This window comes from Pleurodeles waltl, chromosome 12 (genome assembly GCF_031143425.1).
Source record: "Pleurodeles waltl isolate 20211129_DDA chromosome 12, aPleWal1.hap1.20221129, whole genome shotgun sequence".
NCBI lineage: Eukaryota > Metazoa > Chordata > Amphibia > Caudata > Salamandridae > Pleurodeles > Pleurodeles waltl.
The window spans coordinates 357,842,262-357,914,350 of NC_090451.1; positions in this window are offsets into that span (position 1 = coordinate 357,842,262).

Consider the following 72,089-nt stretch of genomic DNA (forward strand, 5'->3'; position numbering starts at 1 on the left):
GAGAATGCCAGACTCAGACAGCCCTCCCTGGGATGAAGGCCCCACTTAATGTCTGGAGGAGGACGACTTGCCTGGGCCATCTGCGGCCACTGGGCAGTACACCAATGGAACACCCACCCTGGACACACCAGAAGACCCTACCCATGTGGCAACAACACCACAGCCAGACCCTGAGCTCCGAACCTCAGCCCCAGGGACCCATCAATCAGAGGTGTGCCCCACAGTACAGAGGCCAGAGTCAAGGGCACCCACCCTTGACAATGAAGGCCCTGCTGCTACTGGGAGTGGGCACACTGTGCCAGGGGCACAGGCACAGGGGGCCAGGGGTAGTGGGAAGGGAACCGTGATCCAAGGGTCAGAACAGCCACACCAACTGACTACCCAGGAGGGCCTCAACCAAGTCCTGGGTGTAGACCAGCACACCCAGGACTCAGTGGCCCAAATCTTTGCTACTGTGCAGGAGACCCAGTGGTTGCAGGGGCAATACCATCAAGTGGCCATGAATCAGTGGCAGGCCCACAACACCACCATGGCCTCCATAGTAGGGGTGCTCATGGACCTGACCACTGTCATTTGTGAGTCCACAACCCACCAGCAGGCCCCTACCACTGGCCACATCCCATCACAGCCCTCCACGTCAGCTGCAACCAGTGGCATGGAGGATCCGCCACAGGACTCGCAGAACACCAGCACCCTGACTCCTGTAGCTGAGGTACGCCCTTGCAAGCGAGGACATACAACTCGACATACAGCCGGACATGATGGCCAGACCATGACCACCGCCAGGAAGTGATCCTTTCCTGAACATCCTCCCTTGTGTGTGACTGTGACACCCTGTCGACTGTCGACTGCCATATCTCCATCTACTCATAGCCTGCACACTGGACCCGGACTACCTTCAGCTGGACTCACCTGTCTGATGATCTCTGCCGCCATGATCCCACTCATCACCCCTTACACTTGTACATACCAAATAAAAAACTATTGAGCACAGTTCATGTCTAACTATTTATTTGTCATGAGTACGCATGGAACTGGCAATACCTGTACAACTGCACATACATGGGAGGGTGACAGAGGGGGTAGCAAAATCCTTGGATGATGGACTTGTAGAAGGCAGTGGATTGACATCTGTGTCAATGGAGGCAACAGGCCAAGCAGGGGCAACAGAAAACCACAACATTGTCCTGAAAGTAGAGCAAGACAGGGACAACAATCACTCTAGGCGTCATAGATGCCAACTCCACAAATGCACTGTAGGAACAGGAATCCATTGCAGATATGCCAGTCATTTCCACAACCTTATGGCCAGTACCTACACACAATAACAACACTTACCAACCCAATGGTCCAACCCGCACAGCACCCAGCGCCAAACCTGACCCCATACCCACTGTCACCAACAACAATGTAGCACTGCCACCCAATGTCCAATCCCAGGATAGATGGTGTACACATGCAACAACCCTGTGTGGCACACACATAGCACCTGCCCTGGCTGCTCAGGGAAAATACTACAAACACATTGATGGCACCAGTGCACCAGCACAACAGCAGCCTAACTATGGGCCTGACCTGTACACTGTGACTACCTAAGTCATGGGCACATGTGACACCCCGCCACCCACGCAGAATCTGAGATTCAACCAATAGCATCAGTGGTCACAACAGGTGGCATCAGGGACAAGGCAGACAGTTGTAGAGGACACAAACTACACAGTTCACACATACCTGCATCTCAGCTGAAGTAATGTCGAATAAGCTCCACCCTGGAGTCAGCTACATCCACATCATCCTCCTCTTCATTACTCCCCATGTCCCCTTCATCAGCCAATGGCACAGCTACCCCCTCCTCTGCATCCAGCAATGGGATGTGATGCCTCAGGGCCAGATTACGCAGCATGCAGCAGGCCATAATGATCTGCCACACCTTCTGTGGGTTGTAGAGCAGGGCACCCCAGGAGACATGCAAACACCGGAACCTGGCCTTCAACATACCGAAGCATCTCTCAATGATCCGTCTGTTATGACCGTGGGCCTCATTGTAACGGTCCTCTGCAGCTGAGGTTGGACACGGGTGTAATGAGCCAGGGCAGGTTGGGATAGCCAGAGTCACCTGTGTATATAAAGGGAAGAGGCATGTAAAGACCTGGGTGGGGAATAGGTCAGGGACACAAGAGTCCAGAGAGCTAAGGGCCACACTTATGCTAGGCTACATACCGATGAGCCATGCCCCATCCTTCTGGGGTGGTGCCATAATGTGTGGGATGCTGCTTTTCCACAGGATGTAGGAATCATGCACAGAGGCTGGGTATCTGGCCGTCACCTTGGAGATGTACTGGTCCACGAAACACACCACCTGCACATTGATCGAATTAAAGTTCCTGCAGTTTCTGTACACCTGTTCATTCCTCCTGGGTGGCACCAGGGCAATGTGGGTGCCATCAATGGCCCCAATCACATGTGGGACATGTGCCACATGGTAGAATGTTTTGACAGTGGGCAATTCTGCACGTCGGCAGAACCGGATGTAGCTGGACATATGTTTCATCAGGGCAGACAGTACATCCCTCAGGACGGAGCTGAACATGGGCAGCGGCATTCCACTTGCGAGACCCTCTGTGACCTGGAAGGAGCCTGATGAAAGGTAGTGGAGGATTGACAACACCTGCGCTGTGGGAGGGATGGCATTGGGATGACCAATGGCAGACAACAGATCCGGCTCCAAGTGGGCCACTAGTTCCATGATGGTTACAGGGTTCAGGAGATAGTTCTGGATAATGTGATGCTCCTCCAGGGTGGCAAGGTCGACTAGGGGCCTGGACACCGGTGCATTCCTTTTCCTCAACCGTGCATAGTAGCTGGGAACAAGAGAGAGGTGGTAAAATGTTGCTCAGCATAGACGTATGACACACTAATTTCACACACATCACACATTGTAAATGTAAAATGGTTGCCATCTGTCTGCATGCATGGGACAGGTGGAAGTGAGATCATCCCACCGGCGTAACACGTCATGGCAGTAGGCAGTCACGACCGTCGTGCAACTCACCATTGGCTCACACTGTTGCCAATGAGAGGCAGGAGCCAATGGTGATCGCCGCTGGCAGGGACGGTGATGTCTGCAGCGGCCGTGAGCGCCATTTCATGTGCACATGCTCACTTGACTCCTGAACCTCGTGCACTGAGACATCCACTGCGTGTGCTGCTGTGTACTGACTCTGGTATCCAAGATGCCGTGCCCTGCAGGAGACAAGGCCCCTGCCTTCATCCAGGAAGAATTGGAGCAGCTTGTGGATGGGATCCTGCCCCTGTATGGATAGATGTATGTGGCACTAGAGCAGCAGGTGAGCCCAATGTTATTGTCCTGTAAGTGAGTTGTGTGCATGGGGATGGGGGGCTTGGTAGGTGGCAGTGTGAATGGAGCATGGACATGGGTGAGGGGCCGAGAGCTACGTTGGCTGACGACATGTGGGTATGGAAGTGTGATGTGTGCTGTCCACCACTGTCCCAGGGATGTCACCCTACATGACTGTGTTTTTCTGTCTGTGTCACCCATGCAGGTAGGCGCCCATCAGAAGAAGGGGATTTGGCGTGCCACTGCCAAGCAAGTGAGGACCCTGGGGGTCCATGCCCGGTGGAGCACCCACTGCAGAAAGCGGTGGGAGGACCTGAGATGCTGGAGCCAGAAGACCGCGGAGGCCCAGCTGGGGACGTCCTCCCAACAAGGGAGGGGTGCCCATCGGACCCTGACCCCCCTAACGGCCTGCATATTGGCGGTGGCCTACCCTGAGGTGGATGGGCGCTTAAGGACAGCACAGCAGCCACATGGGGGTAAGTACTCACTCTCACTTGTAACATATGTTGGCATGGTGGTTCTAGGTGGGCATCATTGGGTAGCTGTGGCGTGGATGCTAGGTACAATGATGTCCACTATGGGTTGTGTCTATCTGGGCAGGAGTGACATCACAGGTATCAGTAATGCCATGCAGCCAGTGGTAGTGGGGCAGACTCCTTCAATGAAAAACTGAGTTGCCACCTACTTGCTAGATCTGCCTGCCAAAACATGGCAACTGGATCTTCAGAGCTGGGGTGTCAGGGCATTGTGATTGGTCCTTGCCAACCACTGTGTTAGGGGTGTATCCATGACCTCAATCAGCTGGCAGGCACTACATGTATGGTAGGGTGGGCGCACCAAGTGGCGACAGTGCTTCTTGACAATAGCCAAGGGGGCCTGCCAACTAGCTGTGCAGGAACCTGTTGGGTGTGCAGTCCTTTGCATGCTTGTCTCAATGGCCATGGGTAGTGGGCAGGTACTGGACAGGTGTGGAGGGTATGACACTTCTCATGTGGATATTTGCATCAGTCAGACCATCAGAGATTGACATGTGCATTGTTGCGGTTTCCGCCATAGTGTTCCCAAGTTGTAGGATGTTCAGAGGTAAGGTATCATTGCACAGCATCAAATGCAGATGTTCTACCCTGTGTGACTGTTGTGCTGGCATTGACCTATTGCACCCTGTCTCTCTCTCTCTCTCCCTGTCCTCCTCTGTCTTTGTGTGCATCAGCATCATCTGGCAAAGGAGAAGGGGCACTGGCGAGTGGGGAAGCTGCACTCCCCGGGACCTAGGAGGCTGACACCAGCAGAGCCGAGGCAACCAGTGGGACAGAGGGCGAGGAGAGTGCCATGGGGGAGACCGTATCATCCACTACATTTACAGATTCCTCCTCTGATGGTGGCTCCTTGGCGGTGGCGGACCCATCTGGGACCACCTCAGCACCATCCTTGTCTGCCACGCCCTTACCAGCACCGCCCTCTCTGTAGCTCCCCACCCAGTTGCCTGTGCCCGCTCACCCAAGAGGGTGGGCATCTCCTTCACCACAGGCACCACTGTCCCTGTCCCAGTCAGCCCTGCTGCCCACAATGAGGAAGCTATTGTCCTCCTGAGGTCCATCTCTGTGGGGCAGATAACTGTCGTGAATGCCATCCAGGGTCCCAGCTGCAACAGTACAATATGTTCCTGGACAGCCTTCACTGTGCCTTGTCTGGCCTACAGAGATTGTTTCAGGCTCTGGCCTCCTCCTTGACAGCAGCAAGTATCCCTTCTTCTTCTATCACCCCTCCAGTTACCTGTTCCCAGTCCCAGTCCCACATGCATCCACATCAACAGACACGGTACACAAGAACAAACATAAGCACAACAGACGCCACCACTGCCATGCACACTCAACACAGACATGCAGACATGTCAACATCCACACCCTGCACCAACTCCCCAACCACCTCCCCCTCACAGTTGACACAACACTCACACCTGCAGGCAGCATCACATCAGTCACTGTTCCTGCCACATGTGCCCTCACTGCCACCATCACCACATCTTCCAAACCCCATTCATGCACCCCATACACCTCTGGCACAGAAACCATGACTATCAACACATCCACATGCAGCACATCCACCCTATCTGCAGACACCACCCCAACATACACTCACACTTCATCCCTGCCATCCCCTTGCATCTCTTTAACACCTCCTCCCAGTACATCTAAACGCACCCACTCACCCACCCAAAAGTCCCCCAGGACACACATTTCATCCACCCATGCACCTGTACCCATGGAACATCTGCATGTACACCTCACAACCATACCCACTCCCTCCACTCCCAAACGTCTTTCCAGTGACCTCCCATGTGTTCCCAATTTTTTTTTCCTCTGTGAGTTTTCCGTGTTCCCCACCACTGACCCAGTCCCTGTTCCACCCAAGCACCCTGCTACCCTGCCTATGCCTCAGCCTTCCGCATCCCAGTCTGCCACTGCCCTTGCCCATGCCTCTCTACCACCTGCCACTTCTGCACCTGTCATATCCACTGCTCCTGCTGCCAAACCCAAGCCCACTCCCTCCTCTTCCCAGGCCAAGCCCACTCCTTCCACTTCCAAGGCCCAGCCCAATCCCCCCTTGCTAAGCACCCATCCAAGGGCAAGCCTAGGGACCCCTCCATCTAACGGCACCCCTAAGGACCCCCCTCCAATCCCAAAGACCCCCGTCCCCACCCCCTATACCCTTGATGTGCCTGCATTCCCCATTGATGCCCCTGTCCTCTGGAGGTCTGCACTTTGCAGTCAGAAGTAAAGTTGGGGCGTCATCTTGTGCCCAGTGTGCTCGGGGCACTATGGATTTTGGCCTCTATGTACATTTGTTATTGCACATTTTGCAATATATGGTATTTATGTGGCACTACACTGTTGGTGTCATTGTTACCTACGTAGTCCTGGCTTTCATTCACCATGTATGTGTGGTGGTTGTGGGTATTAGTGTTTGTGAGTTGGTACAGGTGTATGTTTGCGTGTGTGGGCATGGCTTCCTGTGTTGTGTGTGTGTTGTGTCTGTGAACTAACGTCATTCCCTCCAGTGTGTGCTAGGCTGGTGTACTTACGATTGGTGTTGTGGTCGCAGTCACTGGTCCAGGAGTTGCAGGGCCAGGTAGAGGATTGGAAGGAGTTGCAATTCACGTGCCATTGCGGCAACGGATGTGCCTGTGTTTCTGAAGGTAGGTGTTCCCTTTATATTGTTCATTTCTGCCAGGCTTTTGGTGGCGGTGGTTCCTCCCCAGAAATCCTGTCGGTGTGCAACCTCGTAATATGGTCTTGGGATGCTGCCTGGCCATCAGGCTGGAGATGGCTGCTACCTGGCACGCCAGCCCTTCCGCTGTTGCTGGCCGAACGGTGACTTGGCTGTGTTCTGCAGGTATCTTTCCAGGACTTGTAATATGGCAGTCTTCACCGCTGGACCCGCAGCGGTGCAGCCGCCAACTCCACCACAGCGGTACACTGACTGCCATACTCTTATTGAGGGCCAAAGTTGTAAAGATACAGAATCACCAAGGGTAGACCAAAGTGACAAAATAAGTTCAGACAAACGAACATCAGAAGAACTAGGCCTTCAACAAAGACCATACCAGTCATCAGCAAAATGACTTGATGTACATAAAGTAAGTATTGTTCAGCTCTAACAAGCACTAAGGCAATTAAAATCATAAAGTTCATATAATTTAGGCAAGGGAAACCCTACAGATTAGCCAATCGGGATTAACATCTGTTGAGACAAACACATCTGGGCAAAAGACAAAAAGAACAAAAGGGCAAAAAGAATTCTGAAAAAGGCAATCTTGGGAAGCAGATTACTAGCAAAAGGAAAGTAAAAATGGAAGACATCAGCATTTCTGAAGGTTGATCAAGAGTGTTCTTCTTGGGGTTTGGGCAAAAATCTCCAAGTCTCAGCAAGGCATTTCAAAGGGGCAGAGAGAATTATACCTCTCAGAGTCCAAAGGGTTCAGCAAGCAGCAAAGAGTAGGAATTCTGCTCCTTCGGGGTTGTCCCTCCTTCTCCTGGAGAACTATATATTAAAGTTCATAGGTCAGAATGATTCGTCAGTTCATCAGTCCACCTGATGTTGATGATGTACCATCCAAAAAAAACGATCATACAACTCAGTTTGTAACATCTGCACGTTTTCTTAGGTTTCTCAGGAGAACAGTGTCCATCTGTACTCTTCCATGAGAGATTGAAACAAATATATATACTGTCAGTTCACAGTCCAGGGTGTTCCTCAATCAAAGGCACCTTCCCATACTCACTATGTGCAGAACAATAGACATCTACTACCAAGGTAGCATTCTCATGATACTGAAATCTGAAAGAAAGGTTCACGTTAACAAGATGACTTCATAATTTCTGCACAGTCACAAATATTTGACCTAATAGGCCTTACTTAGGCTAATGCAAATTAATTAAAACAGCACATTAAATCATACAAATAAAACATTTAATACTCAGATTATATTATAATTTCTACATTAATAAACTTTCATTGGCATTTATGTTACAGTTTGTGTTAATACATTTATGTTAATGTGGTGCAGAACTACATTTCCTCTATTTTGCATATGAATTTAAAACATATTTCATCAGAAATCCTATATGGTTTAAATGCAGACCATTAGTTTTCAATCTAAACTATAACATTTTGATAAATTAGGGCCTGATTTAGATCTCGGCAGAGGGGTTACTCCATTGCAACGGTGACAGATATCCTGTCTGCCGAAATGTAAATACCATAGAAAACAAGGTAACCCCTCCGCTGAGATTTAAATCAGGCCCTGAATTTATTAAACATGAGATTTAAACTCCATACCACAGTGATATACACACTATCATGGCTTCTCAGTGCATCACTTTACAATCAATCTATTGGTGCTTTGCTTAACATAATGGATAAACTGTCACATGTAGATGATCATTGTGACATGAGGGACAGTACTAACATTTCTGGTCCATCAGTTGCATTGCTCAGAGGCTGAAGCAGTGATCTACACTGGAAAGTTCTTCTTTAAAACCACCTTGCGCTATAGGTATCAGCTTGTTGTTATTGATCCAGTCTTTCAGATATAGGAGGATTTGCTTAGCAAATATTTTGGACCCTAAATCAATTAAACTAGTTTGACAATTTTTAGGGACAGAGGGATCATTTTTAAAGGCTAGTTTATTTATAGAACCTTTCCAACACTCTGAAAGGGGCCCATCACTTTGACTACTAGCCTCGGGAATTTATCCAAGCCTGCCTCCCTAGTAAGATTTATACCACCTAAAGACTTTTTTGCAGTCAAAGAGGTGTAATGTGAATGATCTTCATTGGAGTTAATCCAGTCTCCATTGGCTACCTCATTTTGTTGACAAACATAATTCTAGTGGGAAGCCAATCCAGGCTTCTTCTGAGATTTTAAATCTCAGTACATCCCTGTTCTGATTTATACCTTCCTTCACCAGTTCCCAAAACACCTCCCCGAAATGGTTTAGATTGGAGTGGAAATAGTAAATTTGTCTCGCTTGGTATCCAACACCTTCCCTAAAATTGTTTTGATTGTACTGGTAATAGTACAGCTTAAATCTTTCATGTCCAACACCTTTCCCAAAATGATTTCAATTTGAGTGGGAACAGTACATTTGACCCCTATAGTATCCAACACCTTCCCCAAAATGGTTTTATTGAAGTAGAAATAGTAAATCCTACCACTTTTGTGCCCAACACCTTTCCTAAAATGGTTTACATTGGACCAGGAATAGTAAATCTTACGCCTTTAATGTCCAGCACATTCCCCAAAAAGGCTTGTATTGGAGTGGCAATAGTAATTCTTACCCCTTCAGTATCCAACACTTTATCCAATATGGTTTGTAATGGGGTGGGAATTGTAAATCTTACCCCAAATAGTGTCCATAACGTTCCCCAAAATGGTTTACATTGGAGTGGGAATAGTAAATTTGACCCCTTTAGTGTACAACACTTTCCTCAAAATGTATTATATAAGAGTGGGAATAGTAAATCTGATCTACTTAGTGCCTATTACCGTCTCTAAAATGGATTAGACTGGAGTGGAAATAGTAATTCTGAGCGTTTAAATGTCCAATGCCTTCCCCAAAATGGCTTACATTGGAGTTTGAGTTGCAACTGTGACCTCTTTAGTGTCCATCACCTTTCCCAGAACTGTTTAGATTGGAGTGGAACTAGTAAATCTTACTTACACCTTTAGTGTCAAACACCTTCCCCAAAATGATTTGTAGTTTGCTATTATGTATAATATGTGATTTTCTAGAGTAATAACCAATACATGTCAATATTTGAACATTTTTATTTATATATTTTGTTTCTTTTATTTAAAGAACATTTTACATTTTTAGTTTTAATGCATACATTATTTTTAAAGGAACAAAAATACATAATTTTCATATTACCTTTGTACATCATGCATTTTTAACACACTTTTAAGGCGTTTATACGCAAATGGTAGATAGTTATATCTTCATGCTTGTATTTCATACTTAGTACATTGTATGTTTACATTTTTATAATGCATTTTAGTACACATTACTGAGTACTAGTTAATACAGAATCATATTTTATAGTCATATTTATTTTATACTTGACTTGTACATTTGTACTTGTTCAATACATTGTTTAAGATTTTTTTTTAAACATTTAAACAAATTTTTACATACAATTTGTAACACTTTTAAATATTTTTTGCAACATTTTTATTGCTTTTCATGGGAAGTAATATTTTTTGTATTTTCATTTAGAAGCCCTGTTTTCTTTACAACTACCTAGATTTTATACTTTATCGGTGTCATGTTTGACGGGTTTGATTTGTGTTGGTTGTGGTTCACTGTTGCTATTTGATGAACCAGGTAAGAGCTTTTTTTAACCTTTTAATTAGGATTTTCAGGGTGGGTGGACGTGGAAAGGTAGACCTAGTGTGGAATTACGGTGTTGTTTGCTAATACTGTTTAGTGGTAGTTTGTGTTGTATTCGATAGTGTGGTAGGCCATGTTGCGTAGGCTCTGATTATTCTACTGAGACTACTGGATTTTGAGCAGGAGAATCGCCTGCAATGAGGGAGACTGAGTCTGACCCACTACAGGTGACAGGTGACACCTGTCGCTCCAATCCAGATTCTGCTCCGGGTAACTAGCAGTGCCTTATCTCTACCCAAAGGAAGGGATGATTGGGCAGCTGAGCGCATGACATAACTGGTTTCTCAGGGAAGCCGTGGTCACTCAGGTCTCATCCGTTTCTCTCATGTACATTAGTCTCATATACACAAAGGTGAACAGAGGCAGTATATATTTCAATAATGCTTTAATAAAGCAACTGCATCTTAGATAGCAAAGCGTGCACTGCAATAACCAGGACGATACAGCATGATAAGATTAAAATTGTGACAAGGAGAGTAAAACATAAAAATAATGCTACCATATTGTCACTAGAGTCAACAGACTAATTCCTACCTAGGCTATGATAGAGCACAGCGTGTTAAGCTCTAAGTCTGCCCTTCAGGTTCCCCTGGGAAGACATCATCCCCCATACCTGAGCAAAGGCCCGAAGTCTGCAAAAGCAGCTGTAGCGAAGCATTCGGCAATGGGCATACAGTTGTGGTTCTCTGGCTGGAATCTCCTTCTAAGGGACAGGGAAGTGTTTTTATAATAAAACAGCTGACGTTCTGAGAAAATGTCCCTACATAAGTATGTGCATTTTCCATGAAGGTCAGAGACAAAACTTTACACCACGTTCATCAGCAACCTATCTTATTGCAGCCTTGAAAGAAGCACAGAGTGAGCAAGAATGTCTTGTTTGAAAACAGAGTTCTGGCTCAGGCAAAATCAGCTATATAGAGAAAAATAAAACAAGAACGTAAAAGTGTTCTACTGTAATAATAATAAGCAAAGCCAAATAAAATATATCTAGGTTAAAGTGCACAGCGGCAGGCCTAGTGTGTTAAAATAACGTGCATGGAGCTATAACTAAAATGGCTACACAACACCCTCCCCATCATGTTTTGTACTTTGTTTGTAGAGTGGTATTATTATATTTGTATTGGATTTGAGATGTATAGATTATGAGGGTGGGTGTGTAAATCTTTTATGGGCAAAGAAGTAAGAATGCAACATTTGCAGCTACTTAATTTATTTTTAAAGGAAATTAAATTGGTTTGATTTAAATCAACATTATTCTTTAATTTTTGGATTTCCTGGAGCAGTATTTACTTTGGAATGTTTGGGTTTGGTTAAGGTTTCAGGTGACTGTGGATTACTTATTTTGATTTAATTTGGACATTTTTATTTTTGTATTTTCTTTGTGATTGTTAGTTTTTATTTTTGATTTTTTTGTGGATTATATTTTCGGTACGGAGCGGAGGATCAAAAACATAAGTTATGCAACTGTAAGTACAATATTTCTATTTATTTTTGGGTCTGAAATATAATATTTTAACATTGCTATGCATTTTGGTTTGTTTGCAATTGAAGGTTTTTGTGTGTTTTACTTTGTGAGCTGTTTAGTATACTTTTTTACATTGCTTAGGTTTGGTTAAATATTAAAATAAGTTATTTGTATTTTTCTGTCTTATATTGTACTTTAAAAATATATTTTTGATATGGACTGATTTAAACAAATAATTATTTTAATAAATATTTAAAATGGTTTATGTTATAGTGGTGTTGTTTTTTTCTATTTTTGTTGTGCGTATGTTGGTAGGTAGGGGATTTATAATGGTGATTTAACTATTATTATTTAGGTAGTGTACTCCTTTGTTATTTTCAAAGAGTCTGACATTGAATTGTAGCATTTTGTACTTTTCCTCTGGTTAGTTTATTTAAATTTGATTTGGTTTACATATTGTTCTATCCTTAGTTGTAGGTAGTTGTGTTCTTTTTGGAGAGCTATCAATGTAATGGTGTTTATTTTGTACTTTCCAATGTGGCTTGGAAAGCATTATGCCATCCTTCTACTGTGGTGTAGTTTTTTGTTTGTTGAGCTAAGATGCTGGAATAAACATTCCACCATGGCATTTGGAATTTGTTTGGCATCTATGTCCAAATTGGTGCAGTCTGCCAGTCTAAGTGCCCTTGAAGTAGTCCATTAGAGGTCATGATTTTGTTCATTTCTTTGATAAAGTGAGGATTATGTTAGTAATGTAGTGCTTAGCTACATATTTTACTTGTACATATGCCAGGGCTACTAACTTTTTAAATCTAAAAAGCAAAGCTGCTGTTGTGGCATATTCTGCACTTAGAGCAGATCTTTGCAGAAGTTTCCAAATGCTTTGGTTGTAGTGATAATAGCAGCCTTGTACGGCTGTGTGTGGGCATAGCTCAAGTACTCTTTGTATCATTGCCTGTTGCAGGGTGCACCATCCATGGCCATGGGCAGTGCAGGGGCCCTCCTGTGGCCCCCTGCACTTGCTCTCCACCAGCCTTTTCATAGCGGTCAGAACGCCATGAAAAGGCTGATAGAGAACAAGGTTGCAATCAGCAGGGATGCGCTGCCTTCAGCGCTTCCCTGGCTGATCACAACCAAGACAGTCGTCGTCCTGTCGGGATCAGAGATCCTGGCGGAGACGACGATCCGCTGGTCGTCAGACCGCCAGGGTCATAGTGTGGCAATCGGACAGCCACAGCCGTGGCAGTCCAACTGCCACCATGAGTCTGGCAGTCTTGAGACCACAAGACTTGTAAGTCTTGAGGCCTCTTCCCTTTCCCCTACCCTTATATCACCAGTTCCTGGAGTATTATTGTTTGTACATTTTCTAAGGCTGTTGTGACTTTAACTAGCCCATGTGCCACATCCCTACTACAATGTCCCATCTCCATCTTAATATTTGCAGTATGCCGTGATAAGTGGTGGTTGCTTGTGCCAAACAGCTCACTGACCTGTTAAACGTATATCATTGCAACATATATAGGTGATGCCTGAATCTGTGAATCATATGGTCTTGCTGCAAGGCGGTGACTAATGTACTTACAACCGCTGTAATCTTGTCAAATTTGTCTCCAGTCATCCCTTGTCCCTCCTCTACAGTTTGTTTTTTTGCCCATCTAACATGTATGACATGATATGATTCACCACAATTGAACTGTCTATTTAAACATTTAGGCCCTCAATATGAGTGTAGCGGTCTCATACTGCCACACTCACAATGGCAGTCGGATTGCCGCAGACAGAGTGGTCCAACCTCCCTATTATGACCGTGGCAGATGGGCCACGGTCTGACCGCTGGCACCGGCAAGTTGCCGCCTGTCAACAGCTCTGCGGTCTCGGCAGTCACAATCCGCCAGGGCAGCGCTGCCCTGGGGATTACGAGTCGCTTTTCCACCAGCCTTTGCATGGTGGTCTCACCTGGGGGCCCCTGCACTGCACACACACTTGGCATGACTTGCGATCTATTGAACTGGTAATATGAACATATTTTCGATTGCTAATCATACTGACTTGTTAATTGAGGAAGAACACTATGATACATTAAGAATAGTGATTTCCAAATTGACAAACTGTAAAATTCACAATTTGGAATTCGGTAATCAATGCCTTCATAAATGTGGCCCGAAGCGTTTTCAAATTTTAATAGAGTGCTTGCCTCTTTTAAATCTTGAAGTACTTGCTTTACTTCTATTTGGTTGTGGTCTCTGATTTGAAATACAAAATTGGTTTCCATTGTAGCCCTTCCAAAATAAGCATTTGCATAATATTTAGTACATTTCCAGTTTACATTCTTGTTGTTTGTGTGTGGCATGTGCAAAAGCAATTGTTTGCCTTTCTGTGTTGTGCAATACGTTGCTCTTTCTGCCATTCTGTCTGAAAGTAGCATCATTTCAATATGAATCCTGCTATAAAAATGTTTATTTTGTTTGCTAATATATTTTGCACATGCATTCAAAAGTTTTACATTTTATATCAATATGTCTGCTGCTTTAAGTTGCATTTGATTTTCTTCCATTTGTCTTTGATGCCATCAAGATTTGGGTCAGGTGGGCTTTCATTTTCTGTTGTTGAGAACATGTTTATTGTAGTTTCATGTTAAAAATACAGATTTCCTTCCTTTGGTGGGGTTTTAGGTTTAATTTTAATGAGTAGGAATCGTTTTATTTGTATAAATATTTTTATTTCATCATCTTTGAAAGTGTTGTTGTCCAGATTTATGAATGTGAAGTTGGATTTTTAGGTGTGCAGTACTTCTTTTTTGCAGTAGTGTTTCTTTAGTTTCTAAGGGTTCATATAAAACAGGGAGTTTAGTAATTTATTTGTATTTTTGTGTATAAAAAATTGTACATTGTTGTAAATTAATTTGGAAACTTACTTGTGAAGTTGTCCTGTTATTTTGTTCAAGTATTTCCTTAGGCTTTTCTAGTTGGAGTCCAGCAGAGTGTCATTTTCTTGTACTGATTAAGTTTTTCCTCTAAAATATAGTAAGGTTTTGTGCTGTTTTTATAATATCACTTAAAAAGTTTTATATTTATAATAATGGTTAGTTTGGTTTATGGTAAATTTCATTGGCTATTTTGTGTGCAGCTAGCATTTTTTTCAGGCATCTCCTTTTTTGGTGGACGCTATTCAGCAATTCTGTTTTAATTTTGAATATGTGCATTTGTTGGATTGCTGCATTATTAATATATTGCAAATGTTAAATATTATATTAAATATTTGTATGTGTGTTGTGATATGTATTTTCTTGTTATGTTTATTTTTTTCAATGTAGTAATTTTAGTACTATATGTATTGTGCATAGATTAGGAGGGGGCATAACTTGTGCAATTCCATTAAGTGTAATCACACAGAATAACATAAGAATCCTGTAAGATTATGCAGAATTATGTGAGAAGAGTAATTCTGTGTTTAGCTCTATTTGCCCCCAAGATGGACGTGATGATGCATTTTGTGCTATGAAGTGCAATAAATTCAACAGAACTCGAATAGTGTGCACAAGTAGACGCTCACACTCAGCAAATGGGCTCTTGGGGTAAGATTTGTCCAGATATTACTCCCAGCATTTAACACTATTTTTTACCACAAAATGGACTCTTGTATCTAAACTAGATGTGAAGAACTAGTGCTAAATGCAGCAGAGCATGAATAGAAAGCAGCCGCTCATAATCTCTAAATATGTTTTTGGAGTAGGATTTTTTTCGCCATTTAATGCGGACATTTAGCACTATTTTCTTAGAGTAAAATACACCCTTACATTCAAAATGGACACAGAGATGCATTTTTGCTCTAAGAAATAGCACTAAATGCAGTAGTACACAAATAGCGGGCACGAGTGGGCCTTCACAAAATGTGCCCTTCAGTTGGGATTTTTCCCCTAAATTACCCTAACAAGAATAATTGCCTAATTATCAGTAATTCTGCATCACAGAGTGACATGAAATTACCAAAATTACTCCAAATGCTCTGACATAATTGAAATTCCGCCTTGAATAGATATGGGTACATATGTGAATAATTTTGGTGCAGTTTACTTATTGTTATTTTTATATTAATTGTATTTAAAAAAAGGAGCTTGAGATGTGAAATCTTATTTTTTGCAATAATATTGTAGTCCATATTATGTATTTCAATATTTTTGATATTCTGCATGTATTTAAATAATAATAGATAATATTTTGTGTTTTGATATTTGTGTGTTTGGTATCATTGAATTTGATGAAGCAGAAAATGAAGGTTTTGATTTATTAACGCTTAAACGTAGTGCTGAAATAATCATGTGTGATATTAACCGAATTAATTAAGATTGTACGGGGACAAAATGTGCCCTCAGAGTAGTTTGCCATCATTTATACGCGTGCTTTATATAACGTGGTGAATTAGAATTGCACTAATCCGACATAATCATAAACGTGTGCTACGATTTGCTTGTTTGAAATGTTTTAGCTTAGCATTACTTTAGCAGAGGCTTTGGCCTAGTTGCCTGGTCTCACGGTTTAGATGCTCGTATTTTTCCACTGTGCTATTAAACGTGTATTTTTGCTTGAAGCTGTACTTTTCCACAGAACCTGTTCACATGCTTATCTTAAAGTTGGTGCCAGCCTGGCATATTTTCCTTAAATTCAAGGCCGACTTGCAGGTGCGGACAATGGAGGCTCTGAGAGTAAGCTAATTGGACAACAATGTTGCAACTTGCGTACCCATCTCCAAGGATAATGTATGCTGAAGTAAAAGCTTGAGAACTGTCGTTTTTCATTGGTCAATTTGAAGCTAACCTATGAACCCTCCAATGGAGACCCTACACGACTCGAACTATTGTCTATAAAAATGAGGTGCACGAGAAGAAGGTAGCCATTATGCGCTATGATTGCCATAGAGATCTTTGCTCTCTATCATCGGACATCCCGCCATTTTGACTTCGTAGCTATTATGGCCCACTTTGCTGCAACGCCATTTTGAGAGACTTTGATTCTTTCTCTAATCGAGAGAAAGAGACTTTAAATGATTCTTGCCCTAGAGACTGTAATTTTGATTTGATCCCTTTGCATGAAGTAATAGTTTTACCTTGCCGCCGTGAGGCAATTGCCCCGTTCACCCCTGCCCCTTTGCCCAGTCCTATGCCGATCGAAACGGTACCCATGATGACCGAAGAACGGTACCTGTGAGACGAAGACTTCCTTGTATGCTGATCATAATTGGTAAATATGAAAGGAAACTGTAAAATTGCATTGTGTTTCTTTTAGGTAACCAACTGCTGATTTTGGAAAGAGCCCTAGTTAGGAGGTTTCTAAATTGATGTTGCTAAATTGTTTTTGCATGAAGTCCCACATGCCGATGCTAATTTGAGGTTAGACGAGGATTCCATATGTTGCACGATGCAATTGAGATCTTGTTATGCTGACTAAATGTATGCAATTAGTTCATTACAGATTATCGTATTAGTGCTTTGCATTGCCATTATCGAATGCCTTGTGATTCAAATGCTCCATAGATTACATTTGTTTCGACGTTATGGACAGCTATTAATGTTCATATATGTTTATCATTTGGTGTTGAGACACATTTACATTGTGCTAGCTTTGTTAATATAGGGAAATAAATTCACTAACTTTGCAATAAACTGGTGTGGTTCTTCCTGACTGAAAGGTCAGGGTTCGCCGAAATGTATTCTGGATTAATTGTAAAGTGTTATGTTGTTCAAGGTGTTGCTTATGTTCGTTATTGATTATTGATTTGTTGCGACTGATCGATATAATAGTGCAGAGAGTTCCCACTAAGTCAAAAGATTCATCGGCCTAAAGAGCGTCCAAACGTAGGTAAATTTGTCACCACGTTCCGCTCTATCAGTAGATGGTAGCAGAGGACGGTTTCGTCTTTTGGGACCCTGTACTATTAAAGTACATGGTGTCGAATTAACGGTTACGCATTTTGAGACCCCATTTGAAAAGTTGAATTAGATTTTCTTGGGTAGAACGGATTGACAAGATGATGATGGGCTAGGTCCACCGCGACTTTCCCGGGATCTCGGAGCTTGCGAATGGAGAGAATGGAGGTGTGGAAACAGCGTTGGCGGTACTAGTGATGGTATGAGTGAAGTTAGGGTTTTGCGCTTGCACAGCTTATTGCCGCAGGGTGTGTGAAAAGGTTGCGAGGGTTTTCTTTTAAGGATAGCGGAGGTGCGACTCCGAGTGTAGAAGTAGTGAAGTCGTCGAACTTCATAGAAATAACGGAGGTGCGGCTCCGAGTGTGAGAGTAGGGAAGTCGTCGAACTTCATGTGCGTGTGGCGCTTTGTGCATAAAAAGGTCCACGTGGTTGTTGTTGTTGAGACGGGCCCTGCGAGGTCAAGAGACTCCGGAGTATGTTGATCCATGTTGTGGTCTGGGCGGTTTAGTAGGTTGATCGGGCGTGGTCAACAAGTCGGGTACGTGTGTTAAGGAGTGAAAGAAACTTCGACTTCGGGCTTTGACAAGATTCTAAGTGCACTAGAACAGATCATTGACAAGTTGAGAGTAGGTCTGCGGGTCAGATTTGCTTGCGAATGTGGGGACTGAGAAAGACCGAATAGCGGCCGAGACTGGTGAAAGAGATCGAATAGTGGTCACGGTTGGTGAAAAGTCCCTAAGGTCCTGAAGCGACTGTGTTACCCTTCCTGTAGTAAACCGACAGGTCTGTTTTATTTTTTTTGGTAGCTCGCGATACATGCAGAAGTTGTTACGTGAGGAGGTGAGTGAAGGAAGACTAGCCGCGAGGCTTTGTCAGCCGCAGTGTGTGTGAGTGTGACGTCACTAAGAGCCGCGCTGGGATAGGTTGGTTGCAGAGACGGGTCGCGCACGGATTGGACGCAGTCCGTGGGACTCGATTGGAAGGGGAAAGGCAGGTTAAGAGTATTCCGGGAATTAAAGTCACCTATTGATTACAAATTTGTGCAATTAAAGGTTACCTATTGGTTAAAGTTTTGCGGGATTGAAGTCAAATACTGGTTATAAACTTTGTGAAAATAGAAGACGAGAAAATGAAATTCCTTAAAGCATTTAGGAGCGCAATGAAGGGGGAGTCTTACATTAAAGCGAACGTAGGAGAGGAGACGCCGCCTGAGGGTACACCAGCTTACATTGTAATGGAAGAAAAGGGGGTAGCTCCGTGCCTTTGGCTAAAGCAATGGCACAAGTTGACAGAGAAACATGGGAGCGTAGCGTTTCCGATATACGGGACATTCAATATAAAGATTTTAGAGAATCTGAGATTCACAATGTACGACATGAAGGTGCCTCCAAGGCCAGCACAGTTTGAGGCTCTTGCAATTTGGGAACTGATGGCCAGACAGCAACAGCAAAAGAAGTTCGAGACCAGAATGAGGAAGGTAGAAAAGACACTAGCGGATGCTAGGTGGGATAATGCACAGAAGGTGTGGAGGTCAGATGTATTGCAGGGGATAAAATTGTTCGCCGCAATTACTAAGGAAGGAGAAGAGACAGGTAAGAAAGCTACCTGTAAGACAGACAAAAAGTGTTCTAAGGATAGAGAGGACGAGGAAAAGTTGAGAAGAGAAGAGGAGTTAGAGGATGAGGAGTTAATAATGCAATTGCTGAACGACCGTCCACCGCCTTATGCAGAGAATAGACAAGGTCCAAGTACCAGTTCTGCCCCTCCGGCACCGGTACAGAACAGTGAAACACAGAGTCCAGGAGCGTCATCGGGATCTAAGGACCCGAGTCTGCTGCTCACCCCGCAGATACCGCAAGTTAGGAGAATATATCCAGATGTGCCCGTGTTGAAACCAGCAGAAAATTATCAGCCGCAGATGCCAGGGTACTACAACAGTGACAACGGTGCAGGAATGATTCTAGATCCAACAGTAAGAGGAGTACAGAATGGTTACAACCCAACAATGGCACAAGCTGACTCAACTCAGTTTATGATGCCTCAAAAGCAGATGCAGGGAGGAAACGCACATGTTCAAATGGCGGGAAGCCACATGGGCATGCCAACAATGATGACCCAGGGTGTGGGAATGAACATGCCACAGAACATGGGGAATGGACAGAACCCAGACGCGATATCCTTGCCCATTACTGTAGGTCCAGCGGTACCTCTGTATAGTCAGCCTAATTTGGGTCTGAACAGTCAGGGATCCATGCTGCAGAATGGGACAGAAAGAAGGTGCATAGAAAACATTCCAGGGATAACTCCGATACCGGCTCAGCCAACTGGGTCTGGGTCCTTGATGGAGTTTAGTCCCGTATGTGCTCAGTCAACACTGGTGAGGTCGAGCCCCCCACTGATAATACCTCTCACGTCGAACACTGAAAAGCTGCCACAGCCATCGATGGCAGTTGATGTAAACGCCACCTTGATGGGGGTGAATGCGCAACAGTTGACCCAGTGGTTCAACAGTCTGAATTCCACACAAAGTCCAGCTAGTGGAAAAGGAGAAGACTACATGAATAGGGTCAGGTTGAACATGGAAGCACAAGAATTGGTGGAAGGGACAATGGGTGTGAACAGGTTAGAGTCCTACACGGAAGAAGAGCTGAGGTATCTATGTCCCAGGATTACGAAAGAAGTGAACAAGATACATAAGAGCTTGCAGGAAGCAGCTGACAGGAACGGGGTTGACATAGACAAGACGAAACACTTGAGCAGGAGCTACAGGTTAGATTTTGGGACCACAGATTTTGAACACATGAGGTCAGCAGGCATGAAGACCCACCTTAGAGAATTGCTACAGAGTGCACAAGTGTGGAGGTGCCTAGACAAATGGGAAAGCAGATGGGTAAAGAGGAAGGACAAGAGGAGGGACAGTGCTACAGAGCACAATGAGAAAAGACCGCAGAGTGGTGATACAGTAACAATGTTACCAATGAGGGAAACAGCTGGAGGAAAATTAGTACATGTACCATGGCACAGAAGCGACATTCAGTCCTTCACGGACGATTTTCCCAAATTAAGAGAGAAACCGATTGAATGGTACCAGCAGACTGATAGGTTTGTGAAACTTGCAAAATGTCTCTGGGAACCCCTGAATACTCTGTTTGAGATTGTGGTTCCGGCAGATTTGTGGGAGGATTGCAAAAGAGCTGTAGGTTGGCCGACAAGTGAACCGGAGAGACACAGGGAAACGGGCGCACCATCACCTATGGTGATGAGCTTGTACTATAAGGTGATTGAGCATTTGAAAACGAAGGTACCCGCGAAGAATGTGGATTGGCAGAAGATTGACCGAACTGCCCAAGAGACTAAAGAATCAATTCATAGTTACTATGAAAGATTGTTGAAGGCGTTCAAGAACTACAGTGGCACGGAAACAATAGAGGCTAAGGACATGCTCCATTTTGTTTTCAGATTTGTGGAAGGGCTGAGGCCAGAGATAAGCCAAATGATAAAGTCGCATTTGATTTGTTGGCAGTCGAAACCGATCGATGAGGTCTTGACTTATGCGAAATACTGTAGCGACGAAATTGAAGTGAAACAGAAAAAATTAAAAGAGAAGGTGATGATGATGCAGCTTAAGGCAGCTCAAACAGGTCTCCAAGGGTTGCAAGGTCTGCAAGGTTTGCAAGGGATGCAAGGGTTCCCGCAGCAAGTACCACAACCGCAGTTGCAGTTGCAGGGAAACATGGCGTTTCAGCCACAGGCCAGAGGCAGAGGCAGAGGAGGTTTTGTGAATAATGGTCCGGATTTGAACACTGTTGTGACGGGTGTGCAGGCAATGAAGAAGGTGATGCCGTGCCACGTGTGCGGGATCGTCGGTCATTGGAAACGCGAGTGCCCGATGGTGGTGCAGGAAGGTGCAGGTGTAGGTGCAGGTGCAGGTGTAGGTGCTAGTGTTGGTCAGCAAAACAATGATGTCAATGCATTTCAGACAATGAGAGGACCGAAAATGAGAGGTCCAAACGCAAATTTTCAGACCATAAATCAATTGCAGGGATTACAACCTACGCAGCCGCAGCAGATGCAGATGCCCCGTGTGCAGATGACGCAGATGCAGCCGATGCAACAGCAGTTACCTATGGTACCTAATCAGCAAATGCAAATACCCTTGGCACCAATGAGTCAGCAGCAAGTGATGGTTCCTCCACAGGTAACGGGTCAGGTAATGAGTACAAATGGCACAGTACAACAGTTCCCCTTACACAGTGAGAGTGGAATAAACAACGTATGGTAGAGTGAAAGTTCAGGAGAAGAAGGAGATTGTGTGCTTGCAGCATCCTTGGAAGTTGATCAAAGGGGTCCGTACGTAGAGGGAAGAGTAATGGGTCATCGTGTCTCATTCTTGGTTGATACGGGAGCCACACGTTCAACCGTTAAGAGCAGTGAAGTTCCAAATTTGCCACTTTCAGGGAGGACAGTTCAAGTGGTGGGAGTAGCAAACAGACATCTGACGAACCCGATAACAGATCCGGTTCCAGTCAGCATCGGTAACTATCAAGGGGTACATCAGTTTGTGGTGTGTGACTCAAGCCCGATAGCACTGTTAGGGAGAGACCTATTGTGTAAATTGGGTTGTTCGATAATGTGTGCAAACGAAGGAATAACAATTGAAACGAGCAATGATGGGGAAGAAGAGGACAGTGTAGAGGGAGATGAAATGGAGACAGTCGACGAAGAGTATCCTCTGATTTGTCTCTTCCCGATGATAACTGAAGAAGACATCCCAGCAGAATTACGGGAAACAGTCGGAAAGGAAGTGTGGGACATGACAGGGAAAGAGGTGGGATTGATGAAAGGAGTGGAACCAGTAAAAGTGATGGTAAAGCCCAATGCGATCTTTCCCCAGACCCCACAATACCACATGCCACAAGACACCCTCATGAAAGTTGCCCAACTCATTGACGAATTTGTAAAGCAGGGGGTACTGAAAGAAGTGCTAAGCAGTCCATGTAATTCACCAATAATGGGATTAATAAAGCCGAGTGGAAAGGTCCGACTCGTGCAGGATTTGAGGAAGATAAATGACATCATAATAAAGTGTTGCCCTGTCGTACCAAATCCAGCTGTGATAATGTTTCAAGTCCCTTGCGATGCTGAATGGTTTTCAGTCATCGATTTGTCACAAGCATTCTTTTCTGTACCTCTTCATGAGGACAGCTAATTCCTCTTTTGTTTCAAATTCTTAGACAGAGTGTACAGTTGGTGTCGAATTCCTCAAGGGTTTTCTGAGTCACCGTCAATCTTCAATCAGATCCTAAAGAAAGATTTGGAGGCATTAGAATTGCCATTCGAGTCAACTCTAGTACAGTACATTGATGACTTACTGATTGCATCAAAGACAGAAAGTGGCTGCCCAGCCGATACCATTGCTCTGTTGAATCATTTGGGAAGGAATGGACATAAGGTGTCTCCTTCCAAATTACAGTTCTGTCAGAAGAAAGTGAAATATTTGGGTCACCAAATAGAGAAAGGGTCACGGAGAATAATGAAGGAGAGAGTCACAAGCATACTTCAGATGAGTCCACCAAAGACAAGGAAGGAGGTGAGGAAGTTTTTGGGAATGGTGGGATATTGTCGCCAGTGGATCCCCAACTTTTCGTCTCTAGCGAAGCCCCTACTGAAATTGACCCAGAAAGATGCCTTGGATGAAATTGAGCTGAAAGGAGACGAGATGGATGCTTTTGTTGAACTGAAGGAATGCATGTGCAGGGCTCCAGCTTTAGGTATGCCTGACTACACTAAGCCTTTCACATTGTTTTGCCATGAACGTGATGCATGTTCTTTGTCTGTCTTGACCCAAGCCCATGGTGGCGTAAACAGACCAGTAGCGTATTTTTCAGCTACTTTGGATCCGGTTGCAGCAGCACTTCCAGGGTGTTTGCGCGCCGTAGCAGCAGTTGGTATCAGCCTCACTCAGAGTGAAGGAATAGTGATGGGACACCCAGTAACAGTCATGGTCCCTCACTCAGTCGAGATACTTTTGACCCGCTCCCGAACGCAACACATGACTGGAGCAAGACTCACAAGGTATGAAACGATTATTCTGGGCTCACCGAATGTGCAGCTGAAAAGGTGCACTACGTTGAATCCAGCAACCTTGCTTCCTGGAGAAAATGCTGAAATTGAGAACGCTGAAGACGTCGAGCATGACTGCCTTCAGGTGACTGAATTTTGCACAAAACCCCGACCGGACATCAAGGATACCAAGCTTGATGTAAATGACCAAATTCTTTTTGTTGATGGTTCATGTCTAAGAGATGGGATGGGAATTTTGAAAGCAGGATATGCTGTATGTACTGTAACAGGTGTCTTGGAAGCGGGATGGCTTCAAGGAGTCTATTCTGCACAAGTAGCTGAACTTGTAGCCCTTACCAGAGCATGTCAACTATCTGCATTGATGAAGGTCACCATTTACACTGATAGTCAATACGGGTTTGGGATTGTGCATGACTTTGGACAACTATGGTCACAGAGAGGTTTCCTGACTTCTTCAGGATCCCCAGTAAAGAACGGGGAGAGGATAAGGGAATTGTTACATGCCATTCAAGTGCCAGCTGAAGTTGCAGTGGTAAAGTGCAGTGCTCACACGAAAGGACAGGACTATGTGTCTCTGGGAAATGCATATGCAGATCAAGTCGCAAGATTTTGTGCCTTGAACTGTATATTACTAAGGGATGATTGGAATACGATAAGTGAACCAGAACTCGAACCAGCTGAAGCATTTGCCTTGAAGGTTGTAGATACAATAGAGGAACTGAAAGCACTACAGAACAATGTCAGGGAAGATGAAAGAGATTCATGGATTAAATCACAATGTATAAAGAGACAGGACGAGTTATGGGTTTCACATGAGGGAAAATTTGTTTTGCCAAATAGTCTCTTATCACAGCTTGCGCGGTTCTATCATGGGCAAGCTCACCTAGGGAGAGATGCCATGATAAGATTGTTCAAAACTGATTGGTTTAACCCCAGATTTCGCCAAGCTGCAGAAGCAGTTTGCCATCGATGTGTCACTTGCCAGCAGATGAACCCAGGGAAGGGAACAGTTGTGAGCGCGAGTCACATTGGTAGGGCAAGCGGTCCTTTTAGCCGAATGCAGATGGACTTCATTGAGATGCCTGTGCATGGGGGTCTGAAATATGTGTTGGTGATTGTGTGCATTTTTAGTCACTGGATTGAGGCATACCCTACACGTAGAAACGACAGCCTTACAGTTGCCAAGCTATTGTTGAGGGAATTAATACCACGTTTTGGATTCCCGATCTCTTTAGAATCAGATAGGGGAAGTCACTTCAATAACGAGGTAATGAAGTTACTTTGCGAAGCGCTGAACATTGAGCAAAAGCTGCACTGTAGCTATCGCCCTGAAGCATCAGGACTGGTGGAGCAGATGAATGGTACGCTGAAATCGAGAATGGCAAAAATATGTGCATCGACAAATTTGAAATGGCCTGACGCATTGCCCTTAGTGCTAATGTCAATGAGAAACACTCCGGATAGAAAAACTGGATTGTCTCCACATGAAATTCTCATGGGCAGGGCTATGAGACTTCCTGCAGTTCCCGCAAACATGCTTTTGAATATTACAGATGATATGGTGTTAGACTACTGCAAAGGACTGGCTGACGTGGTTCGCTCTTTCTCTCACCAGGTGGAAGCGACCACCTTGCCACCGATCCAAGGTCCAGGACACGCACTGAAAGCAGGTGACTGGGTCGTGGTAAAGAAGCACGTGAGAAAATCGTGTCTGGAACCCCGTTGGAAAGGCCCTTTCCAAGTGATCCTGACGACAACTACCGCTGTGAAATGTGCGGGGGTTCCCAACTGGATTCACGCCAGTCACACAAAGAAGGTGTTGTGTCCCACAGATGAGGAAGTTGAAGCGCTGAAAGTACCAGTGCCTGATAAAGCAGTGCCGAGTGCTGAGAAAGAACAGAAGCGAACTGAAAGCGAACAAGCAGAAGTAGGAGAGAAGGAAATATTATTGGAGGGCGAAGAGTCTGACTCACTTGGGGAAGACCAAGGAGAAAGTTCAGACAGCGACGAAGAAGCTGCAGGTGACAAAGAGCCTGAAGCAGCTGAGGGTAGCAAAAAGCCTGAAGCAGTTGAAGGTGACAAAGAACCTGAAGCAGCTGAAAGTGATACAGAGCCTGAAGAAAGTAACGGTGACGAAGGGCTCGAAAAAGGTGAAAAAGCAGGAGAGCCTGATCAGAGGAGGGCTTTCCCAGAAGCAGACGATACAGAAAAAGAAAAAGAGAACGTGATTGATTCCCCAGAAGGAGGGAACGAGGCAGGACAGAACGAAAAACTCCAAGCTTCCACAGAAAAGACAGCAGGTCCATCAAACGGACACGGTGCAAAAAGGAGATTAAGTATCTCACCAGTAAAAGAAAAGGGTAAAGAAGGTTTGAACGAAGGAGGAAGGCCGAAAGTGAAAGAGAAAAGAAAAGAAGTGACTGCTGTGGATCAATCGTCAAGTGAAGAAAAAGACTTGACAAAAGAGGAAAGTACCAGCGAAGCAGAATCGAAGAGGGAAGCTAAATTGAAAAGGAAAAGGATACCGAACAGGAGGTATTCCGGTCCTGAATGGGCATATGCAGTCAATGATGATTGGACTGACGAATTTGTATCTCTAAGCATCGAGAACGAAGAAGAAGAAGAGATACCAATAGAAAAGAAAAGTTTCATAGACTCTGTTGATTGAAAGAGTAGTACAATATAACGTGAAAGAAACAACCAGCTGAGACATTGTTAAACCGGATGAGACTTGCTAAATTGATAAAGACTGAGTTATTGCCGAATTGAGACAAATGCTGCTAACCGATAAGTGACTGGCCTTTTGAAGAAGACGGTGTGAACATTGTGCTCGTTCAGCTTTGCAACTGAATTGCTAAATAGTTTCATTTATAAGTGCTTCTAGCTCTCTGATTCTATACAGATCATGACGCAAAACAATAGAAAGAAATATTGTAAATATGTGTGAATAGGCTTGGTATTAACATGTGTAATAATAATAATGGCAATTGTGTTTGGGATGCATGGAAGGGCTGAGAATGAGACTATTACTGCTTCTACTATTGCTCCTGTTATTGTCACTGAACTAACCCCATTGAAAAGACTAGCAATGGATGAGAGACTCTTGCATGATAAGAAAGAGCTTTCGTATAACGTTTTCTATCGCTTGCTAACAGAGTATGTTGAGACTATGGATGCGAAGGATTGTTATGTGTGTACACAGATACCGACATCAGTAAAGGAAGGGGTGACTTATCACCACATGCCTCTTACATATGGGATCACGTGTAGTATAGTAATGTCTAGATTTTATGGTCAAACTAACATACAGTATTTTTACTCGAATTATGATGTTACCTTTGCTTATGTTCCTATAATAGCGCAGCTAAGCGAAACTGCAAGATATTGGGATTACAAAATTATGAGGGACTTTTTCGAGCCAATGCAACCTTTTGAAACGGCTCATGCTCATAGGGAAAACCTTACTTGCTCAGTCTCTGCTGTAGAAATAAGCTTTTTAGATCGCACAGATGATAGGAGGGCTCAAATGAAGGCGAAATTAGAAAAGGAGTTACATAAGAGGACTTCAGTAGATAATTATGATTTTGCTGCTATAAAGACACAAGGGAAAATTGCTTTAGATGCTTGGCATGTAGGGAAGTTTTGTATATATCGAGGTGAATCATATTATGACAATATTTTTGTAGGAGCGAGTGAGTGTAGACATACGTTTATTTTTAAGGCCAAATGGACCTTCATGATGAACGGACTTGACCCTGTCATTCCAGGTGTGTATTACATTTGTGGGCATAATGCTTATTATCGTCTTCCCAAGGGATGGTGGGGGAGATGTTATTTGGGTATAGTGTTTCCAAAGGTTTATCAACTGGATGACGTATCGATGATTCAAAAGACATCTGGATCTCATAATATCCAGAAAAGAGAGACCGCAGCTGCTGTGGTAGGTGATATATTTGGAGCCATGATTCCTTCATTGGGAGTTGTGTTGAATTCCATCAAGATACGAAAGTTGTCTACTATAGTGGATAACATGCTGACAAAGTTTTCAGGTGCTATAATACTGATAGATGCTGAGCTTGCAGCGGAAAGAGCTATGACTCTTCAAAATAGGCTTGCTTAAGACATTCTTTTAGCAAAGGATGGAGGCGTTTGCAAAATGATTGGTGCACGTCACTGCTGTACCTATATACCTGATAATAGTGTGAAGATTAAAACTATGCTTGCCAATCTAACAAAAGAAAGTGCAGATTTGAAGGAATTGAAAGAACCAGGAGTGTGGGAGAAGGTTGGAAAGGGAATAGCTTCAGTGGGACATTGGATTGGGGGAATATGGAATGGAATATTATTGAAAATAATAGAAGGAATATTAATAGTAATAATTTGTGTATTTGGAATTTGGGGAATAAAAAGGGGAATAATAATGATCATGGAAAGAATTAAAAGAAGAAAAGAAGAGAAAATTATGAAAAGAATGGCAGAAGAATACAAAGCGCAAACTAGGGGTACTAAAAGGAAAAGGGAACTGACAGAATTTTAATGGAATAAAATTTGTGGGCGTGGTTTGGTGTGATGACTAGTAGTCATCAGAGGAGGGATTGATGAAGCAGAAAATGAAGGTTTTGATTTATTAACGCTTAAACGTAGTGCTGAAATAATCATGTGTGATATTAACCGAATTAATTAAGATTGTACGGGGACAAAATGTGCCCTCAGAGTAGTTTGCCATCATTTATACGCGTGCTTTATATAACGTGGTGAATTAGAATTGCACTAATCCGACATAATCATAAACGTGTGCTACGATTTGCTTGTTTGAAATGTTTTAGCTTAGCATTACTTTAGCAGAGGCTTTGGCCTAGTTGCCTGGTCTCACGGTTTAGATGCTCGTATTTTTCCACTGTGCTATTAAACGTGTATTTTTGCTTGAAGCTGTACTTTTCCACAGAACCTGTTCACATGCTTATCTTAAAGTTGGTGCCAGCCTGGCATATTTTCCTTAAATTCAAGGCCGACTTGCAGGTGCGGACAATGGAGGCTCTGAGAGTAAGCTAATTGGACAACAATGTTGCAACTTGCGTACCCATCTCCAAGGATAATGTATGCTGAAGTAAAAGCTTGAGAACTGTCGTTTTTGATTGGTCAATTTGAAGCTAACCTATGAACCCTCCAATGGAGACCCTACACGACTCGAACTATTGTCTATAAAAATGAGGTGCACGAGAAGAAGGTAGCCATTATGCGCTATGATTGCCATAGAGATCTTTGCTCTCTATCATCGGACATCCCGCCATTTTGACTTCGTAGCTATTATGGCCCACTTTGCTGCGACGCCATTTTGAGAGACTTTGATTCTTTCTCTAATCGAGAGAAAGAGACTTTAAATGATTCTTGCCCTAGAGACTGTAATTTTGATTTGATCCCTTTGCATGAAGTAATAGTTTTACCTTGCCGCCATGAGGCAATTGCCCCGTTCACCCCTGCCCCTTTGCCCAGTCCTATGCCGATCGAAACGGTACCCATGATGACCGAAGAACGGTACCTGTGAGACGAAGACTTCCTTGTATGCTGATCATAATTGGTAAATATGAAAGGAAACTGTAAAATTGCATTGTGTTTCTTTTAGGTAACCAACTGCTGATTTTGGAAAGAGCCCTAGTTAGGAGGTTTCTAAATTGATGTTGCTAAATTGTTTTTGCATGAAGTCCCACATGCCGATGCTAATTTGAGGTTAGACGAGGATTCCATATGTTGCACGATGCAATTGAGATCTTGTTATGCTGACTAAATGTATGCAATTAGTTCATTACAGATTATCGTATTAGTGCTTTGCATTGCCATTATCGAATGCCTTGTGATTCAAATGCTCCATAGATTACATTTGTTTCGACGTTATGGACAGCTATTAATGTTCATATATGTTTATCATTTGGTGTTGAGACACATTTACATTGTGCTAGCTTTGTTAATATAGGGAAATAAATTCACTAACTTTGCAATAAACTGGTGTGGTTCTTCCTGACTGAAAGGTCAGGGTTCGCCGAAATGTATTCTGGATTAATTGTAAAGTGTTATGTTGTTCAAGGTGTTGCTTATGTTCGTTATTGATTATTGATTTGTTGCGACTGATCGATATAATAGTGCAGAGAGTTCCCACTAAGTCAAAAGATTCATCGGCCTAAAGAGCGTCCAAACGTAGGTAAATTTGTCACCACGTTCCGCTCTATCAAATTTCAATATCTTCAATTACAATATTTTTGACATTGATATTTGTGTTTTTTGAAAGTATAGTACAGCAATATTTTTGGAATCAATATTTTATTATGATATTTTTGTGGATCAATATTATTTTACATGAAATCCTCTCATAGAACCATTCGGTGCAACATTAAAAGATGTTGTAGTAGCCACAAGCCATACATATATTATTCCATCCCAGCTTCCACCCTTAGTATTTGACCTTCCAATCAGGGCATCTGCTTCCCTGGCCTCAATGAAGCACAAGCAGTTAGAGGTTTCTTTCAGGCTCCTCAATCTTTATTACTCTGCACTAAAATGTATTTTTATTTTTCATTTTTCAATGCACTTCAGCTAGATTTGCAATGTGGTGCCTGCATGTTTTAAAAAGTGATAGTATACACAGTAGAACTGAAGCAAAAATGCAAGCCTACTGCCTAAATTTGATAGAGTTGGTAAGTATGCCCAAGACCTCACTTCAAAGGGACCCCTCACCACAAGCATCACTTCAAATGGCCCTGATAACACATTAAACCGTAGGGCCTCACCACAGAGCTACTTCACAACTTCTATTGAACGCAAAGCCATGCAATAAAGGGGACCATCCAGCTCTATCTCATTCAGCAGGCTCCAATGTGTCCTGCTTCAGTTTAAATGTTTTTATGATTGACTGCAGTAGAGGTATTAGGAAAACCCTGAAAACCCTGCTTTTCAATTCCTTGCACGCTCGTAATAGAGAGACACACTGACAGCCCTCTCCGCTAGGGCTCCTCTACACGGAGCAATACAAACATTTTGAAACTTTGTTGTAGTGTGCTATACACATCCTACACAGCATGTATGCTGGAGTTTAGCAGGTGTTCCTGTTGTAAGAATCTCTCGATGGGAATGCGTGTTTGCTAATACAATGCTCTTTACAACAGCAGCAACACTCCAAATCTGCTCACCTCAAATGTCTGCTTTTCTAGCAGACTTCATAAGCTTAGAAATTTGACATTTGAGGTGAACAGATTTGGAGTGTTGATGTTGTTGTAGAGTGTTGCATATAAAGGAAGTGGTCTTTACCTAAAACCAGGTACTAACCAAGGTTCACTACTTTTTTTCCTGCATAATTTATGCGGCACTCTAAGCTTGAAAGGTCATTGTGTGAACTTATATTGGTTGCTTTCTTGTGTCTGGACCAAGGTGTACCTCTCTGATGAGTTGGCTTGGATGGTAATTTACCAATCAAAAGCTGTAATAGTGTGCCTGGATTGATAAAGGGTTTTGTCATTTTCCATATCAGCATGGATGGTACTTGCTAATCATATGCTTAAAGACTTTGCTGTAAAATGGCATAAGGCTTTGTCACTTTCTATCTTGGCAGGGGTGGCACTGTGCTAATCCTATGCTTAATTATTCTGCTAGAAAAACACACATTTGAAGTGAGCACATGTGGAGTGTCAGTGGTGTTGTAGAGTGCTCCATGTAAAGGAACTAATTTCCAGCTAACATTTTGGAGCTACCTATGGTTCCCCACTTCTTTTTTTGCATAATTTATGCAGAACTCTTAGCTGAAAGGGAATTGTTTTAACTTATACTTTGCTTTCCTATGTCTTGAAAAAGCTGTACCTCTTTGATGAGCTCTAATATGCGGCTGGTGTTGCTTTTATTTGTTGTAGGTTGGCTTGGGCAATATTGTTTTTACCAATCCAAAGCTGTAACAGTGTCAGTATTGCAAATAAAGATGCAAATTTGCAAATTGTGCCTGTCACAGGAAATAATTGCATTAAATGGTAAATATTTTGCATATGTAAAAATTAAAGAGCTGTTGTGACATTTGACAAAATTCAAGTTGATTTCCTTAATAACATGGGACATGAGAATACGTCAAACATTGCACGTAAAAGTTGACATAGTGGTAAGACAGAACACAGGCACATTTTTCAGGAAGTCAGATCTGTCTCACAAGATGTTGGTGGAAGTAGTTTGTTTGAACGTTATATTAAGAGAACAATTTGCCAGCTGCCTGCTTCCCAAAGCAGTTAATCTCTTACCTCAGACTGTCATCTCACATGGTAGGATTGTTTTGAATTCTTCTTGGCACAAACGTGTGAACCGTCAGGAAATTTTAAACCAAAGATTTCTGTTTTCATGAAACCCTTGTTTAAAATATAAAGCTTTTGAACTGAGCTGTCCCATAGTGGAAGAAATGAGCCAAAACATGTCTGGCACTTCCAAACCATCATTTTCTGTTTAATTGAGTTTGATAAGGAACTGCAAGTGCATTTGTGAAAGCCATAATTCATGGCATTTGGAAGGATCCTAATCCAACTTAAATCTTTGGAGATTTATTTAGAAATGTTCTGTGCTGACTCTTTACAATTTCCTTGTGAAGGGAGATCTACTTGTTTTACAGATTTTGTGTTAGGAACCTATTCTTTCGTCTCAAATATCCTTGGCATAGCGCTGGGTGTAAACACATCTATTGACAATTTTAATGTTTTCAAATATGTCCACACATTACAAGAGTTTGTTTTCTTTTGCAAATTGCCATATTAGATGAATACAGTAAAGAAGAGATAGCTGAGAGAATAGATCCAAAGGTATTTCAATATTCCAAGTGTGAGAATTTTCCAAGTTACAATCATAACTTTTAGTAACATACTGTTCTTTTATTTCAGATTTTCTATAAAGAGGGAGATTAGAGAATCCAAACTCCATTGAGACATACATCTGAACCAACTGTCTTTTTCCTCTTTCATTTCCCCTTTCCCTTTGGGACTTCACTTTGTCAACAATGAATTCCTTTGGGACTGTGGATTCTGGTAGGGCAAGTTGAAAAGTACTGTGTGTAGTGTTAGAGTGCGGTGAAGTGAATGCAGGTCTAGAATGTTGAATTCGTAGTTACACGCAGACGAATAAAGACATGTAATACATAGCTCTTTGTGTGACATATTTGCTGGGTATTCAGGCTGAGAAGGATGTTACAACTTGCAACGAGATAGGGGATAAGTAATACAAAGATCGACAGTGCTCTCCCAGACAGTTTGGCATGGTCCAAGCAAACTGCTCATGCATGCCACATGTGCCTTGGTCAGAGTTCAGGATCAACGGCTGGAGTATCGGGAGCCAAAGAGCAACTCCAGCTGATGTGAAGTATTTGAAGATAAAGAAAGGTTCACTGAGAAGTCTATGCATTGTTGTCCAAAAACCTGCTAACAAGGCCATACAGAGACGTAGTGCGCTACTACGCAATATAAAGCTATACAGTGAATGGAGTCGTAATGCTAAAGGTGGTCACAAACAGATAAAGGAAAGAGTGCCAGCTGACAAAACAATTGATAACAAAGAAGACTGTTGGTACACTTACCAGAGCCTTGGGCAGAGGAGCTCTATGACCTCAGTGGTGGGTGGGGACAACCAAGGAGAAGCACAAGGGTTGTGCTTACTGAGCTGTCCAATACCTGAGGGGTCATAGCACCAAAACTATTGGGTGGTGGCTCAACACAATTCCAGAAGTCTCCAGAAAGTGAATGCCTCAAATGGAGACCAAGAAAGAGGTCATAGTTCCGCAGACTGTCCAAGATGACTCAGAGGCCAGCGCATCACAAGACCTCAGGGATGGTGTACATAATTAAATTCACCAAAACCACCAAGCAGAGCTGGAGGGAATTCTGATACTAACATCAGTAAGTTCTACTAATAGTTACAATGTTGCTGCCTTCCTGAAACCACCACCACCACCATTTGATACAGCCATAAAGAAAAATATTGGCAAAAGATGTACTGCTTGAACAGACATCGATGATTTCATTTATGCGCTAGAAGAGTCAGATAACAAAAAGATTACCAAGTACTTGAAGAATCTTGTTGTTGATGGTTGAAAATAAGTCATAAAGAAAATGCTGTGAGCTTATGATGTTACGTACTGTGAAATTAAGGAAGCTTAGAATCTAAAGTTCAATTCAGTGCCAACAGTAGATTATGAAAGGTACATTTTCAGTCAAGAACAACAAAGTGTTGGTGGAACCATAGACAAATTTGTGGAGACTGGATATGCTCATTAAACACTATACATTCAATGAATTTAATGGTGAAGAAGCAACACATCTCAGAGTTATTGACAGATGCCTGTCAGATTCATTTGGAGGACAAATGCTGAGAGAAACTCTCAGCCTGGAGTGAGTTCTCATGGCTGGCAGAGCTAAAGAGCATGCTGATTGAAAAGCTGCTGACATGCACTGAAAGTGAATCAGTCATGAACATGAAAAGCAAGCAGAAACACAAAGATGAAGGACACATGGTGATGTCTCCACAAAAAAAGAAGTTGTGGTTCAGGTGAGGATTGTCATTTCTACCAGAAGGTGAATTTCCCGCCACTGGACAGATATGCAAAGGCTGTGGTAAGGAGAATCATTTTGCAAAGGTTTGCAAGGTGAATCAAAAAGTAACTGCATCATAGTGAGACGACAAAATGGCCGACAGAATGTACCAGAAGCAGTGCTCGACGCACGCCCACAAGGCCAAGAGACATCAGTTGAGACAAATTGACACCAAACGTAGTCGATCGTCATGTAGATCATCATTAATAAGTTTGTCAGTATCAAGTGAAGAAGAAGATGATTGTGCAGTGTTAATCTTCACCTTAGAGAAATGAGCACATGTTGGACTGGCTGCATGTGAAGAAAAATAACATTCAAAGAAAAGTCAAAAAGAAAAAGTACCTAAGTCATTCAAACATTGACCGAAGATTACACTTAAAATAAACTCTTGTTCCATACCTTTCATCATTGACAGTGGTGTGTCGATAAATATTATGCCTGAGGAGAAATTTAATAAACTATCTCCATTGCCACAACTGACGCCATTAAAAACTAAAGTGTACACATGGGCTACATCAACACCCTTGAAAATGAAAAGTTCAGTCATAGTGATGATGAAACTCAAGAAAATAAAAGTGCTGGTGCCCATCCACATGCCTCAAGGTACGCCATCAAGTGCCTGTTTACTCAGTTTCAGCACAGCTGCTGATATGGTACTGATCTCAGTGAATTACAACATGAATGCTCATCATGAAATAGTAAAGTCAGTTTCCTTCATTTTTTCATGGGTTATGAAAACTTAAAACTATGAAAGTACAACTGCAAAGACACAGAAGAATTGCAATTCATTTACAAGAAGCTTTTGAAAATGAACTAGAATCATTACTTATGCATATCATTGAGCATTCTACTTGTCCTACGTCATGGGTTTCTCCCATTGTGGTAGTCCCCAAAAAAGGACAGTACAAGAGCTGTACTCAGCTTCGTGGACTTGCGTCAAGCGAACACGGCAATTGAAAGAGAACAACATCCAGGTCCACACATTGCTAGCATGATAACACAACTGAATTGTGCAAAAGTCTTCTCGCGCCTTGATTTAAATAATGGGTATCATCAGTTAGAAGTCGAGGAGAATTGCAGGTATGTTACAAAAGTTTCTCCCCATATTGGTCTGTTTCAATACCAAAGGTTCAGTTTTGGTGTGTCATCAGCTGCAGAGATTTTTCAAGATGTAATTAGACGTATCATACAGCCTGTCATGAATGCTTTCGACTATAGTGATGACATCTTAGTTTTTGGAGCTACTCAGAAGAAACATGATATAGCTCGTAGGTGAGTGTGTCATTTACTTGTTGATGCAGGTTTGCTCTGAATGCTGTGAAATGTGAATTCAATAAGACAATAATTCCATATTCAATAAGACAAAGCTAAAATTATTTGACCTTATCTTTTCTGATAGGGGCGTGACACCAGATCCAGCTAAAGTACAAGCGCTGTCAACTGCCAGGCCCAACAAGATTTTTCCTAGTCACGTTCATTCCTTGGCATGGCTAGCTACTGTTCCAGGTGCATACAAGACTTTTCCGCTGTGAGTGCTCCATTGAGAGAGTTGATGAAAAATAATGTTTAATTTCACTGGTCGCAAAGTTTTCAGAGACTCAAACAAGCTATTGAAAATGCTACTAAAGTAGCATATTTTGATACAAAGCAGTTGTTGTTGAGGCTAGCCTGGTCAGGGTAGGTGCAATCCTCGCACATCAAATGCTTGAAGACATATTGTGACATATTTTGGCATATGCAGGCAGGACTTTGTCCCAGACTGAAAGTGCTTATTCATAACCTGAAAAAGGGAGTTTACCAGTAGTGTAGGCTTGTGAACATTTCCATGTATTCTTATGCGAAACTTCTTTTATGCTTGTGACAGGTCATCAAGCATTTCTGACCATCTTTGTCAATCCAAAGGCCAAGATGGCTCCAGGCATTGAACGTTGGGGTCTACAATTACACAAGTACAACTACACAATTGTGCATCATCCAGGGAAGGATCAAAACCCTGCCAACTGTTTCTCCAGCATGCCTTTAGATTGTCAAGGTAACCCTTCTAAGACAGCTGAAGCATACATAAATTTCAATGTGAAATCAAACACACCTGCTACCATTTTGTAGGAACAAATTGTGATTGCTATGAGTCAAGATAGTAACATGTTAGAACTGAAAGACTGCATTACACATCAGTCATTGAACCAGCTTACTCAACTGCTTAACAGTGACAGTCAGTACCAGAAGCTTAAAAATGTCAAAGATGAACTGTCCGTGACACAAGAAGGCATTATCCTGAGGGGTTTGAGAATTGCATTCCAGAGAGTCTGCAGCAACAGATACTTGAAGTGTCCCGTGAAGGACATTGTGGAATTGTTGCCACAAAACAAGCTCTCTGAGATCGACTTTGATTTCCTCATCTCAATGAAAGAGTTTGAAGAGAATTAAAGGCCTGTCACCTATGCAACTGCCTGTCATTGAAAAGCACTTAACACCCCTTAAAAATTTCAGAGTTGCCAAAGCATGCCTGGTAAAGAATTGCTTTTTACTTCTCCAGTCCACTTGACAATGAACATCACCTGATGGTGACTGTGGATGGCTACTCCTGTTTTCCATTAGTGGAGGATCTCTTATCTATCACTGAGGGAAGAGTCATTGAGAGATTAAATGGCATATTTGTGACACAGGGCATACCTGTGTTTTAAAATTCTGACAATGGCCCACCTTTCAATAGTTGAGATTTCAGGGACTTTCTCAATCTGCTTCTTGTAAAGCATCAGAAGCGCACACGTCTTTAGGCACAGGCTAATGGCTTTCTTGAATGTTTCATGAAAACATTAAAGAAAGCTGATCAGCATGCTGCATTAGAAAAGCTCAACCTCAAGACTGTCTTGAACACTGCTAGCACAGGTGCTTTAATAAAAATTGTAAATGAGTGTTCATGTATTCTGAATAATAGATTTGTGTAGAAAATATAATAGCATAGAGAAAATAATGCACGCATTTGAAAATATGATTATGATGAGTGGCCGCCAATATTCACGGAGTGTACTTATTGATATTCTCATAATGTGAAATGTTGACTATATGTTTGACTAATGTAGTAATATGTCATATTAAGGGTGATGCATTATGTCTTAGCTTTATTAATTGTAGGCCTTAACTTAACGAGGTCTTGGCCCACCTGCCAGGCCTCATGTCAAGCTGTATTTCTTAACGTTAATAAATGGCTGTCCTAGAGAGTTAAACTGTGATTTTCCACTGTATTATTTAAATGTGCTCATAGCTGATACGTTTTCTCATGAGAACTGACTGCTAGAAGATGCTGTTCTTGCTAATGTAACATTTTGTGTCTAACATGTGTGAGACTGACTTTCTCAGGAGGAGAACAATGGAGACACTGACTGGAGTAGAAGCTGCAACAATATTGTTACCTGACAAGCCGGATGATGAGGACATTGCAAGACAACCAATTGACAACATGTAAACTGAGTAATAGTAGAATTCATAGATTTGGAGTTTTAGTTTTATTGGACAAAGTGTGAACATGCGATTCATTGACCAAAGGGGATTTGGGAAATAGTTTCCGTGGTTTTGATTTAATGGGGCTGCACTGAAAAGGAACCAGCATTTACCACACCACCATTGCCCATTTTCTTGCTGGCTGAAAGGTCAATATTTTCTTGTGCGTCTTGACAAGAGACATGCTTAACTTTATTGCTTAGAAACTTTGCGTTTTCTGAACTTTGATGCTGAATCCTGATTCCTTGCTGATCAACTGATGTCCTGAGGACAAAGACTGACTCGGCTTGCTGATCCACATTGAGGATATGTATTATGAATTAGACAGTTGATTATTATGTCCATTTGCTTTTCCTTTCTAGGTACCAACCGCACTGTTTGATAAAGCCATGGTTAGATTGTTTTCCAAATTCGTGTTACTAAATTGTTTTTGCATGAATCCCAACATGCTGATGCTAATCTGGTGTTAGTTAAAGATCTTCACTAAGGAAATTCTGCTAATAGGGAATAATGCTTGATGAATTTCTCTGCTGAACTCAGATGTATGTAATCACTCTGATCAAAACAAAAGAGTACACTGTTCCAAAAAGAAAAATCCAGATAGGACGCCGGATATCGGTATAATGATAGGAGTGCCCTCATGCGTCAATGAAGACGCTAAGCATCATCATTGGGCTAACTCCTCGTCAGACCGGCACTGCAATATCTGACGGGTCACCACACAAATGGTGGTGGCTCTATACCGAAAAATGGTCACGCAGATCCATAGGTATCTGCAGTACGTGCTGACAAAAAGAGAAGGAGAGTGCAATGTGAGATTAAACTTGGCTCTGCACATCCAAAGACTAAATTTAATAACTCAAAAATGGCTGTCAGGCCAAGATTAAAATCAGTGGAGGAGTGTTCGGAGGAAATAATGACCACCGTCACTCCTACATAGGGGGAAGGAAGAGAAATGCTCTAACCTTCCACTAAGGGGTCGACATGTTTCGCGCTCATGAGCGTGGTGACCCGTCAGATATTGCAGTGTCTGGATTTTTCTTTTTGGAACAGTGTACTCTTTTGTTTTGATTAGTTTATGCTCAGGGAGAACGTACACTGGACCAGTAATCTCCCAGTCCCCCTTATTGTTTAATGTAATCACTCTGACACAGTTGATTTTAATATTAATTTGCACCATAACCTTATAATGTGTCGTAGTTCAAGCTTTGATTAGATTACATTTATACCGTCGCTTTAGACAGCCAGTATTATTTCTGTATGTGTTTCATTTGATTTTGAGATTAATCTACATGACTTTAGCATTGTTAATATAGGGAAATCAACTTTTACTAAAAGGTGTGGTTATTTATGACTGAAAGGTCATGGTGTGTGACAATTATTGACTTTATTGATTAATAATGTTATTGATTATCATTGATTGTATTGGTTATTGATTATTGATCTGCATGTACTGGAGTTATGGTAGGAACATCTTTATTGCGAGACAAAATGTTTATCGACCCATTCACGTCCCCTTGTGAGTTTACTTATTAAGGTCAGACGCGCTAACAGAGATGGTGGCAGAGGATGGTTTATCTCCTTAAGAGCTTATCAAAGACATCCAGTACAGAGTAACAGGTGTTAACAGTGTTGCTAAAGAGAGGTAATGTTTTGTCTCCTTAAGGGCTTATCATAGACGTCTGGTACAGAGTAACAGGTGTTAACAGTATTGATAAAGAAAGATGAAGGTTTGTATCCTTAAGAGCCCATAATAGATGTCCAGAGATAGTAACGGAGGCAAAGGTTTATTATTACTGAAATTTGGATTTTATTTTTCAGTGATGCTAATTGGAGAGAAAATGTTTCCTTAAGTCCAGAAATGACTTTCCCAGAATCCCGAATCTTGCTAATGGTTGTTTGAGGATCTTTCTTGGCATTCTAGTGACATTGTGAATGAAGTAGGTTGCGCTTGCACAGCTTATGCAAATCGCAGGTGAATTGTGTGGTTTGTGAGGGTTTAGAGAGTTTGTGTACTCCAAATGAAGTTGTAGAAAGAGTGTGAGAGTAGGGAAGTCTTCAAACTTCACATGTGTGTGGCGCTTTGTGCTCAAAAAATTTCCTTGTCGTTGTTGATGTACGGACCCTGCGTGGTCTAAGACTCCAGAGTATATTGATAAGTGTATGAGACACTTGGGTTTCATGTTGTAATCTGGGTGGTTTAGTAGGTAAATCGGGCGTGGTCGACAAGTCAGAGTGTGAGTCAAAGTGAGTAAAAGAACATTTTGACTGAGATTCAGCAAGTCCTATGTGCACCAGGACAGACCCACTGGTCAGTTGAGAGTAAAATTTGCGGGTCGAATTTTGCTTGCGAATATGGGAGACCGAGAAAGAAGGAGTAGCTGTTAGAGCGAGAGCCGTCAGTGAAAAATCCGTAAAGTTTCTGAAGCGGTTGTGTTACCTTTCCTATAGTAAACCAGCAGATCTGTTTTTTGTTTTTTGATTATTGCTCTCAATTTTTGCATTAGTTTGTGTGAATTGGAGTTTGGGAGGACGAGCCAGAAGACTTTGTCAGCCGCAGCACGTGTGAGTGTGGCATCATTGGAGTCGCTTTAGGATAGGTTGGTTAGTGAGAAGGCTCGTGCACAGATTGGCAGACGTCTGTGAGAGGCAATTGGTTGAGAGAATAGATGAAAGAAATTCTGGGATCAAAAGTCACTTCCTGATTTGATTTTGAATAACAAAAAGGTCGAAAAGATGACATTTTTCAAAGCTTTAAAGAGTGCCTTAATGGGAGATACGTATATTACAATTAGTATAGGCAAGGCTACACTGCTAGAAGGTACACCAGCTTACATTGTAATGGTAGAGAAGGGTGTCTCGCCATGTCTTTGGCTAAAGCAGTGGTGCAAAGTGACAGAGAAGGATGGGATTTAGCATTTCCTACAAATGGGACGTTCAATTTGAGGGTTTTAAAGCATTTCAGGATGGTGCCATATGTATCGAAGACCCTTCCAAGACCAGCACAGTTTGAGGCATTAGCAATTTGGGAGCTAGTAGCCAGACAGCAACAACAACAGAAATTCGCGAGGAGAATGAGAAAGGCAGAAAAGACTTTAGCAGAGGCTAGATGGGACAGTGATCCGAGAGTTTGGAGGATGGAGACTCTGCGCGGAATTAAGTTGTTTCCGGCAATTATGCAGGACAATGAGAAGGAAGAAAAAGAAACCTACTAGAAAGACTAACAGAAGTCCGTCCGAGAGTAGGGAGACTAGAAAGTCTTCAACAGTGGAGGAAGAATTGGACGATGATGAGTTTATTACACAGTTATTGAGAAATTGCCCACCACCATATACAGCACATGAGAGTGGTCCAAGTACTAGTGCTGACCCGACAGCTCTGATGCAGGTTAATGGGACAATGAGTCTGATGCAGGTTGATGCTAGCCTGACACAGAATGCGATGCAGAGTGGTCTTTATGTGCCTATTACTCCTGTAGTGCAAAATCAGATGCAACCGCCATAGGTCAGAGAATTTACCCTCTACACTTCGGGGTAAACAACTTTGAACTTAATGTTGACTATACAACAGACTTTCCCGAGACCGATGTTGGTTTAGACTGAACCATCTCCACTTTTACTGCCCCAAGTGCAGCCGCAGGTAATGCCAAGATTTACTCCAGTAACAGGGACACAGTCAGATCTGTCACCAATGTTTAATCAGAACATGGGAGTTACTCTCCCACAGAGCGTAAGTGCCAGAACAACCACAGATGCTATGTCGTTACCTATCACTGTAGGTCCAGCTGTACCCTTATTTGCACAAAAAAAACTACTGTAGGTGAACAGGGTGTCATGTCACAGAATATAATGAGGGGAGGACGTAGTGAAAATGCTTGAGTAGTCTCTCCTGTGGGAGGGATTTTTGACCGTTCAAGATCATTGTTAGACCGCAGTCCATTTGCAGCACTTCCGGATACTATGGCAGGGTCAAATGTTAGCCAGAGTTTGAAATTGTTGACACCGCAGACCCAGAATGCAGTTGCACAGCAGGTGCCACCGGTCCAAGCAAGTAACATTTTGTTGCAAGGATTGACAGCTCAGCAGTTGACTGAATGGTTAGACAAGCTGAATACCCAGCAGAGTGCTCCTGAGAGAGAGGAGTGTTTGAACTATGCTAGGCTAAGCATGGAAGTGGGTGAACTCATTGAGGGAACCATGGGTGTGAATAGGTCAGAATCCTACACAGAGGCATGGTTGAGATATTTGTGCCCGAAGATTACGAGGGAAGTGAGCAATGTGCATCAGAAACAAGCAAACCTGGAAGAGAAATGCAGCATAGAAATAGAGAAAATGAAGCATTTGAAAAGCTTTTGAGGCTAACATTTTGAGCACATGAGATCTGCCGGATTGAAGGCACACCTTAAGGAATTACTTCAAAGTGCCCAGACCTAGGGAGCATTAGACCAATGGGAAGGCAGAAGGGTAAAGAAAAGAGACAAGAGGAAAAGGGATTCTGTGGAGCTAACTGCAAATGTGTAGCAGAGCCCAGATCCAGTGAAGATGTTGCCAATGAGGGAGATTCCAGGAGGGAATTTTGTTCATGTCCCTTGGAGCAAAAGTGACATTCTATCATTTACAAATGATTAGCCAAGATTGAGAAAGAAGCCAGTAGAGTAGTATTAGCAGACATACAGGTTTGTGAAACTTGCCAAGTGCTTGTGGGAAGACTTGAACACAATGCTAGAGATAGTGGTTCCAGCTGATCTGTGGATCGACTGTAAGAGGAGTGTAGATTGGCCAACACGCGAGCCAGAGAGAGACAAGAATACAGGTGCACCATCTCCTGAGGGAATGAAATATTACTAGAAGGTGATTGAGTTTTTGAAAACAGGAATTTCGCCCAAGAATATTGATTGGCAGAGGATTGCCAGGACAGCTCAGGAAGCAAAGGAGTCGATACATGCATATTATGAGAGATTGTTGCAGGCGTTCAAGCATTACAGTGGTACAGAGACAATTGAGGCGAGAGACATGATTCATTTTGTGTTCAGATTTGTGGAAGTGTTGAGACCTGAAATTAGCCAGATGATGAAGAGTCATTTGATTTGCTGGCAAGCAAAGCTGATTGATGAGGTGTTGCAGTATGCAAAATACTGTAGTGATGACACTGAAATGAAGCAGAGAAAATTGAAAGAGAAGGCGATGGTGATGCAGATTAAAGCAGCTTAGACAGGAATGACAGGGAATTTTCTGAAACAGTTACCACAGCAGCAGCAGGGAAACATAATGTTTCAGCCCCAGATGAGAGGCAGAGGTCACAGAGGTAATGTGAATCGTGGTCTAGATTTAGGTACTGTAGGGGTTCAGAAGGATCTGCAGGGAATGAAGAAATTATTGCCATGCCGTGTTTGCCGAGCCATTGGACATTGGAAACAGGAGTGTCTGATGATGGTGCAGGTAGGTGTCGTTCAGCAAAGTAATTACATCAATTCATTCCAGAACATGAGAGGGCCGAGAGTGAGAGGTCCTAATCCACATTTTCAGAATAATGTGAATCAAGTACATAATTTTCAGCCCATGCAGCAGGTGCAAATGCCACGTGTACAGATGACACAGTTGCAGCTAATGCAACAGCAGGTTCCCATGGTACCTACATAGCAAATTCAAATACCTCAAGCCCCAATGAAACAGCAAGAGATGAAGCTTTCTCAACAGGTCACAAGCCAAAGGCTTAACCAAAGTAATAACACAATGCACCAATTTCTGTTACACAGTGAGAATGGAATAAATGATGATTAGATGTGTGACAGTTCAGATGAGGAACAATGTGTGCTTGCAACTTCCTTAGAAGTAGATCAGAGAGGTCCCTATGTGAAGAGAAAGGTTATGGGTCACAGAGTTTCATTTTTGATTGACACTGGAGCTACACGCTCTACAGTGAGAAGTGCAGAAGTTCAGAATTTTCCCCTTTCAGGTAGAACAGTTCAGATTGTTGGGGTGGCGAATCAGTATCTGACCAACCCCATCACAGAACCAGTTCAGGTTAAAATTGGCAACTTTCAGAGATTGCGCAAATTTGTAGTCTGCAATTCAAGTCCTGTATCCCTACTGCAAAGAGACTTGGTGTGTAAAATGAAATGCTTGATTACTTGTTCAAATGATGGACTTGATATTCAGACGAATAGTAATGATGAAGCTGACCAAGCCCCAGAGTTAGAAAGGGAAACTACAAATGAGGAGTACCCTCTGATTGAATTTTTCCAGATGTTCACAATGAAGGAGCTTCCTCCTGATTTGCAGGGAACGGTTAAGGAGAAAGTGTGGGATTTCACAGGAAAAGAAATAGGTCCGATAAAGGGAGTTGAGCCAGTTAAAGTTACTGTAAAGCCTCAACTTCCTCAGTACCACATGCCGCAAGATGTCCTTATGAAGGTCGCCCAGATAATTGCAGACTTTGTGAAGCAAGGAGTTTTGAAGGAAGTATTGAGCAGTCCATGTAATTCACCAATAATGGGTTTGCAAAAGCCCTGTAGGAAAGTTCGAATTGTCCAGGACTTGGGAAAAATAAATTAGATTGTCTTCAAATGTTGTCCTGTGGTGCCAAATCCAGCTGTGATAATGTTTCAGATTCCATGTGATACTGAGTGGTTCACTGTCATTGATTTGTGCAAGGCTCGAGCTTTGGTTATGCCTGACTACACAAAACCTTTCACATTATTTTGTCATGAGCGTGATGCATGTTCTTTCTCTGTCTTGACACAGGTCCATGAAGGTGTAAACCGCCCAGTAGCATATTTTTCAGCTACTTGGACCCAGTTGCAGCAGCCTTACCAGGTTGTTTGCGTTCAGTTGCAGCAGTTGGTCAAAGCCTTACACAGTGTGAAGGCATTGTGATGGGACATTCCGTGACTGTAATGGTCCCTCACTCTATTGAGATTCTTCTTGCAAGGACAAAAACCCCAAATTTGACTGGTGCGAGGTTGACCAGATATGAAACGAGTATTCTAGGGTTACCAAATGTGTTGTTGAAAAGATGTAAAGTGCTGAACCCGGCAACCTTACTCCCAAATTAAATTGTTAAAACTGAGCAAGTGGAAGATGTTGAGCATGATTGCCTTGAAGTAACTGACTTGTGCATGAAACCAAGACCTGACATTAGAGATACCCGATTGGAAGAAAATGACCGAATTATCTTTGTTGATGATTCCTGTCTGAGGGACAATGCAGGGACACCGAGAGCAGGATTGGTGTGTGCACAATTACTGGTATTTTGAAAGCTCCTTGGCTTCGAGGAGTGTATTCGGTCCAAGTAGCAGAACTGGTAGACCTTACTATAGCGTGCCATGTTTCTGCTCAGCTGAAAGTTACAATCTATACGGATAGCCAGTATGGATTTGGAATAGTCCATGATTTTAGCCAAGTGTGGTCACAGAGAGGTTTCATGACCTCTTCTGGTTCACCAGTGAGAAATGGTGATAGGATTAAAGAACTGTTACATGCTATTCAAATGCCTGAAAAGATTGCCGTGGTGAAATGCAGTGCAAATCTGAAGTCGCAGGACTTTGTATCATTGGGAAATGGCTATGCGGATCAAGTCGCAGGGTTTTGCGCATTGAACCGTATATAGTTCAAAGATAAGTGGGAACTGTTACCTGAAGAAGACGAAACAGCTCCAAACTATGTATTGAAAGTAATTGACACCTTGGAGGAATTGAAAATGTTGCAGAATAATATTGACAGTGAAGAAAAACGTTTGTAGAGCAAAATGAAATGTGTACAAAGACCAGATGGATTGTCGGTTTCAGAGGAGGGTCAATTGGTTTTGCCAAATAGTCGGTTGTCTCAAATGGCTAGGTATTATCATGGTCAAGCACATATTGGGAGGGACGCAATGATTCTGTTGTTCAAACATGATTGGTTCAACCCAAGGTTTAGACAGGTTGCTGAAGCAGTTTGACATAGTTGTGCCATTTGCCAACAATTGGACGTGGGTAAAGGGACAGTGGTTAATTTGAGCCACATTGGAAGAGCGGGAGGTCCATTCAGCAGAATGCAGATGGATTTTATTTAAATGCCTGTGTGGCGGTTTGAGATATGTGTTGGTGATTGTTTGCATTTTTAGTCACTGGATTGAAGCTTACCCTACATGAAGAAATGATAGTCTCACAGTAGCGAAACTACTGCTTAGGGAACTGATACCGCATTTTGGGTTTCTGATCTCTTTAGAATCAGATAGGGGAAATCACTTCAACAATTAAGTAATTAAATTGCTGTGTGCAGCATTTAGCATTGAGCAGAAGTTGCATTGTAGTTACTGCCCTGAAGCATCAGGACTAGTGGAACAGATGAGTGGTACCTTGAAGTCAAGAATTGCAAAGATGTGTGTGTCCACAAATTTGAAATAGCCTGACACATTGCCTTTAGTTTTGATGTCAAAGAGAAACACACCTGACATGAAGATAGGCCATGAGGTTGCCAGCGGTGCCTGCAAATGCACTTGTCAACATTACAGATGATATTGTGTTGGACTACTGCAAAGGTCTGGCTGATGTGGTTTGCTCTTTCTCTCAGCAGGTGGAAGCCACCACACTGCCACCGATCCATGACCCAAGGCACAACCTGAGAGCTGGAAACTGGGTTGTGGTCTGGAAACATGTGAGGAAAACGTGTTTGGGGCCTTGTTGGAAAGGACCTTTCTAGGGAGTTTTTGACAACTACCACAGCTGTTAAGTGCACTGGAATTCCAAATTGGATTCATGCGAGTCACACGAAGAAAGTGGCATGTCTACCGGATCATGATGAAGAAGAGTTGTTAAGAGTACCAACAACAACGAAACAAGTCTCAGGGCTGGAAAGAGAACAAAGGGGAACTGAGACCGGATCAGAGCCCGTTGAGGATGGGTCAGTCACTCCTGTGAGAGACGAAGGAGAAGACCTCTTGGAGGGTGACGGAGAGCCTATCTCAATTGAAGCAGCAGGAAAGCCTAGTCAGAGGAGGGCTTTCCCATAAGCAGACATTCTTGAGAGACAAACATAGCCATTGCCAGACCCAGAGGGGAAACAAATTGAGGTGGATCAAAGTCATTGTGATTGTTCTCCTCCTGAACGGATTGCAGGTCCGTCAAGAGAAAACACCGAAGAACAAGGGGAAGGCTCAAGTTCAACTCTGAAGAGAACACTGACAAAAGGTCCAATGAAAGGAGATAAGTGGCCATAGTCACAAGTAGAAAGAGAAAAGGAAGTGGTTGCTGAGACAACAATAGTGGAAGAACTCAATACAACATAGGAGAGAAGATCTGAGTGAAGGAGAATTGAATGGCGATTGAAAGTTGAAAAGAAAGAGAAAAGCAAGTCGAAGATACGCAGGTCCTGAATGGGCGTTTGCAACTACAAGCGAGTGGCAGAAGACATTTTTGACTTTTTGTTTTGATAGAGACATTTCGGGTCAGTATTTTGGCACTTAAAGGAAGCTGGCGATGAACTGTTGAAACGATCTGAGAGATTTTTTTTTTTAAGAAAGAGACTGTTGAAAGTAACCGGAAGGTCCAGACATTGATAACCTGATTTGACTTTTGAAACCTGATTCTGACAAGCTGCTTACCGATTTTGACAAGGGATCCTGGAAGTGAGACTGAATGCTGTAATTAACTGCTGAAAGAATAGTTGTTTGTTTTTGATTTTTGCTGCAGTTTTCCTAATTTTCTTCAGCTTTCTTATTCTCTACAGATCAAGACTAACATTAGCCAGCAGGGTAGGAATACTAGGCAGTGTAAATATATGAGTATTGGTTTGGCGATTATGTGTGGGATATTTTTTGTGGTGTTGATTGTGGGTATGTCTGCTCTTAATTAGAGTGAAGCCAACCATACTTCTGCTTTTGAGACAACTACTGCACTAACAGTGTAGGAAAATGGCTCCCTGTTGCAGTTACCCCCCACTTTTTGCCTGACATTGATGCTGACTTGCCTAAGAAGTGTGCTGGGACCCTGCTAACCAGGCCCCAGCACCAGTGTTCTTTCACAAAAAATTTACCATTGTTCCCAAAATTGGCACAGCCCTGGCACACAGATAAGTCCTTTGTAACTGGCACCCCTGGTACCAAGGACCCTGTGGCCAGGGAAGGTCTCTAAGGGCTGCAGCATGTATTATGCCACCCTGGGGACCCCTCACTCAGCACATGCACACTGCCTCACAGCTTGTGTGTGCTGGTGGGGAGAAAATGATAAGTCGACATGGCACTCCCCTCAGAGTGCCATGCCCTCAACCCACTGCCTGTGGCATAGGTACGTCACCCCTCTAGCAAGCCTTACAGCCCTAAGGCAGGGTGCACTATACCACAGGTGAGGGCATAGTTGAGCACTATGCCCCTACAGTGTCTAAGCCAAACCTTAGACATTGTAAGTGCAGGGAATCCATAAAGAGTATATTGTCTAGGAATCTGTCAAACACAAACTCCACAGTTCCATAATGGCTACACTGAAATCTGGGAAGTTTGGTATCAAACTTCTCAGAACAATAAATCCAAACTAATGTCAGTGTGGGATTTATTGAAAAATGCACACAGAGGGCATCTTAGAGATGCCCCCTGTATACCAGTCCAGATATCAGTGTTAGGCTGACCAGTTTCTGCTAGCCTGCCACAACCAGATGGGTTTCTGGCCACATGGGATGAATGCCTTTGTCACTCTGTGTGCAGGAACAAAGCCTGCACTGGGTGGAGGTGCGTCTCACCTCCCCCTCCAGGAATTGTAACACCTGGTGGTGGGCCTCAAAGGCTCATGCCTATTGTTACAGTGCCCCAGGGCATCCCAGCTAGTGGAGATGCCTGCCCCTCCGGACACAGCCCCCACTTTTGGCGGCAAGTCTAGAGGAGATGTTAAGAAAAACAAGGAGGAGTCATACACCAGTCAGGACAGCACCTAAGGTGTCCTAGGTGACCCCTGCCTTAAGAAATCCTCCATCTTGGTTTTGGAGGATTCCCCCAATAGGAATAGGGAGGAGGTACAAAGAGGATGTAGCCACCCTCCAGGACAGTAGCCATTGGCTGCTGCCCCCCAGACCTAAACACACCCCTGAACCCAGGAATCAGATTCCTGCAACCTGAAGAAAGAAGAAGGACTGCTGACCTGAAAGCCCCCCAGCGACGACGGAGATGACAACTCACTTGGCCCCAGCCCTACCGGCCTGTCACCAGACTCAAAAAACCTGCACAGCTACGCATCCAGCGGGACCAGCGACCTCTGAGGACTCAGAGGACAGACCTGCACCTAAAGGACCAAGAACCTCCAGAGGACAGCGGCTCTGTCGAGAAACAACAACAGAACAAGCAACTTTAAATAGACTCCAACTTCCCGCCAGAAGCGTGAGTCTTCACAGTCTGCACCGACGCCCCCGGCTCGAGTTTGGAGAAACCAACACTGCAGAGAGGACTCCCAGGTGACTCCAACTATGAGGACACCCTGAGTTGACCTCCCTGCACCCCCACAGTGACGCCTGCAGAGAGGATCCAGAGGCTCCCCCTGACTGCGACTGCCTGGTAACAAAGGGACCCAATGCCTGGACCAAACACTGCACCCCCAGGATCGAGAGGAACCACCTACCAGTGCAGGAGTGACCAGTGGGTGGCCCTCATCCTAGCCCAGTTGGTGGCTGGCCCGAGAAGCCCCCCTGTGCCCTGCCTGCATCGCCAGATTGACCCCTGGGTCCCTCCATTGTTTTCTACAGCAAACCCGACAGCTACTTTGCACACTGCACCCATCCGCCCCTGTGCCACTGAGGGTGTGTTTTGTGTGCTTGTGTGTCCCCCCCCACTGCTCTACAAAACTCCCCTGGTCTGCTCCCTGAGGACGCAGGTACTTACCTGCTAGCAGACTGGAAATGGAGCACCCCTGTTCTCCATAGGCACCTCTGTTGTTTGGGGCCTTCTTTGACCTCTGCACCTGACCAACCCTGTGTTGCTGGTGCTGTGGCTTTGGGGTTGCCTTGAACCCCCAACGGTGGGCTGCCTATGCACGGGAGACTGAACTTGTAAGTGCTTAACTTACCTGAGAAACTAACGATTACTTACCTCCCCAGGAACTGTTAATTTTTGCAGTGTCCACTTTTAAAATAGTTTATTGCCATTTTTACCAAAACTGTGTGTACTACTGTTTTAAATCAAAGTTCAATACTTACCTGTGTGAAGTACCTTACAATTTATGTACTTACCTACAATTTGAATCTTGTGGTTCTAAAAATAAATTAAGAAAATATATTTTTCTATATAAAAACCTATTGGCCTGGAGTTAAGTCTTTGAGTGTGTGTTCTCATTTATTGCCTGTGTGTGTACAACAAATGCTTAACACTACCCTCTGATAAGCCCATTGCTCAACCACATTACCACAAAATAGAGCATTAGTATTATCTAATTTTGCCACTATCAACCTCTAAGGGGAATCCTTGGACTCTGTGCACACTATCTCTCACTTTGAGATAGTATATACAGAGCCAACGTCCTACAAATAGCAATAGAAAGGTTTAGGTTAGATGAGAAGTACTTGCATGGGGATACTAATAAGAAAGGAGATCTTTCTTCTAATGTCTTCTATCACTTGTTGAGTGAGTATGTTGAGACGATGAATGCGAGGAATTGTTATGTGTGTACGCAGATTCCTTCATCAGTTGAGGAAGGAGTTACATATCATAGCCTGCCTTTAACATATGGAATAAGTTGTAGTCTGCTACTAACACGATTTTATAACCAGGAGTACATTAAGTACTTTTATTCAAACTATAATGTTGTGTTTTCGTTTGTCCCTATAATTAGGTATTGGAGTAGAGTAGCTATGGATAATGATACAGTAATGGTTAGAGGTTTCTTTGAACCTACATTGACATTTGGCACAGCTTATGCACACAGGGATAACCTGACATGCTTAGAGAAAAGCTTCTTAGATCACACAGATGACAGAAGAATGGCATTAAGGAGAAGTTACAAAAAGGCTTAGAGAATAGGACTCACAGGAATGATTATGCTTATAGTGCAATTAAAATGCAAGGGAAATTAGCTCTAGATGCGCAACACGTAGGGAAACTTTGTATATATAGGCCTAAATCACGCACTGACACTTTGTTTGTGGGAACGAGTAAATGTAAGCATGTGTTTTTGTTTCAGAAGAAATTGACTTTTATGTTGAATGGACAGGACCCAGCGATTCCCAGAATTTATTATATCTGTAGTCTTAATGCTTATTCCCGTCTTCCAAGAGGACGGTATGGGACATGTTACTTGGGGATAGTTTTTGCCAAAGATTTATCAAATGGATGATTTGAAGAACTTTCCAAATGTGACTGAATTACATCATATGAGACAGAGGAGGGAGTCTTCTTCTTGTATAGTCAGAGATATATTTGAAACAGTGATTCCTTCAGTGGGAGTCATTCTGAATTTGATAAAGATTCGAAAGTTGTCTACTATTGTGGATAACATGGTGATAATTTTTTCAGGAGCCATACTCCTGATGGATTCTGAATTAGGTGCTGAAAGAGCAATGACTCTTCAGAATCATCTTGCTTTAGACATACTTTTGGCGAAGGATGAATGATTAATTTTAGCCATTGTTGTTCGTATATTCCTAATAATAGTAAAGAAATTAGAGGCTTAATTACTAATCTGACTAATGAAAGTGATGATTTGAAAGAATTGAAAGAACCAAGTATTTGGGAAAAGATTAGCAAAGGTTTTGCTTCAGTGGCGAATTGGCTCAGCAACATTTGGAATGGGATACTATTGAAAATATTGCAATAGATATTAATTATTGTGGTTTGCCTGATTGGAATATGGGGATTCTGTAAATTATGCAAAGGAATTAAATTGAAAAGGTCAATGAATAATCATAAGAGGGAAGAAAAGAAAAGGGAAAAATTGTACAGGGAGAATTCAAAAAGGGAACAAGGGTATGAAGGGATTGAATTGACAGAATTTTAGCTGATGCAAACAATTTGTGGGTGGTAGTTAGTGTCATGACACATTTAGGGGGTTATTCTAACTCTGGAGGAGTGTTAATCCGTCCCAAAAGTGACGGTAAAGTGACGGATATACCACCAGCCGTATTACGAGTTCCATAGGATATAATGGACTCGTAATACGGCTGGTGGTAAATCCGTCACTTTTCCGTCACTTTTGGGACGGATTAACACCTCCTCCGAAGTTAGAATAACCCCCTTAGTCATCAGAGGAGGGATTACTAGCGCAGGTGCTTTAATAAAAATTGTTAATGAGTGTTCATGTAGTCTGAATAATAGATTTGTGTGGAAAATATAATAATGTAGAGAAAATAATGCACACATTTGAAAATGTGATTACGATGAGTGGCCATCAATGTTTATGAAGTATACTTATTGCTATTCTAATACTGTGAAATGTTGAATATATGTTTGACTAATGTAGTAATATGTCATATTAAGGGTTATGCATTATGTCTTAGCTTTATTAATTGTAGGCCTTAACTTAGTGAAGGTCTTGGCCTACTTGCAAGGCATCATGTCAAGCTGTATTTTTTAACATTAATAAATGGCTGTCCTAGAGAGTTAAATTGTGATTTCCCATTACATTGTATAAATGTGCTCATACCTGAAATGTTTTCTCATGAGAACCGGCTGCTAGAAGATGCTGTTCTTGCTAATGTAACATTTTGTGTGTAAAATGTGTGAGACTGACTTTCTCAGGAGGAGAACAATGGAGACACTGACTGGAGTAGAAGCTGCAACAATATTGTTGCCTGCCAAGCCGGATGATGAGGACATTGCAATACAATACAACCAATCGATGACATGTGAACGGAGAAATAGCCGACTTCATAGATTTGGATTTTTAGTTTTATTGGACAAAGTGTGAACATGCAATTCATTGACCAATGGGGATTTGGGAAATAGTTTTAGTGGTTTTGATTTACCGGGACTGCACTGAGATGAAACCAGCATTTTCCACACCGCCATTGCCCATTTTCTTTCTGGCTGAAAGGTCAATATTTTCTTGTGCGTCTTGATAAGAGACATGCTTAACTTTATTGCTTAGAAGCTTTGCGTTTTCGGAACTTTGATGCTGAATCCTGATGCCTTGCTGATCGACTGATGTCCCGAGGACGAAGACTAACTCTGCTTAATCCACACTGAGGATAGGTATTATGAATTTGACTGTTGATTATTATGTCTATTTGCTTTTTCTTTCCAGGTACCAACCGCACTGATTAATAGAGCCATAGTTAGATGATTTCCAAATTCGCCTTACTAAATTGGTTTGCATGAAGCCCAACATGCTGATGCCAATCTGGCGTTAGTTGAGGATCCTCACTAAGGAAATTCTGCTAATAGGGAATAATGCTTGATGACTCAAATGTATGTAATCACTCTGACACAGTTGATTTTGTTATTAATTTGTACCATAACCTTAGAATGTGTAATAGTTCAAGCTTTGATTTGATTATGTTTCTTCTGCCGCTTTGGACAGCCAGTATTGTTTCTGTATGTGTTTCATTTAATTTTGAGATTAATCTACTTGACTTTAGTATTGTTAAGATAGGGAAATAAATACTCTAACTTTTACTAAAAGGTGTGGTTATTCATGACTGAAAGGTCATGGTGTGTGACAATTACTGACTTTATTGATTAATAATGTTATTGATTATCGTTGATTATTGATATTGAGTATTGGTTATTGATTATTGATCTGCATGTACTGGGGTTATGGTAGGAACATCTTAATTGCGAGTTAAAAAGTTCATCTACCTAGTTGCGTTCCCTTGTAAGTTTACTTATTAAGGTCAGATGCGCTAACAACACTACTCTATGAGCTTACTGTTTGACTCCTCGACCACAGTTGAAAGTCCTTCAGCGTTGATGTTTGGAGAGCAATGATGACCAAGTTACTTCAATGGACCAACACAAGATTGAGAACTGAAGAAAAAACCAGTACAAAAGACTTGGATTGTAAGAAAAGTAAGGCCTTGCAAGCAAGATACGACATGCAAAAGACACTGGGCCAGATTTAGAGTTTGGCGGACGGGTTGCTCCTTCATAAATGTGAAAGATATCCCATCCACCGTATTACAACCTCCATAGACCATGATGGTATTGCAAAACAGTGGATGAGATAGCCATCATATTTGTGACGGAGTAACCCCCTATGCCAAACTCGAAATCAGGCCCATTGCCTTCACAAGAAGGGATTGAGTGCTCGACTGTCAGTGGAGAAAATGTAAGTCTGATGCTCCTTTTGATGCTGAGACATTCCATGTTTTAACCAGCAAAGGACACATGGGGACTGCCCATTGACCTGGGAAATCCATTAGGTGAGTTTCCCTGCATTTGAGACATGTGGCTCATCACTCATCAGATATTGATGTTAACACAGAGTCTGGTTCAGAAAGGACAATTAGACAACACCAGAGTAGTGTTGCTCATATATTGCCAACTCAGATAATGGACACTCCTGTTGCTGATTCCTAGGTTTTAAAGACAGATCAGAATGAGTAATGAAAGGGCCAAAAAGGCTTATTGAAGAGCTGTGACTGTGTAGATGTTTGTAAAATATTGTAATCTTTTACTTAACAGAGGGGGAGATGTAGCCTTGTACGCGTATCAATGACAGAACCCTCTTGGCTCCTGAAGGATTCTGTAGAGCTGTGACATAATTGTTAGAACATGGTGAAGTGAATGGAGGTTTAGAATGTTGAGTTTGCAGTTACACACAGAATAATAAAGAAGTATAATACATAGCTATGTGTGTGGCGTTTTTATTGGTAGGTACCCAGACTGGAGAGGATGTTATACTGCAGTGCTTGTGGCAGCACTTCAAGAAAGAGATATCTCAATTTATGACAAACACTGTGTTTGGAATGGTAAAAGGCTCTTGTCATTTTTCAGCTTGGCGTGGTTGGCACTTGATAAACCTGTGCCTAAAAAAATTGCCGTAAGGATGGCGAAAGGCTTTGTCGCTTTCTATTTTTTCACTGGAAAGAACAAAGGTTAAAGTGATGTTATAGTTAGGTGTTGAACTGGGATGAAAACTAATGTCCATAAATGAGAAAACACTGAAATGTACCAGTTATAGTTCAGTGAACTATTACTTGAGCCCTTTCCATGCACTGTTATGACCTCACACATTACATCACTTATCATGTTAAATGGCATCATTGATGACATCGATAATAGCATCCCAAATGGCACATTTGATGATACCACTGTTGACATCACTAATGACATCAACTAAGCTGCTGCTCCTAAAATTACACTATAAACCTTTATATCATTTTAGAGAACAAAGTAGGTACAATGGGGCCCACAAACATACCCAGTATAGATTGACTATATATACATGTGTGGATGTTGGGAATAGAAATACTGTAATACTGGGACAAGTCTGATTCCCCATTGTAAATGTTATATGGTGCACAGTTTAACTACCAGTAAACTTTTAGAGACTGAGCGCACCTAGTATGAGTTCTACACTTATGTTTCAAATAGGTTGTTCATTTAATAAAATTTCTGTTGCTGAAATACATGAGGAAAACTAAAGCTTATCCTTATAATACACTATAAACCTGTGGATTTCTGTGTGCATGCTGACATTAATGAGTTGTCATGTAGTGCCATCAACAATTTATGAATGATCTGTAAACATAGAAGATTTAATTATTTATTTCCAGAAAATTAGTGAAAATGCTGTGACATTCTACACTGTTGAAGAATATGTACTGTACGGGTGAACCACAAACGGTTACAGTCTCAGTGTTACTGCTGTGTTGTCCCAATGGTGTGCTCCATTTTGCTAATTTCAGTAGTATGCGTAAGGTATTTTTTTTATAAACTACAGAGAGTTGTACAGAGCACCTGGTTGTGAATGACTTTTCAGTACCTAATGCATAGACGTAAGACAGTTGACTCAAAATTGTATGTCAGAGGAGGTATTTAACAGGTATGTCTTATTAAAATAAATAATAGTCAAGCACTCTTTTGAATGGTCTTCAAAGTTTAATACATTTCTGATCACAATAATGTCTACAAAGTCATTAAGGCCCTCATTTTAACCTCAGCGGTCTTTTTGGAAGACCGCCGAGGTACCACCGTGCTGAAGACCGCCAGTTCAGGTGGTTTTCCGCACAGCGTATTATAAATGCTGGCAGCCCTCCGTCCTTTTTCAGATGGAGAGCCGCCAGCAGCCATACTGGTGGTTGGCGAGAAGTGGAGGCTGCTCCACCTCCACCGCCACATCATCAGAATACCGCCCACCGAATCACGTCCCATCATTCGGTGTGGCGGTGTTCTGGTGACGGGGTGCTGGAGGCGGAGCAGCCCCCATGCATCCCGTTCCCTCGCAGAGGATCACCAGACCAGGTAAGGTGATCGTCCGTTAGGGGAGGGGGTGTGGGGGTGTTGTGTGTTGTGTGCGTGCATGGGGGTTTGAGTGTGAGTCTGTAGAGGGGCTGTGTGAGTGCTTGTATGCAGGCGGGGGTGTTGCGTGTTTGAAAATGTGTGTGTGTGTGTCTGTCTGTTTGTATGTCTGTGTGTATGTGTGTGTGTATGTCTGTATGTATGTGTGCATGTGTGACTGTGTGTGTGTCTGTTGGTATGTGTGCGGGTATGTGTAATGGTAGTGTCTGTGTGCGTGTAGGGTGAGGGTGTGTTTCGGGGGGTCCTGCCACCTTTGGGAGGTGGTAGGGGGGTCAGGGTGTGGGGGAGGACTATGGGGAGGGGGGTGTGGGAGACCCCTATCAGTGGCAGGGAAGGAATTCCCTGGCACTGATAGTGCCTACCACCGTAGATTGTGTGGCGGTACAGAACCCCACAAAATCCATGGTGGTATGCGGGGTTGTGATACCGCCGGCGGTGTTGTGCCAGCCGCTGGTCTGGAGACCGAAGTCTCAAGCCCAGTGGTCGTTACCACCCTGGCGGTCGGAGTGGAGAAGTGGCGGTTTAGCATGGCGGTCACCGCCATGCTTGTAATGCCATTTTTTTGTCCTCCGGCCTGTTGGCGGTATTAGCGCCATTTCTCCACTGACCACCAGGGTTGTAATGAGGGCCTGTTTCATACACACCTGAATACCAGTTGAGAACTGTATTTACTATATGTGGGTGATTTCACAGATGTGCTTTATATTTTGCAATTTGCGAATTATTACATTTTAGTACTACTGAGGTTGTGTCTAGATGTATCTTGCTGAATACCTTCTAGTATGGAAAGCATCTAGCAAACGGTCATATTCATTGGGTGTTATCAATGATGTCATTTGATATCTCATCAGGAGTGTGATCAATTATGTCATTTAATATGCCATGAGTGATGTAATATGAGAGATCATAATCAGTGCATGGTGAGGCACAAGTGATAGTTAGTTCACTGAATTGGCCAATTTCTGTTCTTTTTAATATTTATTATTTGAATGTGGCCCCCGCCCTGGGACGATTTTGGATCAGGGGATCCCGCCTGCTGGAGCTGGGCAACATATTCATGGGGTAGGAGGGCCACATTGCCCCTCCTGCCCAGGCTGATTTTGCCCTGGCCAACAAAGAGTAGGTGCCCTGTTCCCCACCCAGGGCACCCGCCAGACTTTCAGTGGGGGCTGTGAGGGGAGCCCCAAGGCCCCCATGGCCCCAGCCAGCTCCCAGGAACCAGCAGGAGCAGGCATTACTCTAGAGAGCAGTTAATAATGCTGTTCTCTGGGGGTGGGAGCAATATTTAGATCTGTTTCCCTGCCCTCATCACTGAGGGAAAGAGAAACAGATCTAAAGTCCTCTCCCAGTGGGCAGAATCAATTTTGAGCTCCCGCCTGCTGGGAGCAGATTTCAGACTTGATGTTTGCTCCTGCTTGGCTGGAGATTTGAAATTGCTCCCATCGTGCAAGAGCAAACAAACGTTTCCATGCCTGCCCCAGTGTGAGCAAAGAAACCGCCTGGGCCAGGGCAGTCGGCACACCGGACATAGCATTTGAGCCAGCTTTGAGGTATGGGGGGCCTAGGGCCATTAATAGTTCAGGAAGGGAGGCTGCACTCCCCTCCTCTTTTCATATACCACCGGGGCCAAAATCAGCCTAATGTGGGGGCCACATTCACCCCTGTCCCCTAAAATATAAATATTAGTTTCCCCCCCCCCCGGACCCGGCCCACCCGTGGGTCTTTAAAGCAAACTGTCAACACCAGGGCAGTGCGCGCTCTATTGGCGACTAGAATGCAAAAACCCAGCACTCTCAAAACAACATCATTTATGCATTGTGCTGATATGTTGTTGTTTAACCTTTTGCATTGCAGAGTTCAATCCTGAAGACTTATTTTTAATGTGCTTACAAATGCTGTTCATTTGCAATGTATTGCTGCAGGCTTTCAGAGTGTGTTAGGGTGTGGTCCCTTTCCAGGGCTTTCTAGAGGCTTTCCCTGCAACATGCCTGGGTGTGGTTGTGGGCTGGGCCAAGACTCTATAAAAAGGAGCCAGCCCAGCTCCAAGTGCTCACTATTCAGAGGTCCCGGTGCAGAGCAGCAGCTACTTCCTGAGCTCCTGTCCCGGTGGCCTATTTGATCTTCCAGACATCTGACTTTCATTCTTCATTTGGAGATCCTTGTTCTGGGCGGTAAGACGGTGGTTGGGCTGGCCTCCCGACGCCGTTATCGAGAACTCTCATGTTCTTGGGCCTAATTCTTTTATGATTTGACAGAGTGCTTTGTGCGTGTGAAATATGCGCTTGAGTGTTTGTGACATTTGCAGGGTGACTTGCGAATCGGCAAGACGCGCGATTAGTTTCATGATAATTTAATCTTGTTATTCATTGCACGCTACCATTTCTTGACAGTTGCATGGTGGCTTAAGAATCGGCAAGAAGCGCGATTCGTTTTATGGTGTTTTAACTTTGTTGTGCATTGCGCGCTACCATTTCTTGACATTTACATGGTGGCTTAAGAATCGGCAAAAGACGCGCGATTCGTTTCATTGTACTTTGATCTTGTTATTCATTGTGAGCTGTTATTTCTTGGCATTTACATTGTGGTTTACGAATCGGCAAAACGCGCGATTAGTTTAATGATGATTTGACTTCGATATTCATTGCGTACTACCATTTCTTGGCTTTTTACATGGTGACACTCGAATCAGCAAGATGCACGATTCTCTCCTCGAGTTTAATTCATGTTGTTTATTGTATGCCACTATTCTAAGATATTTATCATGTAATATTCGAGTTGACAAGTTATGTGATTTGTTTTTCCTGAATCCATATTGTGTTATTCATGGTGCACAATCTTTTTATGGTGTTTACTATATATATATATATATACAAATCTACAATATGCGCAATTTGTGTTGAAACAATTTAAGAGGACACAGAAGATCAGAGTGTCTAGATGCAATATTGTATGGTCCTAGTATGCATTCTCAAAAAAGGATTTATATGACTGGTTTAAAATGTAGTCAGAATGTTTTTCTGATTCTCATGTAAAGGAAAGTACTTGAATAAGAAAGTTTTCATTTAATCCATCTTGATTCCCTTACAGGTATCCGGCCATCTTGAAACTTTGTCATTTTAAACTTAATTCTTAGATTGTTCATGTTTTCAGAATGACTATGCTTAGAATCATATTCTAGTATTGATTTCAGGAGATATTGGGGGTCATTCTGACCCCCGCCAGCGGCGGATGCCGCCGGCCTGGCGGGAACCGCCAGAAGACCGTACCGCGAGGTCATTCTGAGTTTCCCACTGGGCTGGCGGGCGACCGCCAGAAGGCCGACCGCCCGCCCAGCGGGAAACCCCCTTCCATGAGGATGCCGGCTCCGAATGGAGCCGGCGGAGTGGAAAGGGTGCGACGGGTGCAGTTGCACCCGTCGCGATTTTCCGTGTCTGCTATGCAGACACTGAAAATCTTTGTGGGGCCCTGTTAGGGGGCCCCTGCAGTGCCCACACCATTGGCATGGGCACTGCAGGGGTCCCCAGGGGCCCGACGACACCCGTTCCCGCCAGCAAGGTACTGGCGGTGAAAACCGCCAGAACCAGGCTGGCGGGAAGGGGGTCGGAATCCCCATGGTGGCGCTGCCTGCAGCGCCGCCATGGAGGATTCCTCAGGCCAGGGGAAAACCGGCGGGAAACCGCTGGTTTCCCTTTTCTGACCGCGGCTTTACCGCCGTGGTCAGAATTGGCCTGGATGCACCGCCAGCCTGTTGGCGGTGCATCCGCGGTCCCCGGCCCTGACGGTCTATGACCGCCAGGGTCGGAATGACCCCCATAATTTTCATATTGTGTGTTCTAACCTTTTTCTTACTACAGGTCTCCTTCCCAGCTGTTTCCCTTCCTAATCCCCTCTTCCCCTCTTGAACTCTCTTAGCCTCTGTGATTTATCTATCAGAGTCTTGGAGCTGTTCAGTGGTGGACGTGTTGGGAATGTGCGCAGACCCCGAGGATCTGGTGACTCTTACACAAACAGACATGGGAGACCGCACTTTAAAAAAAAATTGCTTTGGATACATGGCACCTTCACAAATTCATGCCAAAATTAAAAAAAAAACATTTTTGGCCTCAGGAAGGGTCCCTCTGGGACCCCACCACCTGGACTAGGGGGGTCAGGGTATTCCTACCCTGCCCCCTTTTGTCTTTTTTTGCATTTTCTCGAGTCCTAAGTTGAGATGGAGGCAGCCAATCAGATCTCACTTTGAAATTTGTTGGGCTCCGCGCAGCCACTGCGTCTCTCAATATACAACATAATTGAGCATTAATTACTTGAAAACTACTGAATGGATTTAACCAAAACACAAAAAGCACTCTTTCTGGACCTAGATGTAGCTTTCTGACAAATTTAGTATGAATCTGTTTAGCAGTTTGGCTGTAGCTATGTCTAAACTTCCTATGGGAAAATGGATGGAAAAAATACGTTTTGCCCCCCCTTTTTTCTCAACCCCCCACTTGATGGATCACCCCAAAAATGTGCAGTCGCAAACTAGGCACCAAAGAGCACTTCTTTGGAATGTTTCATGGAGATTCGTCAAATGGTGCAAAAGCTATTAACAACACAAAATATGCATTTCCTATTAATAGCTACTGGCTGTTGCCAGTAGGTAGTTAAAGTTAGGTCTGATTTTCCATAGATGGAACATTTTTGGTTTGCTAATAACTTTGGCCCTGTTTCATGAATCTTCATGAAACTTCTCAGAAGCAAAGTTCATCCGCCGCTGCTTCTCCTTGGAAAGTTTCAGGGAGATCCCTGAAGTGGAGGCTGAGAAAAAAGTGGTGTCCTAAAACATAAAATCCCCATGCATTTTCCATAGACCTCTTTAGACACAGCTACAGCAGAAACTAATGAACTGAATCACACAAATTCAGCAGGAAGCTAGATCGTGGTCCACAGATTGTGCTTTTTGTGATTTGGTGTAAATCCATTCCATAGTTTTCCAGAAATTAAGAAATTTGTATATTTTGATGGTTGGGCTCTCAAGAGTCCTGCAGAATTCCTGTGGGAGTGCAAATTTTCAATTGGAGGGCTATGATTGGTCAGGAGCCTGTTTTTCCAATGAGCCTTTACCCTTGCGAGAGCGAACCCTCTGATATTAGAAATCAAATGCAGCTATTACTGTTTACTGTGAAAAATTCAAGCAAGAAGGCATGTTGTACCATAGATTTAGAGAGAAGGTGTCTAGGGGATAACTACTATGATGAAAATAACGTATATTGTTTTGAACTCATTGTTATGCTCTCACAGGACTCTAACAAGATTGTGAATAGCAAAAAGGGGAAGATGAGTTCTGAATGCATTCTGTTAGTAGGAATGCTTGTTGTGTCATTGTTTTTGAAAGGAAGTGTGTTAAAGATAAGAACTGTGATGAGTAGATGGTTACTTCCTATTTTCCCCCCAAAAAAGTTACGATCTCTCAAGACTCTTGCGGGATTGTGAACAGTAGAAAGGAGTAGGTGATCTTTGAATAGACTGTAGAATGCACATTTGCTATTGTAGGAAGGAATATTACTGGAGATTGTTTTTGGTAGAGTGTATTATTTACACCCGCTGGCTTCTTAAGAGTTGTGAGTAGGGTACAGTCTCTTCCCATTCCCTAATGTGCATTAACAGAGAGAGGAGTGTTAGCAAGGAAGACAGTCCCTGGACAGAGCGTACTATGTAGATGTGTTATCCAAGAGAGAGGTCTCAGCGGAGAGGCTAGTGACTCTCCACACACCTACTACACACACCCATCATCTGAGATAGAGATGTGACACAAGAGGCCAGTCCATGTACACAGCCTATTATGCACACCTGTTATCTGAGAGAGAGGTCTGACAGGAGGGGCTACTCCATATATACACACTATTAATCAAACCCATCATCTAAGACGGAGGTCTCACTGGAGAGACCAGTCATTCTACCTACAGCCTTCTATGCATACCCATCCTCTGAGAGGGAGGTCTGGAAGGAGAGGGTAGTTCACGTACATACCATACTATGCATAGCCATCATCGGAAACAAAGGTCTGATAGAAGCGGGCAGTCCACACCCTAATACATACACCTGTTTTCTGAGAGAGAAGAGTTAGTGGAGAGGTAGTCTCTCCCCATATACCTCACTATGCAAACCCTCTATCTGAGAGTGAGAGAGAGGTCTGGAAGGAGAGGGAAGTCCATGTACACACCTTACTACACAATCCTGTCATCTGAGAAAGAGATGTGGAAAGAGAGGGCAATCCATGCAGACACCCTCCTATACACATTTTTCATGTAAGGGAGAGGTCTAAAGAATGAGGCTACTCTCTCCCCACACACTACTATGCATACCCATCATCCAAGAGAGGGGTCTCACTGAAGAGGCCAGGCCCTCCATACACACTACTACGTACACCTATCATCTGAGATAAAGGTCTATGTGGAGAGGCCAGTCTCTCCCTACACACTACTAATCACACCTATCATGTAAGGGCGAGGTCTCAGTGAGAGGATACTGTGTCCCACGTACTACTTTTTATCTCAAATTGTCTTGCAATTCCACTAGGCTCTTCTGAGAGTAGCTCACAAGCCTTAGGGAGTGAAGCTTGCTGCAGGGACATGTGCGATCTTGTGAGAGGCTCATAAGGCCTGAGCGTAACTTACTGAGCCTGCCGTGAGGTATTTTATGATCCCATGCGTGTCATGAGATGCGCATGGAAAATTACTGGACCTGCCACAAGGTGTTTTACAATCCCATGTGAGTCTAGTGAGATTGTATGGGGGGATGCAAAAAAAAGGATGCGTAAAAAAAGGGCCAAGGCCCAAACAATAGTTACTATTCCTCCTGCATGGTCTAAGAAATGCTGTGGTGGGAATCCGTGCAGAACCAGGAATAAGAGAATGTAGTGATATATTGTTGTTATAAATTACTGCTCAGCATGTAACTTTATATTTTTTGACTATTTTGTCTTTTTTTAGGGTGAAAATAGATAACGGAAGCTAAAAAAAAAACATGTCTCACGATATATGGAGTAGTAAATCAAAAACGTTTTACTTTAGAAGAAAGATAGAATAGTAACTGTGTGGAAAGTCAGGAAAACATGTAATTGCAAAACTGATGCTATTCTTACTGCATAGGTGACATTTACATTTATACCCTTGAGGAAGCTTGGTCTGTGTATCTCTACTCTACTTTTTTCAATGCAAAAATGATTTGCTTATTTAAGATGCAAAAACATGCTGTATTTATGTAAGGGGTGTTATCTGCTTGCACATTAAATACCTGGGCAGGCACAGTGTCACCTGGCTCAAATGATAAGAACACCCCTGCAGAGTTACCAAACTGTGCAGCACGGGTTAAGTCATCCCAAGCAAGGTGATAAGGATGCCTAGATCTCAAATGTTGCCACACGCCAGTGGTAGTCATGGTGTATTCCTTGTTCTAGATGCCCCTGCTGAACTCCTTTTTGTATATTTTACCAATGAGCAAATATAATAATGTGTAACGTTTGTTTTTTTACTGTTGTAGTTTATTAATGCTGTTATTGTTTGTTATGTTGTTACATTGCTTTTTTAATGAAATGTTGGAAGTTACTACTGATTTATTGCCTTAATATCTTTTAAAGTTTTGAAAATTAATACAGTCTTCTAATATTGACTTGAAGTGGCAGTTCATTATTCAAGAACTGTAACTATTCTCCTGCATGTATATGCATGTTTAAGGTTCTATAGAGAGATTAGTGCTTCTTCCTACTGTAGAGTAAAGATTTTTATTCAAGAGGCAGGCTTTGGTAAAGAGGTGAATGCATTCTCATAGTATATTATGCACTACTGTCTGCTGGTGGAGAAGGCAGTTGTTTTGTACATCTTAGTATATATGCTTGTCAATCTGGAGAGACGTTTCAGCGCAGATCTCTGTCTTTGTGTACAATGTACTCCACATGTCTGTCCCCATGAAGAATTGTCTGAGAGGGTTGAGTGTGCCCTTACATTCAAATGTGCACACTGGTCGTGCAAGACACAGGCCCTCATTACGACCCTGGCGGTCGGTTATAAAGTGGCAGTAATACCTCCAACAGGCTGGAGGTAAGTACTGCCAAATTATGACCTTGGCGGTGATATCTCTGAAAGACAGACAATGTACCATACCAATCGCCAGGGTGGAAACAACAGTCACCACGGCGGTAGCTGCCTACAGCCAGGCGGTAGACAAAGTACCGCCCACCATATTATGACATGCCATACCGCCAACTTTTCCGGGGCATAACCAAGGGCATCAAAAGCCTGGCAGAAACAGAGCTCAGAAGTGAAAGGACTCACTGTTGGAGACACAGGGAAGAAGGACACCGCCATGGAACCAGAACTGCAAGTCTTTCCAATGATCTTCTACATTATGCTCCACCACGAACACCAACGCTGGCGAAGATGACAACGGTGAGTACAGTCACCTAGCACACAAGGGGGGTAGAGGAAAACGAGAGTGGCACACACACGCACAACACACACCCCACACACGCACACCATACACACAATCAACTGCACCAAAAAAACTATTTATTCCCGTAAATCAGATGAATAATGCAAGGACAACAGGAACTGACTAAATTAATTGTAATAAGATCAACATCAACATGAATAATTGATTTGGCAAGGCAACAGATATGTACAAATGTACAAAAAAGGGACACTGCCCAGTCCACAGTTCACATGGGCCACATGGCCACAGGGCAAAGTCCAAGGACCCAAACGATCCCTGCACCAATACTGAGAGAACAATGCAGGGGCATCAGTTGGCAAAATAGGCAGGCACCTCAGGGGGATGGAGGGCACCTCACCCAGATGCAGAAACAAGACCATTGGTTCAGGAGGGGGCAACATGCCCTGTGCTTGGTCCTGGTGCAAGGCCACAGTCTCTCAGGTGGGTGACTTGCCCACTGGTTCTGTAAGGGGCAAGATGCCCTGTGCTTGGTCCTGGGGAGTGCAAGGACACAGTCTCTTGAGTGGGTGACTTGCCCACTGGTTCTGGAGGGGGCAAGATGCCCTGTGCTTGGTCCTGGGGAATGCAAGGCCAAAGTCTCTCAGGTGGATGAATACTCCACTGGTTCTGGTGGGGGCAGGCTGCACAGCAGCCCATGGAGGGTGGATCATATGGCGTCCGCCGACGGTGATGTCAGCACTGTGGTGGTGGTAGTGGGAGGCTCCAGCTCAGTCCTTGCACCCTCCGATGACTGCACTGTGGTGGTGGTGGTTGTGGGAGACTCTTGCTCAGCCCCTGCACCCTCTGATGGCTGAACTGTGGTGGTGGTGGTTGTGGGAGGCTCATGCTCACCCCCTGCACCCTCCGATGGCTGCACTGTGGTGGTGGTGGTGGTTGTGGGAGGCTCATGTTCAGCCCCTGCACTCACTGATGGCTGTACAACCACAGCTGGCGGTGTGGGCTCTGTGACAGCTGCTGGTGAAGGCTCCTTCCCCTTTTTGCTGGCTGGTGCAGGCTCCTTCCCCTTTTTGCTGGCTGGTGCAGGCTCCTTCCCCTTTTTGCTGGCTGGTGCAGGCTCCTTCCCCTTTCTGCTGGCTGGTGCAGTCTCCTTCCCCTTTCTGCTGGCTCGTGCAAGCTCCTTCCCCTTTTTGATAGCTGGTGGTTGCTCCTTCCCCTTCTTGCTGGCTGGTGCAGGCTCCTTCCCCTTCTTGCTGGCTGGTACAGGCTCCTTCCCCTTTCTGCTGGCTGGTGCAGGCTCCTTCGCCTTCAATATTTATGGCCTGGAATCCTTTCCACCACAAGTAGATGCTGATGAAACTGGGCCCATGGACTGTTTGGCTGAGGTGCTTGGCTGGGTTATTGATACCCTGGCCATACATGCAGGACGGGGGAGGGGTAGGGAAGAGGTCAATGGTGGAAAGAAAAAGCTTTTTAGGGACATTGAGGCGGGAAGCGGGAGAAGAAATGGGAGAGGAGGGTGAGGGGGTGGTTGTTGGACGTGTTTGTCTGCTGGATTTGGGTGCAGGTTCATGGGTTGTATGCTGTTGTGAGGTGGATGGCTGTTGGGTGTCTGAGTGCTTGCGTTTGTGTACTTTAGGAGAGGGGACAGATGCGGTGGGAGATGACACAGTGGACGTGTGCATGGATGTTGTGGAGGTGTCTGCCAGTGAGATGTGTGTTCTGATTGGTGTGGTGATGATGCATGTAGTAGATGATGATGTAGTGCATGCAGGTGTGAGTGTAGATGTAACTGGGTGGGAGGTGGTAGAGGTGGAGGAGGGGGAGACTGTGGAAATAGTGGATGTTGTTGTGTCTGAAACTGAATGGTGTTTGTGTGAGTGCCTGTGGGATGAAGTGTGGTGCTAGTGTTTGCCTGTGACACTCTTGGGTGTTGTCCTGCGTGCATGCTCGTCTATTTGTGTGCTTGGGATGGGTTGGGGTTGAGGAGAATGGGACTGGGAAGTGTAAGTTTGAAGGTTGCGATTGAAACAGGGACTATGGCTGCCATCAGAGAGGAGGCCAGAGCCTAGATCGATCTCTGTTGGGCCACCGATCCACTGTTGATCAGTGTAGGGAAAGGTGTGGATGACATTGTGACGCGAAGGGTTAATTAGTTTGAACAGTGTAGATGAGCATGATGCCTGCCGAAACCTGAAACAACGTGGAAAAGTCCACAATGTCATTTTAAAGTTTGTTTTCCAACATTCCATAGATAAAATTATCCGCTGCTGCATGTGTAAGAAGCAGTAAGTGTAGGAGAGAGACACAAAGGTCGTTCTAACCCTGAGAAAGGGAGTACAGGAAAAGGACGGAAAAAACAATGGCTAGGGAACAGCAGAGCAGCCAAGGGACATGTGCTGATAACATAGCTAGAAGATGCGAGAAAGGGATAGAATCCAAGCTTCAGGTTATTTATGCACTGAAGCGCGGGTGAGGGGATTGAAGCTCGCAGATGGGGTTGTGTAAGCTGCCATTGCACCGCCCAGCCCACATCGCTGCCTCCCTGGTTGTGTTGTTCTGAGACCGTGATGCTCGAGGGGGAGAGAGGTCCGAGCAGGCGGTAGAGGGCTTCCCAGTATTTGTGGATAAAGTTAAGTTCCACCCAGGGATGAAAGGCCTTTGTCTCTCTGCTCTATTATGATTGATTGTCATACTTGCACTATGTTTATAATCTGAAGTATTCTGCTCATTTATATTTTGCTTTTTTTCCTGAACGTCTTAATGTGAACATGCTGCAGTAATTGAGATATGTGTTTCATATACAGCTAACCAATGCATATATCTCTGTCGATGAACTCTTTGCTCATATATGTATAGATGATCTTTATTGCTGGTTTTCATTCTACTTCATTGATGTGCCAAATGCATATATTCCACTGAAATTCTATTAAAGCTAAATTGTGTTCTTTATTGGCGTGTGGTCCTTCATTGAGCGTCCTTATTGACTTATATCGAACAGATCAGGTGTCAATCAGTCACCTGGATAAGACAACTGTGAATGCATTAGATTGTTGCATCTGGGCTGCTAGCCCCTGGATGGCATTCACAAAGGTTGATTGCCCTACAGAGATGGATATCAGGAGGTCAATAGCATCCTCACTCAGGGCAGCAGGGCTCACTGGGGCAGGGCCTGAGGTGTCTGTGGCAAAGGAGATGCCCACCCTCCTGGGTGAGCGGGCATGGGCAACTCGCTGAGGGGCTGCTGGGAAGGCAGTGATGGTACGGGGGTGGCGGCTGTGCCTGTAGCTGGGGTGGTCACGGAGGTCTCTGCCACCACCAGGGAGCTCCCATTGGAGGAGATATCAGAGTCTGTATTGTCCCCTCCAGTCTCCGCCGTGGTGCTCCCCTCGCCCTTCGTCCTACTGGTGCCCTCATCGTCGGTGGACTGTGCCTTCAGGGTTCTGTGGGATGCAGCTCCCTCCGTCGCCGGTGCCTCTACTCCTTCGCCAGATCATGCTAATGCACATAAGGACAAGGTGACAAAACAAGAAAGGGGGGGGAGAGACAAAGGATACACTGGGTCAATGACTGCCCCAACACCAACATTGGGGTACACAGCACCCTCACACACAGGGAACAGGCCTACGCACAATGCATTGCACTACCAGTGATATTGATAGCCACTAAGGCATGAGGAGGAGCACACACCGCCAACTGCAGCACACCTCGGACCCACACAGCCTTGACCAGTAGTGGATGCTTACAAGCTAGGTAGGCAGTATTTCCCCTTCAGATCTTTAGCCACTAGAGGACCTATGCTGCTATGTCTGGCCTGGTCTAGGGGCACCCACTGACACACACCCAGCTCCCGGATAAAGCCCCTCCAGCCGTTTCCTTCAATGATGGTCACTGTACTCACGCCCTTGTGGCTGCTGTGATGCCCTCAAGCGCCCATCCAGCTCTGGATAGGCCACTGCCAGTATGCGAGCCATCAGGGGGGTCAGGGTTTGATGGACACCCCTTTCTCATTGGGAGGCCATGCCCAGCTGGGCCTCTGCGGTCTTCCATGCCCAGCGTCTCAGGTACTACCACTGTTTGCGATAGTGGGTGCTCCACCTGTCATAGACCCCAGGGTCTACACCTCCTTGGCGATGACACGCCATATACCCTTCTTTTGATGGGCGCTGACCTGCAGAGGCAATACAGACAGGAGAACACCATTAGACAAACAGTCCAGCCTGTAGCAGGAATGGCCCGCCATAACCGTTTCCATCAGTAATGGCACACACATAGCCCAGCACTCAATGTGTACCCAGCCAAAAGGACATCCCTCCCCCTTACACGATGCCTTCACACACACCGCCATACATTCATGCCACATGCATCATGCACACAGTGTACTCACCTATTGGTCTGGAGGCCCATACAGCAGTCCGTATTGGGGTAGGACCCCATCCACCAGTTGCTCCAACTCCTCTGAAGTGAAGGCTGGGGCCCTTTCCCTGGTCACACGGGCCATGGTAGGTTCCAGACACAGGTCACAGAAGCACATGCAATGTAGGTCCTCTGCTATGGAAGGTCAGAAAACAAATTAGGAATCAGATAGAAAATGGTGGTCACATCCGCGGCGGTGCAGACCGTCACCGATAGGCCTAGATCACCATTGGCCACTGTACCCCATTGGGCCCAATTTTAACCAATGATGCATTGCACTGCGGTTCCCGAACGCCTCCTGCCATGGCGCTCAACGTCAGCGACATTACCTCACTTCCACCTGTCCCTCCACACAGGACAGGCAGATGCCATTTCGGGGGGGGGGGGCAGGCCTATGGAATAATGATGCGTCACAGGAGAAATAGGCACATACTGGACACATCACACTGACCCATTACATGTTTACAGATTGCAGACTACTGTTGTGGCTCCATTGTTCAGTTTGTGCTAGCCTCCTACTACTGCGGATGAATAGGAGATGGAGACATACCCCCATGTACAGACTCCTGGTGGACTTGGCTACTCTGGAGGACAGGCAAATTATCCTCACCTATAGACTGGACAGGGCCACAAACACAGAGCTGTGAGCCCAATTGGAGCCTGACCTGATCTTTGCTATCCGTTATCCCACTGGGATCCCCCCTCTTGTGCAAGTGTTATCAGTTCTCCATTTCCTGGCAACTGGTTCTTTCCAACTGACACTGGGCTTGGCAGCGGGAATGTCACAGCCAATGTTTTCAATAGTGCTGACAAGAGTGTTGTCTGCCCTGATAAAACACAGCTGTGCAGCAACATTGCATTCTCTCAGGTTGAGGATTTGGCCACTGTGAAGGCCGAGCTTTATGCAATGGGACATATCCCCAATATAACTGGGGTGATTGACGGAACATATTTTGCATACGATTGCCCCCCCTCCAGAATGGACAGGTGTACAGGAATCAGAAGAGTTTCCACTCTATGAATGTGCAGATAGTGTGCTTGGCGGACCAGTATATCTCCCAAGTCAATGCTGAGTATCCTGGGTCGGTGCCTGATGCCTTTGTCCTGAGGAATAGCAGCATCCCAAATGTGATGGCCCAACTACAGAGGCACAGGGTGTGGCTAATATATGAGCCCTGGTTCCCACCCAGTATATGTTGGTGTATGGCTATGGTGTTGGCCATATAGGATAGTGTGTGGCTAAATGTTGTCTCTCAATATTTGCGGGTGACTCTGGTTACCCAAACCTATCATGGCTGCTAATCCCTGTGAGGAATGCCAGGGCAAGTGCAGAAGAATGTTATAATGACGCACATCGGCGAACAGGTGGATCCCTGTGCTAATCACCCAAGATGGTCTGCCAGATAGTGGCGTAACATGCATGCTGCATGTTGCACAACCTAGCCCAAAGACGACATGTGCCTTTTCTGCAGGAGGAGGAGACTGGAGATGCCCCTGTGGCAGCAGTGGACCCTGTGGACGGTGAGGATGAGGAGACAGAGGATGAGGATGTGGACAACAGAACATCTGTAATTCATCAGTACTTCCAATGACACACAGGTGAGACAGTGCAACTTTACATTTCAATTACTTTGGTTGTATTCTGTGTGGCATTGACATGCTGGTATTTCCCACTTCTATGCCAACTTGCTGTTCCCTCTGGCCATTCGTTTTGCAGATGTTGGTGATTGGACAAATACTCCTGGTGTGAGCACAACAGCCAGCTACAGGTCTTTAATTCTATGCCCATTCTATGAAAAGTTCATTTGCAATGGTTGTACCTGTTTCAATCAATACATATTTGAAATACACGACATACTCTAAATCAATTTTTATCAAAGGGTGTTTATTTAAGTGCTAATATCTAAAGGGAAAAGTGCAATGGGATGGAGTGATGATGGAGGAAAGTTCAGGGTATTGTTCCAGTCTGTTCGTAACTCAGGTGCATTGTCCAATGGGACATAGGAAGGGAAGCAATGGCAGTTCAAGTTGGACAGGGTGACAGAGTGGGACACAAGGGTGATAATCAGGAGTCTCATTTCCTGGCGGGGGTCTTGGCAATAGTCTCTGGATTCTGCCTGAATCGCAGGGAACATTTGTGGGGTGGTTCTCCTTCTGCAGGGGGAGGGGTGCTGGTGGTCTGTGAGTCCTGTGGTGGGGCCTCCTGTCCACTAGAGGCAACAGAGGTGGAAGACAGTTCAGATGTCTGGCTAGTGGCAGGGGCCCACTGTTGTGAGACTGCCTCCCTCATAATGTTGACCATGTCTGCCAGCACCCCTGCAAAGGAGACTAGGGTGGTATTGATGGCCTGCAAGTCCTCCCTGATCCCCTGGTACTGCCCCTCCTGCAGCCGCCTGTTCTCCTGCACGTTGTCCAGGATCTGGCCCATCGGGTCCTGGGAATGTTGATATGCACCCAGGATCTCAGTGAATGCCTCCTGGAGAGTTGGTTCCCTGGGCCTGTCCTCCCTCTGATGCACAGCACTCCTCCCAGTTTCCCTGTTGTCCTGCGCCTCTGTCCCCTGAACCGTGTGCCCACTGCCACTGACCCCAGGTCCCTGATTGTCTTGGGTATGAGGTGTGCCCTGGGGTCCCTGTAGAGGTGGACACAATGCTGATTGACGGGTCCTGGGGACAGAGGTGTGGGTATGCTGGGTGGGTGCTGTGGTGGTGTTTCCAGGTGGGGAAGCTCTGTTGTGGTGTGTGACTGGGCCTGGGTAACCGACTTTCCGGAGGTCCCTGATGGGCCAGGTTGGTCATCCAGAGCCAGGCGACCAGAGTTGCTGTCATCACTGTGGGCCTCTTCAGTTGGGGGGCTGGATAGTGCTGGCACCTCTTCTCCAGTGACATTGGCTAGGATACCTGTGGGGATGTAAATTATGTGTTATTGTTTCTATGTGTGACATATTGTGCAT